Raw genomic sequence first — 72,089 nt, 5'->3', positions numbered from 1 at the left:
CTTCTTACAGTGAATAATATTCCATTATATGTATGTATAAAGTTTGTTTATACATTTTTTAGTTGGTGTACAAATTGATTGTTTCCATCTTTTAGCAATTGTGAATAATGCCACTATGAACATCGGTTTTCGTGTCACTGCTCTCAGGTCTTCTGGGAATATAGCTAGTACTGGTATTGCCAGGTCACATGACAGACCTATATCCAACTTACTTAGGAACTGCCAAACAGACTTCCACAGCGGCAGTACCACCCTACATTCCCACCAATATTGTACAAACATTCTGATCTCTTTTACATCCTCTCTAATACTTACAGTTTTCCATTTTCTTAATAGTGACCATTCTAGTAGGTGTGTAATGACATCTCATTGTAGTTTTGATTTGCATTTACCTAATAGTCAGTGATGTTGAACATTTTATTCTGTGTTTTTTTGTGTGGGTTTTTTGCTATTTGTATTTCTTGTTTAGAAAAATGTCTATTAGGGTCGTTTGCTCTTTTTAAATCAAGTCTTTTGTCTTTTTATTGTTGCATTGTAGAATCTCTTTATATATCATGAATATTAGACCACTGTCAGATGTGTTATTTTAAAATATTTTAACCCATTGAGTTGGCTGCCTTTTACCCTCTTCACAGAGTTATTTGAGGTACAGAAATATTTAATATTGAGGAGGTCCCATTTACCTACTTTTCTTTTCTTGCTTTTCTTGTGTTTTGTGTAAGGTTTAAGTGACCTCCCCGTCCTCCAAATCTTGTAGATATTTCCATACATTATTTTCTTGACCTCCCCATCCTCCAAATCTTGTAGATATTTCCATACATTATTTTCTATGAGTTTTATGGTCCTGGATTTATGTTTCAGTCTTTGGGCCACTTTGAGTTAATACTTGTATAAGGAGTGAGATAGGGGTCCTCTTTCATTCTCTTGGTTATGGATATCCAGTTTTCCTGTTCAATTTGTTGAAGAGTTTGTTCTGTTCCAGAGAAGTGGACTTGGTAGGCTTATTAAAAATCAGTTGAATATATCATTTTTGTAATGTAAAGCTTCATTAAAAATAAAATTAAAAAAGAAACAATTTTAAAAAAGTATTATGAGGGGCTCCCCTGAGAAAACAGCCACCTTTGTCCAGTAAGCAGCTAACGGTCACTTTGAATTCCTAATTGTAGAGCTGAAATTTCCTTACTTTTTACTCCTACTTTCTCATTACAATGTCCATCAACTCAATTGGACTCATTTGTTTGTTATTAATGTAACTTTTAATGTAATTAATCATTTATCAAGTAAAAATCCACTTTTAAAAAAATCAGTTGTCCACTGAGGTGTAGATCTATTTCTGAACTCTTAATTAGATTCCATTGATCAATGTATCTATCTTTATGCCAATACCATGCTGTTTCAACCACTGTAGCTTTATTATACAATTCAAGATCAGAAAGCATGAGAGTCCTCTGACTTCACTCTTCTGTTTTTAGGATGTTTTTGGTGATCTGGGATACTTTTCCCTTCCAAAATTTCATTATTAACTTTTCTGTTTCTTTAAAGTAGGCTGTTGGAATTTTGATTAGGATTGTTTTGAATCTATAAATCAGTTTGAGTAGAATTGACATCCTCACAATGATTAGTCTTCCAATCTGAGATGGTTAGGCTAATGTGTCAGGTCGACCAGGTAATTTTACCCAGTTATTTGGTCAAGTGAGCACTGGGCTAATTGTAATTCAAGGACATTTAAGGACTTTAGTCACCAGTGACTTTACTGCATAGATAGCTGATTACATCTACATCATCCAGGGAGATTACCATCAGCAATGAGTGATGCTTTATCCAATCCGTTGAATGCCTTAAAAGGGGAAGTAATTTCAGAATTCAGAGAGAATTTCTCAGCTCATCTTTGGACAGTCATTGTCCCTTGGGAACTCATCAAGGACCTTCACTGGGCTTTCATTGGAGACCTGGTTTGCAGCCTGCCTGCAGAACCTGGACTTGTGTATCCCCACAGTCATATGAGAGACTCTTATAAAATCACATACTATTGAGAAGTAACTCCTGTTGATTCTGTTCCCCTAGAGAACCCTGAACTAACACAGCTTGGTACCAGGAGTGGTTCTTGAGGAACAAAGTCTTAAACATGGGATGTCTGAGGTGATTCGGGAAGTTTGGCAATTGGCTCTATATTCTAATTGGACTCAAGGGTACTAATGACTCCCTTTCCAATAATGAAGAGGTTGCTAACAGTCCAAAGCATGAGTTGGCGGTAGAGATACACAAAATATCATCACTGGGTTTCCCTACTTCCATGCTTATAAGAAGCAAGGATCTGGGTGAGAGTGTTTTCAACACATTAACAGAGTTCTGTGGAGTCAAAAGGTATAATGATGTTGGCTGGCTCCTCCTAGATACTCTGGATGATGTTACAAATGAAAAAGATGAGTTAAAGCCTTCAAATTTAAAACAGAAATACCACATGAATGATATGAAAGTTTCTATGTGTGCTCTGAAAGAAAATCTTGTCTCCTGTAGCCACAGGCTCTGAATATCTGAGAACCAAATAGAGACTCTCATTGTATGAGTAGTAGAGTTAAAAAGGAAACTAAATTCTCAACCCCACAGGGTTTCTGCAGTTAAAGTGAAGGCATTGATTGGAAATGAGTGGAACCCAGAGAACTGGAATGGAGACATATGGGGTGATGATAATATTGGTGGGGACATTGGAACTCTAAATTCTGCTGAGACTTCACCAGATAAACCTGCAATGGCCTGCCTGTGGAGACCACAGCTTGTCAACCTTGTATCACCCAGCCTCTCCCTGCCCCAGGGAGTCTGGACCTCCTCCCAGCCCTGAGGCAGGTACCAACCAAACTCCAGCATGCACTGCCCAGCCTCCAGTCAGCCCTGAGGAATCTGCCTTCCAACCCCTGCCTAAAGAGATTAATCCTATCTCACCAGAAGAAAATGCAAAGGTGTTCCCTGAGGTCAGTAGCTTGCAAGGCATTTCTAATCCTTCTCCTTACCCACCCCCACCACCCCTCTTGTCTTCGAGACCTATTACTAGACTAAAATCACAACAAGCCCCCAAAGGTGAAATACAAAGTGTGACCCATGAGGAATTATGCTATACTCTGAAAGAACTGCATGAGTTTTCAAACTTATATAGACAGAAATCAGGGGAATATGTGTTGGAATGGGTACTAAGGGTATAGGAAAATGGTGGAAGGAATATAAAGTTGGATCAGGCTGAATTTATTGATATGGGCCCACTAAGAAGAAATTCTGAATTCAGTGCTATAGCTCTAATAGTTTGTTTGGGTGGCTGACAAAAACAAAAACCAGAAGATGATCTAGTATGTCTGAGGTTGAGATGCCCGATTTGCCCAGGTATATGGTAGAAGAGGGAACTCAAAGGCTTGGAGAGACTGGAATGCTAGAACGGATTTACCATTTGAGACCTGCCCACCCACCCCAGGAATGTTAAGAGGACACACCTGTAATCAGGACTGTGAGGAATAAATTTATAAGTCTTTTCTGAAGAGATCTACGGTTGCTCTTCTCTGTAGTCCAAATATTACTGTAGGGAGGGCTGTAGTGGGATTAGAATGCTTAAACATTGTGGGGATGATCTGGTCCCAGGCCAGTAAAAGTCAAGTATTGGCAGTTAATTGCCAAAGAAAAGGTGGCCATGGCTACCACAATGAAAGCAGATTCAAAGCAGCAATGAAGAGTCTGAGTCACACAGTTATGGTGTTGGCTAATATATCATGGAGTACCTAGAAATGAAATAATTGGGCAGCTTACTAAATTTCTTCTAATCTATATGAACAGAAGAGTTTTGAGTTGAGTGAAAAAAACCCTCACTCGAATTAGAAATGCAGAGAATCATGGCCCATGAATCAATTCCCAGACTTGAGACAGTTTATAGACCCAAGCCCCGTGAATGAGAAGGCCAAGTCCCCTTGGAGAAGGGTCCTCTTAAACTGCCAAAAATGTATACTGTTAATCTTCCTCCCACCTTTCCCCAAGAGACCTAAGGCCTTTTACTAGAATAACTGTGCACTGGGGGAAAGGAAATGAGCAGATATTTCAGAAACTATTAGACACTGGCTCAAAAGTGACATTAATTCCAGGAGACCCAAACTTCACTGTGGTCCACCAGTTAGAGTAGGGGTTTATGGAGGTCAGGTGATATATGGTTGTTTTAGCTCAGGTCTGTCTCACAGTTGGTCCAGTAATGTCCCCGGACCCATTCTATGGTTACTTCCCCAGTCTCAGAATGCATAATTGGAATAGACATACTCAGTAACTGCCAGAATGCCTACATTGGACCCCTGTTTTGTAGAGTGAGGTCTATTATGGTTGAAAAGGCCAAGCAGAAGCCACTTGAACTGCCCCTACCTAGCAAAATAGTAAGCCAAAAGCAATACCAGATTCCTGGGGATTGCAAAGATTAGTGCCACCATCAAGGATTTGAAGGATGCAGGGGTGGCAATTCCCACCACATCCCCATTCAACTCTCCTATCTGGACTGTGCAGAAAACAGATGGATCTTGGAGGATGACCATAGATTATCATAAACTTAACCAGGGGGTGACTTCAATTGCAGCTGCTGTCACTTGAGCAAATCAACACATTCCCTGGTACCTAGTATGTAGCTGTTGATCTGGCAAATGCTTTTTTCTCAATTGCCATTAGTAAGGACCACCAAAAACAGTTTGATTTAGCTGGCAAGGCCAGCAGTATTCCTTCACTGACCTGCCTCAGGGATATATCAGTTCTCCAGTCCTATGTCATAATATTGTCTGCAGGGACCTTGATCATCTCTTCCTCCAACAACACATCACACTTGTCCATTATATTGATGATATCATATTGATAGGACCTAGTGAGCAAGAAGTGGCTAAGACTCTAGACTTCTTGGTAAGGCATTTGTGTGAGAGAGGGAGATAAATCCAACAACAAAAAAAGGGGCCTTCTACCTCGGTGAAATTTCTAGGTTCCAGTGGTGTGGGGCATGTTGAGATTTCCCTTCTAAAGTGCAGGATAAGCTGTTGTATCTGTCCCCTCCAATGGCCAAAGAGGAGGCACAACACTTAGTTGATCTTTTCAGATTTTGGAGACCACACATTCCTCATTTGGGTATGCTACTCTGGCCCATTTACTGAGTGACCAGAAAAGCTGCTAGTTTGGATTGGGGACCAGAACAAGAGGAGGCTCTGCGACATATTCAGGCTGCTCTGCACTTGGGCCATATGATCTAGTAGATCTGATGCTAATGGAAGTTTCAGTGGCAAGTACAGATGCTGTCTGGAGACTTTGGCAGGCCCCTATAGAAGAATCACAACCCAGACCCTTAGGATTTTGGAGCAAAGCCCTGCCATCCTCTGCAGATAACTACTCTCCTTTTGAGAAACCGCTATTGGCCTGCTACTGGGTCTTAGTAGAAACTGAACAGTTAACCATGGGCCATCAACTTACCTTGAGACTTGAGTTGCCTATCATGAGGTGGGAATTGTCTGACTCATCAAACTATGAAGTTGGGCATGCACAGCAGCGCTCCATAATAAAGTGGAAGTGATATATACGAGACAGGGCTTGAGTGGGTCCTTAAGGCACAAGTAAGTTACATGAGGATGTAGCCCAAATGCCTACTATGGTCACCACCCCTGCCATGTTACCTTTTACTTTCCAGTGCATACCTTTGGCCTCTTGGGGAGTTCCTTACAATCAACTGACTGAAGAAGAGAAAACTTGGACCTGGTTTACAGATGATTCTGCATGATAGGCTGGTACCCCCCAAAAGTCAATAGCTGCAACATGCAGCCCCTTTCTGGGACATTCATGAAGGGCAATGGTGAAGGCAAATCCTCCCGGTGGTCAGAACTTTGAGCAGTGTACCTGGTTGTTCATTTTGCTTGGAAAAGGAGATGGCTAGTTGTGCATTTTTATACTGATTCATGGGCTGTTGCCAATGGTTTGGCTGGATGATTAAGAACTTGGAAGGAACATGATTGAAAAATTGGAGACAAAGATATCTGGAGTAGAAGTATGCAGATAGACCTTTCTGAGTGGGCTAAAAAAGAGGAAGCTATTTGTGTCCCACATGAATGCCAATCAGAGAGTGACTTCAACAGAGGAAGATTTTAATAATCAAATTATAATATTGCCTGTTATATAGATAGCAGTCAGCCTCTTTCTCCAGCCACTCCTGTCCTTTCCTAATGGTCTTTTTTTTTTTTTTAAGATTTATTTTTTATTTATTTCTCTCCCCTTCCCCACCCCAGTTGTCTGTTCTCTGTGTCTATTTGCTGTGTGTTCTTTGTCTGCTTCTGTTGTTGTCAGTGGCATGGGAATCTGTGTCTCTTTTTGTTGTGTCATCTTGCTGCAGCTCTCCGTGTATGCAGCGCCATTCCTGGGCAGGCTGAACTTTCTTTCATGCTGGGTGGCTCTATTTATGGGGTACACTCCTTGCGCTTGGGGCTCCTCTACACAAGGGCACCAATGCATGGCACAGCACTCCTTGCATGCATCAACACTGTGCGTGGGCCAGCTCCACACAGGTCAAGGAAGCCCAGGGTTTGAACCGTGGACCTCCCATGTGGTAGATGGATGCCCTATCCACTGGGCCAAGTCTGCTTCCCCCTAATGGGCTCTTGAGTAAAGGGGTCATGGTGGTAGAGATGGAGGTTATGCATGAAATGAGCAACATGTACTTTCACTCACCAAAGCCAAACTGGCTACAGACACTGCTAGGTGCCAAATCTGCCAGCAGCAGAGACCCACACTCAGCCCTCAATATGGCACCATTCCCCTATGTGATCAGCCTGCTACCTGCTGGCAGGTTGAGTACATTGGACCTCTTCCATCATGGAAGGGGCAGTGATTTGTGCTGACAGGAATAGATACATAGGTATAGATGTACATTCACTACACACAATGCTTCTTCCAAAACTACTATCCATAGGCTTACCACATGTCTTCTCTATCTCCATGGCATTCCACATAGCATTTCTTCAATCCATGGACCCCGTTCACAACAAATGATGTGTGGAAATGGACACATGCTCATGGAATTCATTGGTCTTACCACAATCCCCATCATTCTGAAGCAGCTAGATTGATACAATGGTGGAAAGGCCTTTTGAAGCCTCAATTCAGAACCAACTAGATGGCAATACCTTGCAAGCCTGGGGCAACATTTTCCAGGTGTCTGTGTAACTCTAAATCAGAATCCACTCTATAGTGCTGTTTCTCCCATAGCCAGGATTCATGGTCCAGGAATGAAGGAATGGAAATGGGAATGGCACTACTCACTATTACCACTAGGTGGTCCCCTAAGAAAATGTTTCCTTCCTATCTCTTCAACTTTAATCTCTACTGGTCTACAGGCTTTAGTTCAAAAGGAGTCATGCCACCAGGTAACACAACAATGATTCCCTTAAACTGGAAGTTGACTACACCTGGCCCCTGATCTGTGCTGCCCCACCACCTAACTCCACTCAGAAGGCTGTGAGCTTCCCCCAGCATCTACACTCTGTAATTTGATCTTTCCCCCTGCTAGCAAGCTTCTCAGTAAATGAAGATAGAAATACACACCTTACAGTGTCTCTGGGAAGACTGTGTGTGATCATGATTTCAAGAACTGTGTTAGTCAGGGCTCCCCAGAGAAACAAAACCAAGGCAATATGTAGATATATGTATAAGAGATTTAGGATAAGAATTGACCCATATGACTGTGGGGACTGCCAAGTCTAACCCTGCAGAGCAGAAGACAGGCTAGACCTACCTTTCAGGTGATAACAATGTCTGTAAGTCTTATTCCCCAGGGGAAATTCCAGGGATAGGGAATGATGAAATAGTGGCAGAAATTCCTCTTCTGACCTCAGAAACTTTCTAGGCATTTGAGACCTCCTACTGATTAGATAAGATTACCCACATTGCTGAAGGCAATGACCTGTGGGGGTTTAGACACATTCCACTGATTGTAGAAGCAGATCTCATTCACCAGATATCCCCAGGAAACAAGCAGGCCCATTTCACTGCTCAACTAAACAAGGAGGCACCAAAACTCAGCCATGATGTTATTCTTTATCAAATTATTAGGAGTGTGCCATTTCTCTCCTGATAGCAATAATCTCCCCCATTCTCTTTTAGACAATGTAGTTTTGCTTCATTTTTCAGCAACAACCAAGAAAGAGATTACAGTAGAAATCTCTGAATGACAATTTTCTAGGTCCTTCTCATGAATACTGCCAGGGCAGGGAGGATCTTATCAAGGTTTACATGGTGCCCCAGTGGGTTGACTTGGGTTGGTCAGACAGTATATAAGGAGCAGCTCTTTAGGGCCACTGCATGCTGCACACCAACTCTTTCTGAGTGCTTGAGCGTAGGAAGGAAGCATGAGGTGGATCTGGGTCCTGGGCTGGTGGCCCTCTCAGAGTGCTTGGTCAAGTAACTACAGGGACTGCAAGCAGCATCAGCTCTCCTTTGGGCTCCTTAATGTCTGTCTATCCAATCTCCCTGGGGCTGGAGAAGGGAATGTACTTAACAGATACTTCTGGACTTCGACCTTTGACTTTCCTCCACCTTTCTGAACTCCAGCCAGCCAATCCACTTGTCACCTATGGCAGCGGGAACATGTAGGCATTTTTCTGCTATGATGTTGCCCAAGTAACAGAGAAAACAAAGGCTGAGGCAGGGCAGACCCTTGGAGCCAACTGTTGTTTACAGGATCAGATATGGGGTGGCCTGGTATAAGGCAGGAGGTCAAGCCCAGGGAGGTTGACCAAGTGTTTTGATATTCCAGAGAGAACACAAGGGAGGCCAGCAGGAGTAGACATGCCTTTAATACTTACAGGACCCAATGGCGGCTGGCTGTGAGGTACTGCACCACCACTCAGGGGTGGGGGCTTGTAAAGGTATTACAGCAGAGAGGGGAAAGGGACAGTGCCTGGAACAGCTACAGAAATGTGCTTGTGCATGTGGGTCTCAAAACATTCTCCCCACATCTTTGCTCTTATTTTCAAGGATGGGCTGCTGGCAAGTTCAGCCTGTCCCTGCCCTCAGTTCTAATCAACATGGAAGAGAAGGAGGGGGAACGGGTATTCACATGAACCCCTACTCCACCGCAATGCCCCTTCCACCTTCCATTCTGCACGTTGATCTTCCGTGATACTACCTGAGCAGTCAGGGCATTGGAACATTGCATTCAGATTAGACAACAATATAAAAAGCAACAGAATGATAGGAGAAACATATACACAACATTGATCATTAATGCTTGACAGTGAAGTTAGATTATTTGGGGGGTACTATCTTATATTACAGATTTCCTCTTGTTGTTCCATGCAGACAGGGGTAACATTTTCATTAGTAGATAACAAAGTACCAGGCAGGGGGATTTTTATGAGGAGGTTTCCATTATAATACCATACATTTTCCCCTTCTAAATTCTCTGGGTTTTCTTTGGTGACACTAAAGACCAGTGTAGGGAGAAGCAGATGTAGCTCAAGCAATTAGGCTCCTGTCTACCATATGGGAGGTCCAGGCTTCTATTCCCAGGGACTCCGGGTGAAGTCATGCTGACCCGCATGGTGAGTTGGTCCAAGCAGAGAGCTGGTGCAACAAGATGACACTATAAAAAGAGACACAGAGGAGAGATATAAAAGATGAAGCAGACCAGTGAGATGAGATGGTACAAGAGATTGAGCACCTCTCTCCCACTCAGGAAGGTCCCAGGATCAGTTCCCAGTGCTGCCTAAAGAGAAGAGAAGCAGACACAGAAGAATGCACAGTGAATGAACACAGAGGGCAGACACTGGTGTGTGTGTGTGTGTGTGTGAGGGGATAAATAAATCTTAAAAAAAAAAAAAAACTTGTGCAGGCATAGTGTCCCAGCAGGAATAGGAGATCCCAGATTATTAATAAAGGTTTTTACTGGCACTTTTTTGTGTAAATACTTATAACAGTGTTTTGGGTGACTTCTACTTCCCATGGGCCTACACTTTCCCACCAGTGAGGCTGCATAGGCCACTACCATGGTCAAATGGCCTCATTTTCTCCAGTTTATATGGTTTGAGGCATAGACAACAACAGATTATTATCACTTTCCCTTTGGGGATGTACAGTGGCTGGCCCTTTAACTTGTAATTTTAATGCCTGCATTGGTCCTGCTGTTAGCATTTCAACTGAAGCAGGGGCTGCAGTTGAATTAAAAGGGTTAAGGCTGGATAAGTCCTCTTAGTTCATTGTTGTAAAGATCCCTCATCTCCTTTTATTTGTTCCTTTAAAAGACCATTCATCCTTTCCATAAAAAGTCCAAGCAATACCCTGGTCCACAACCCAAGACTGTGTGACGTGACAGGTAAATGGAGTTCTTTGGTCACTATCACTTTGGGTTGGCACCCCTGCTAGAGCACTTACTTTTTCTAGGCAGCAAATAGTAGCTGGCTGGTTATGAGTCCCCTGGCAGTGTCTGTGGCAGTGAAAGCATACTTTACACCTTGTGAGAGTGGGAGGGGACCTGTGTAATTCACTTGCCATCATGCTACTGGACTCTGTTTGGCCATCCGGTGAGGTTATTGTTGTAGTAGTCAGAGAGCGCGTGATGGACTCTTGTGGGTGATGTCTATGAGCTGCCGGTGAGTGAGAGGTGGCTGAAACTTCTGGGCTAGGCACCACAGGGTCTGGTAAGCTAAGATGTTCACTTTTTCTGTGGAGCCACTCTGCTGCTTCTCAGGCCTCAGTGGTATGGTTCTGAATCTTCACGAAGGCATCTGCCTCAGCATTCCCAAGAGGGGTGTTAGAGGAGTGGACAGGGACATGACAGTTACCTGCCACCATTGACAGGCAGCTCACAGATCTCTTCCCCCACAGAGGGTGGCCCATGACAGTTCATTGTTCTTGTCTTATTTGTAGTATTTGCAGTCCACCCCTGGATAGGGATCGCAGTCTTCAGTGACTAGATACTATTGGTTTATGCCCTCTACTTGCAACAGGGCACGGTATGTTGCACACAGTTCCTTTTCCAAGAGGCTATATAGTTCTTTGGTCCCTTTTCACAATTGTGACCAAAACCCAAGGGGTATTTGTTTAAAATGTTGCCTTTGCCATAAACCCCACCCAAAGTCAATATTGGTGCTGGCCACATCCAACTCGCAGGGTAAGTTGGGACTCACCCCCTCTACTGTGTGAGACTGTGCTGTTGCCCTTTTTATTTCATAAAAACAATATACAGTGGATTTATTTTATTAATTTTTTATTCATTTTAAAAAAAAATATTACATTCAAAAAATATGAGGTCCCATTCAACCCCACCGCCCCCACCCCCCACTCCCCCCACAGCAGCACTCTCTCCCATCATCAGGACACATCCATTGCACCTGGTAAGTACATCTCTGGGCATTGCTGCACCCCATAGTCAATGGTCCACATCATAGCCCACACTCTCCCACGTTCCATCCAGTGGGCCCTGGGGGGATCTACAATGTCCCGTAGTTGTCCATGAAGTACCACCCAGGACAACTCCATGTCTTGAAAACGCCTCCCCATCTCATCTCTTCCTCCCATTCCCCGCACCCAGCAGCCACCATGGCCACCCTTCCCATACCAATGCCACATTTTCTCTGTGGACATTGGATTGGTTGTGTCCATTGCACATCTATGTCAAGTGGGGGCTTAGATTCCACATGGATACTGGATGCAATCCTCCTGCTTTTAGTTGTAGGCACTCTAGGTTCCATGGTGTGGTGGTTAACCTTCTTCAACTCCTTTATTGTTTAAACAACTTTATTGTTTACATCAGAGGGTACAGTTTTTTTCTTACCCAACCAAACAACTCTTAAGAGTTTGAGAGAGTAACTGGACCCGGTAGCTTGTCTCAATTGTTTGCCTATCCCAGGCTCTCAAGATAAGATACCATTATTTCTGTTGTTTCTTTTAATTCTGAAAGAGAATTTCAGTTTAACATAATACCATCAACATAATGAAATAGGGTTACAGCCACAGGTTTCTTCCCTGGCACCAGATTAGACAAACATAAACCAAAACATCCACCTCTTGATTCCTTGCAGACCTCCCTGTAGCTGACATGTTCTCTGTGGCACAGCTACCATGAGACGTTTCTAGAATATCCCACCTACCGACCATGCCAATTGTAATGCAGGAGATCAAGCCCAGGGAAGCTGACCAAGTGTTTTGACATTCCAAAGAGAACACAAGGGAGGCCAGCAGGAGTAGACATGCCTGTAATACTTACAGGACCCGATGGCGCCTGGCTGCGAGGAACCGCACCACCGCTCAGGGGTAGGGGCTTGTAAAGGTATTACAGCAGGGAGGGGAAAGGGACGCTGCCTGGAACAGCTACAGAAATGTGCTTGGGCATTCAGGTCTCAACGCATTCTCCCCACACCTTTGCTCTTATCTTCAAGGGCAGGGCTGCTGGCAAGTTCAGCCTGTCTCTTCCCTCAGTTCTTTTTTTTTTTTTTTTGAGAAAGCCATCAGCCAATATTCTTTATTTTTTTTATTCATTTTTTAAAAAACATTACATTAAAAAAATATGAAGTCCCATTCAATCCCACTGCCCCCACCCCCCACTGCCCACACAGCAACACTCTCTCCCATCATCATGACACATCCATTGCATTTGGTAAGTACATCTCTGGGCATCGCTGCACCTCATAGTTAATGATCCACATCATAGCCCGCACTTTCCCACGTTCCATCCAGTGGGCCCTGGGGGGATCTATTCCCTCAGTTCTAATCAATGGGGAGGAGGTGGAGGGGGAGTGGGCATTCACATGAACCCCTTACCTGGGCATGCCTGTCTTCCCCTAAGTCCCCTAACTGGTGCCCCCCTGCCAGCCATGTCTCTTACCTGGAGTAGCGCTCTCGAATGTAAACAGACTGCTCCAGAAGGACTAGTGCCGAAGGGCTAGGTCCCAGGAGAGGCTGATTTTGCAGGCAGCTGGGAAAGGCGGGTCCATCTCCCCAACACACACACTTTACATACCCTTGTTGTGTCAGCCCTATCCTGAGAGCTAGAGTTGTATTCATTCTCTTTTTTTTCACTACAGCATTATTAATTGGTAACTATAAACGTACATGGGAACAGGCGAATTATAGGTACAAAGCACGGTCACTGAGTCTAGATCTGCCCAGCTAAAAATTATGTATTTTTGTCAGTGTTACTTATTAATGTTTTACCAATATAATCTTTAAACCAGTTGGGTGTTTTCCCATTTAAAAAATTATTGAAGTATATCATTCTTATATGAATGATATACTTATATTATATTGTATTTTATATTAAAACCATAACTATATAGTAAAAGTTGTGAACTTAGAAAGCAAGCATGCATAACCATACATCACTGCATCACCAATACCTTGTATTATTGTGAAACATTTGTAAAAAATTATGAAAGAGCGTCATCAAGTATTACTGCTAACTATAGTTATATTTTTGGCCTTTTTTCTCAACCCACACTCATTTTTTTGTTGTTCACAAACCATATAATTTACTAAAGTGTTCAATCAATGGCATTTGGTACAATCACAGAGTTGTGCATTCATCACATTAATCAATATTAGAGAATTTTTATTACATGAAAAAAAAGAAAAAAAACAAATCACTATCATGCCCAATTGTTAGTGCTACTAATTACAAATCCCATGATGTGCTTACACCATTTCTATTCATCTCCAAACATTTCCAAACAACTTTTGTTAACCAGTTCTGCAAGATTAAACCTCAGCTTTCTGTTCTCTAACCACAACCTTTTATTGGTGAATTATATTCCAGCTATTAACTCCATGAGTTTGCTCATTACATTTAGTTAATAATAACAAAATCACATAATATTTGTCCTTCTGTGTCTGGTTTGCTTCTCTAACATAATGGTCTCCAGTTTCATCCATGCCATCATATGCATCATGACTTCATTTCTTCTTTCAGCTGACTAATATTCCATCGTGTGCCTATACCATAGTTCTTTTATCCATTCGTGAGTTGAGGGACACCTGGGTTGTCTCCATCTTTTGGTGATCATGAATAATGCTGCTGTGAACATCAGTGTGCAGATACCTGTTCGTGGCACTGCCCTCCGTTCTTCTGGGTACATATACCCAATAGTGGAATTGCTGGGTCACGTGGCAGATCTATATCCAGCTTCCTTAGAAACTGCCAAACAGACTTCCACAGGGGCCACACAGCTGGCGAGTGGCCCAGTTGGGATGTGAATCTGGACTTACACAGGGGTGGCCTGTTGTTAGGGCAGGGCAGAACTGGACTGGGGCCTCAGGAGTCAACCACGGCCTCAAGGCACACAGGCTGGGGAAGCAGGCAGTCCCCATGTGGCAAGACTTGACAATAGACATTAACTTTGGGAACCCCGGGGCCATGGAGAATCTAATAGAGACTGGGGGCTGACTCCCCCACAAATGTGCCCAAGTGCAGACACAGGTGCACAATTTTATACATATGTTGAGGGGCTGATAGAACTATGAAAGCCCCACAGAGAACAGGGGCTCCCGATCCCAAATCATAAGAGCACCGGTGGTGGGAAGGAGAGTGGAGCAAGGCACCCCAGCACCTCTTGAGGGAATTCTTCTGCACAGAATTCTGTCTTCTCAACACATTCACACTTGGACAGAAGTGTGTTTCATCTGGCAGAGCTTTCACAAGGGGTTTGGCAGTCAATGAGATAAAAGGGGCCCTGGCTCCTGGGCTGCTGCAGAGAGATCCCCTTGGGGACAGCAGTGAGTCTACCCTGTTTCTGTCATCAACCACAGGAGGCCAGAAGCAGCAGAGCCTGCCCTCTGCTCGGCTGTGGGCCCTCGGAGTCCCTCTTCTGCCTGGCATGAGGCAGTGAGGCCTAGTGGCTGGGGTCGGGCTGAGGAGGGGCCGGCATCCTTAACCCTCAGGAGGCACAGGGGAGCCGTGTTTCTGTCAGGTGAGGTGTCACCGAGGCACCGTCTGAGGATCGGCCTAAGGCTCCCCCAGGCTGCAGCTCCTCTCCGTGGTGTTGTGGCCTCTCCTCCCACTCCGACTCATGCCCAGACCCAGCACCGTCTCCCCGGCCTTCCTCAGGAAGACCCTCCTGCCCACAGGTCAGGCCTGGCGGACGGAGGCCAGGCGTTTGGACCGAGTCTCAGGAGGTGAAGAATTTCTCTGAGAAAGGGAATTTGATGATGTTCTGGGACTTGGCCTCAGAGGGGCCAACCTGGTCTTTTACAACCTGTGGAAACAAAGCACATTCCCAGGCAGATTTGCTCAGAAGTTGAGTTTGCAGAATTCCAGGAGACAGCATTCCAGTGGTGAGGGATAGGGGGTGTGAGAATGGGGTCCAAGACCAGATGGCCTCTGGGGCCTTCACAGGAGGGACAGGCTCACAGCTCTGGATGTCTCTGAGGAAGGCAGGACATCAGACCAGGTGGCCCTTCAGGCTCCTTTCTAGCTCGAGGGACCATGTAGCAGGCGTTGTCCTTTGTGACCCTGTCTTAGCACACACTGTCTTAGAGGCCCGCAGTGCCCTACCTCCTCCTCTACAGCTGGAAAACTTATCCTTGGCTTGAAAAAGGAAGGTCAAAAGTCACCCCTCTGGACACCTTTCCCTGGCTCCCTGAAGACTCTTCCACAAGCCTCCCAACAACCCCTCTGTTACTTCCTGTCCTTCTCTGTTGCCTGTGATAACTTGTTCCTTTTTATGTTTACATGACTTAATGGTGGGTTCCTTGTCAAGGTCTCTATCCCAGAGCACAAAGAAACCTGGCACATAGCAGTTGCTCAGTAAATAGGCATCAATGGAAGGATGAAGTTCATCTCCCCTGAACCAATGGTAGTGATGTGCCTTGAGGTGAGTGGCACATCACACCACAAACAAAATAGTCATTGTTAAAACCGCAGGAAAAGAAGCTCAGGGGAGTCCCTGGCACGTTCTAGAAGGTTGGTCACTTTGTCCTTCCTGGTTCCCCCATTATATGAGAGTCTCCCCAGCATAGTCTTAGAGGGAATGAGATGGCCTCCCTTAGCATTTGCAGGAGGGGTATGGCTCGGGTGTCCACATGGGCCTGTCACTTGGAAAGCCAAGCTGGAGAGGATGTTACAGGTGCATGTGGCAGAAAGCTGGTGCCTGGGTCCTTGGCCTGCCTGGTGTGAGCAGCCAGTGTGGCACCATATCAGTTAGAAGTTCCACCTAGGTCAGAGCAGACTGTCAGTGGAAGGCTGGAAGCCTGGCATCTTGTGGCCATGATGGAAATTACACCCACACGCCAACATACCCACAGAGTCACACACTCCACATGTTCTTACTCTTTCCTGATGGCCCTGCTTATTGATTACACTTTTTTCCCCAAGTCTATTTGTCCAAGGGTACTAAGGCAATAATCCAACCACGTGTATAGTTTCAGAGGTCCCCAAGATCACACCCAATTTCATTACTTTGCTAGGAGAATTATAGGAATCAGTAGATAGTCATAGTCTGGGCTGTGATTTGAGGATAAAAAGAGACAAAGAAAAGCTGGCAAAGGCAAAAGGAGTCTGAGGTGAAGTTCAGAGGGGAAAAGGCACAGCTTCCAAGAGTCCTGTCCTAGGGGAGTCACATAGGTCATGCTAAATCCCCCAGCAACGACTTTGACCACATGCTGAAATGCTGTCCACCAAGGAAGCTCATGAGAGACTCGTGCCTGGGATTCTACTGGGCGCCGGTCAGGTAGGCATCCTCGGCCAGCACATTTCAAAGTCCCAGGTTCCGAGAAGGAAAGTGGGTGTTCAGCATAAACCACATTATTTGTACAAACACTTTATGTACCCAACAGTTCTGGGAATAGTAGGAACCCTTCCAAAATCCAAGTTCCCAGATACCAGCCAAGGGCCAACGTGGGCTCAGCCTTTCTAAGGACAGCAGGCTCAGGGTGGCTGGATGAGTTGCCCATTGCTACCACAACAAATCATCACCATCTGGTGAAATTGATTTGTATAGGGGAATGTTGAATGTATACCTGATTTTTATGGAAATCTACAACTTCTGTAATTTAAAACATTCCAATGATTAAAAAATGATTAAAAAAAAACATATGCCAAGTGAAAGAAAGCAAATAAAATTGTATTTATGGTATGATTCCATTTGTGTAAAATGTAAATATAACTATAGAGATGGAATTAGATTAGCGGTTACATAGGGCTGAGGCAGAATAGAGAAGCTGAGAAGGGATAGCTAGGGGGCAAGGCATTTTTCATTCATAGAAATGAAAAAGCTCTAAAATTGGTGATTAAAGTACAACTCATTGATTATAAAAAAGCCATTGATTGAATATTTTGGATGGATTGTATGGTGTGTGACTATATCTCAAAAGTGCTGCTTTTAAAAAATGACAACAGAGATTTCTTCGCTCCCAGTCCTCGAGCCCAGAAGTCTGAGTCAAGGTAGCAGCAGTCCAGGGTCTAGGCAGGCCCTGCAGGAGAATCCCTTCCACGCCCCTCTCCAGCCTCTGGGGCTGCTGGCAATGCTTGGTGTTCCTTGGCTTGTAGGATGTCTTTTATAGGACTGTGCCCAGGATATTATTGATATTCCAGTACCAGGAAATAAGGAAGTGCTCCAAGAATGTTCAGACTTGGCAAAGGGATACAGGTGCCAGCTCAAAGGGGCTCCTTTGGGACAAATCCAGGGTTATTTGAACATGATAATGAATAATGGCAATAGTGGATTGTAATTCACTAAATGAATCAAGAAACTATGAATGAATAATAATGAATAAATATAAATAAATAAATAAATGTGATAAAGGAAAATCTCTTCCTTACAGTAGAATGCTAACTAAAAAATGTAAAAGGAATTACAGACTTAGAAGATGACTGCTCTGTAACCATCATTATATAATTGATGCAGACAAGAATCATCATGGATGCTTAACTTCGGGTGAAAAATTGACAGGGAGCACATTACTTACACAGTCTAAAAGTATCTCCCCTCAGATTACCTAAATAAGCACAAAGGGAAAATAAAATAAAATTACTATTATGAATCCTGGCCGCTGCCACCTTCATGTCACCTTCCCCAAATTTAACATCACCAACGCATACAAACCAATACATGTGCCCCCTGGTGCTGCTTCTGTGATATTCCTGCCCCAACCTAACAAGAAAACATCAAACACACTCAAACTGTAAGATATTCTACCAGGCAACCGGCCAGCACTCTTCAAAAATATTGACATCATGAGCCACCAAGCAAGGCTGAGGAGCATTCCAGACTGTGGGAACCTGAAGAGGCCTGACCAAGAACCATAATGCATGACATTTGGGCTAAATCCTGGATCCCAAATCACTGCCTACGAGGATAATCTTGCTGTGTGTTTGATCATGGTATTGTATCAATGCCAAGCTTCCTGAGTGTGGTCATTTGCTGTGGTTGTGAAACCAAAGGGTTTTTTTGTTTTTGTTTTTGAGGTATGGGGGATTGAACCCTGGACCTCATATGTGGGAAGCCGGCACTCAACCACTGAGCCACATCAGCTTCCTTGAGTTGTTTATTTTCATTTGTTTGGCTTGTTGTTTGTTTTTGTTGTTGTTGTCTTTGAGGAGGAACTAGGAACTGAACCCAGGACCTCCCATGTGGGAAGCAGGTGCTCAACTGATTGATCCACACCTGCTCCCCTAAGCAAAGGTTTTTATTCTCTGGAGGCACAGGCTAAAGGATTTAGGAGTGGACGACATCTGCCACAGACTCAAATGATGCAACCAAAACAATATATGTGCATATGTGTGCATGTATATGTGTTACGTGCATGCAGCCTGTGTGCATGCTTGGCTGTCTGTGTCTGCATGTGTGCATTCTGTTTGTCCACATGTGTGTGTACAGAGAGAGACCTTGAGCATGCAGAGGCAAATGTGGTAAAACATCAACAGTGGGTGAATCAGGGTGAAGGATAGATGAGAAATTGTTGCACACTTTTTGGAATTGTTCCATCAATATGAAGATTTTGCAAATAAAAAAATTTAAAATAATCAATGAGGGAATATTCACAAAGGAAATCATAAGTATTTAGAGGTGCTTTTATTTCACAGAATGCTGTTAGAGAACTTTGACAATAAACCAGGTCACCCCTCTTTCCTTTGCACAGAGAAACGCCCCTGCATTTCCCCATAGGCAACTCTGGACCTGTTTTACCCTGCAACAACCTGACAGTTTCAATACTATCTCCTTGTTTTATGAATGAGGACATTGCAGGTGACAGAAAGGTTGTCCTGGTCACTTGAAGGGAGCAGGATTTGAACACAGGCCTGGCTCCCAATTCTTGGCTCTTCTCTCCATTTTTATGTATTGAATCCTCTGAGCGCAGGCTTCCTCTGCAGGGACCTGCCCTGCTCGTGGCCCTGTGCCTGACCTCGAGGCTAGGGTCTCGCAGGCTCCTCTGCCCCCGGCCTTCCGGTTGGGTTGGAACTATGGAGGCACCAGCAGAGGTCAGTGGACAAGGACAAAGGGGGTGCTGGCACCTATTCCCAGGGCTCTCCCTGCTGGGCAGCCCTGCATGCCTCAGCCTTCAGCCCCAGCTCCTGCAGGGCTCTGGTAGTGCTGCTCCATTGCTGGGCCCCTTTTCCCTCCTGCTGCTGCCAGTTCCAGGGCTGTAATCTCCCCTCTAAGGATAACTGTCCTTAGTCCTTTCAGCAGATCTCTTCAATCAAGCCTTCAGGCGAGCCACCTGATTCTTGCTTGGACTCTGGTGAGTACACCACATGCACAGACAGAAAGGCACCAAAAGAGAATGGCATGTGCAAAGGCCCAAGGCAAGAGAGCGCCTTCTGACCCACTGGGAGAGTTCAAACATCACAGGGTGGTGCGGGGAGGGGGTAAGAAGGCAAGTAGTTCAGGCTAAGCACAGCTCTTTTTGTTGAAATAAGGACCCTTGACTCCTCCTTTCCCTCCCTACCTCCTCTACAATACCACAGAGTCTTCCTCTATGACCTACAGGTATGGTCTTGTCCAGAGCCGTACCTGAGCAGGGGCATACACTGGGGGAAGAAGGTGCTGGTCACGGATGCACCCCATAGCACATTCCCTCATCTTTGCTGGGATGATAAATTGAGGCTGGTGTCAACTGAGACAAGCAAGCAGTGGTGGGATTCCAGAACCTCCAGCCAGGCTCAGCGCCTCCTCTACCTGTCCTAGAGACCACAAGCTCCTCATCCCTCCCAGCCTGGGTGCTCAATACCCACCCATGCTCTCCACGTCTGCTAGGGCCAGCTTCAGGTCCCTGTAAAAAGGTAAATCCCCCTGGGAAGAGGACAGGCTGCTAGCTCATCAGTCATTTCTACCTCAAGGAAAGGAGGGCTCCCACATCTGATCTAAGCTTCCAAATCCTATTAGGCCAACTCAAAGCCTCCTCCTCCCTGATGACCTCATAGAAACCCCTGTACATTAGTCAGGGTTCTCTAGGGAAATCAAATCAACAAGCAATATCTGTCAATAGCATGTGATTCTTTAAGAGTCTCTCACGCAGGCGTGGGGATGCACAAGTCCAGGTTCCACACGCAGGGTACAACCAGGAGCTGCAACAAAAGTCTTGACTTGTTCTGGGAGATGTTGGCTGCCCAAAGATGAGCATATGGATGACTCATGGTTTCTTATGCATTCTGTCAGCCTATATCTTTTGACTGGGAAGTTTAATCCATTAACAGTCAATGTTATTACTGTAAAGGCATTACTTACTTCAATTTTATCCTTTGGCTGTCTTTTTTCGTATTTTATTTTTGTCTGTCTTTTGTCCCTTTGGGTTACCCTGTCTGATAGTCTTCATTTCTACACTCTCATCCAAGCCTCTCTCTCTTGTTTTTTCCTTTTCTGGCTGCAGAACTCCCTTTAGTTTTTCCTGCAAAGCTGGATTCTTGTTGACACACTGTCTTAGTTTCTGTTTATCTCTGAATACTTTAAATTCACCATCATATTTGAAGGACAGTTTTGCCAAATAAAGATTTGTTGGCTGGCTGTTTTTATCTTTTAGTACCTTAATTATATCATACCACTACCTTCTTGCCTCCATGGTTTCTGAAGAGAAATCCACATTAAGTCTTACTGCTGCCCCTTGTAGTTGATGTTTCACTTTTCCCTTGCCGCTTTCAGAATTGTCCCTTTATCTTTGGCATTTGGCATTCTGAATACTACATGTCTTGGGTAGGGCTATTTGAATTGATTCTAATTGAAGTACACTGTCCTTCCTGGACACAAATACACATGTCTTTCATGAGAGTTGGCTAATTGCCAGACTATATGTCTTCCAATGCTCTTTATATAACCCTTCCCTTCTCCTCCTGGAACTCCCATAACACATATGTTGGTGTGATTCATGCTACCATTAACTCTCTGAGCCTGTACTCAATTTTATCCCATTATTTTCTTTCTCTGTTATTCTCTTTTTTCAATTTTAGCTCTTGTGTCCTGTACATCACTGAGTCTTTCTTCCTTGATTTCAAATCTCTTATTGTTTTCCTCCATTTTTTAAAAATCTCACTTATTGTGTCTTACAGTCCCAGAAACTCTGTTATATTTCTATCTACTATTGTAAATTTTTCTTCATGCTTGCCCAATGACGTCATCTTCTTTTTTTCAGAGGAGATCAGAAAAATCAGATTTAACATCAACTTTAACTGTAAATAACAAAAAAAGGAAAAAAATGTCCTCTGTCCTCCAGTTTTTGCTTACATCAATATCTTCTGCTCCTTCCCTTTTGGAGAAAGCATTGCATTGTAAAGCTACTGTCTTTTAGGATGAAAACTAGCGTCAAGGTTTTCCATAATGTAACCTCTCTCCATACAAGTTTTTTGGAAGGAAAACCAACTTCCCAGAAATTATCTGGTGTGTTTGGTGGAATTTGCAGAATCAGTGTCTTGAGAAAGAAGCCAACTTCCTTTCTTGCTCTTCTGCTGGTATATTCACTTAATAATATTCTTATTCCTTACCTGCATGTCCAAGCAACTTTCTTCCCCTTTTTTACAAATCACCTTAATATGAGGAAAATTTGGTAGGCTAGTCTCTCCTTCATCACCTTTAAATACGGCTCCACAAGTGCTTTCTGTTCAACTTTATCATGTGGACACTGACAATTCCTCCTTTTCATCTGCTACTTGGGGGAAACTATCCACCAAACAGGACTCATATTCCTCATGTATTGTCCACTGAAACAAATCTTCCAAACTATCATTCCTCTTTCTTTCTACATTTGGACTTTTTTCTCCTTTCTGTTCATTCTTGCTTCTTAATTTTTAAAAGCATGGTTATACTAACCAACATACAGCCTATGTCCACTCTCACGCCTCCTAATTTTGACTGACTGCCACCTTTTGTATCTATTACAGTATAAATATCCAATTAATCCTGAGAAAGGTCTGCTCTTAGATCTGTACTGCACTGGATATTTTCAAAATATATGTCCTCATTGTTTTGTAGAGACTTTGTTTTAGCAGTTCTGCATGGATTTAACTGACGAACTGACGCAGGTTCACATGCTCCTTGGAATGACCTTGTTTTCAGTTTTATTGGTTCATTGTTGTGGGAAAACAGTAGGAACAAGGTTTGAAACTGAAAGGTTTCCATAACACAGACAAAAAATGCAAGCTTAGGAACCTCGGGCCTTGACTAGATGGAACACCATCTGGTCAGCACGAAAAAATGTTTGTGGAAGGAGGCATTTTGAACTTTGTATGACCTATACCTTATTATTGTAAATGTTGCACCTGTCCCCTATTCTAGTCAATAACAAACAACTGCTTGTTGCTTCTTAAATAAATACTACGTGGAAACTAGGGTTGAGGCTCTCAGGTTCAGAAGCTGTGAGCCCCCTGGTCCCATCTTTATTTCCTCTCTTGTGTCTTTCATTCTGTCCTTTCATTTCTTCAGTTATGTGTCACCTTCCATTCCTGCACACCTATTGCTGAGCTGGTCTCAGCAACTGGTGCCCACCATGGGGACCAAGGGGAAGAAGACCTTCAAGCTAAATTCAAGGTGTTGTCACCACGCAGATCCCCATGGTTTAGAAGGCCTTCCAAGTCCTCGATGAGTAAGGACACTCTCAGGTATTCTAGATGGGTTACTATGGGGAATGGAGACAGTTCAACAAAATATCACCCATATATCTGTCTCCTTAAACAAGGCAGGAGGAACCGAGACCAGCCAGCCTCATATTTCAGAACTTTTAGGGATTATAGAAATATATTGCTCATGGTTGTCAGCAGTAGGAAGTTTAGAATTAGAAGACAGGGAAAGAGTAGGAAAAGAGGTAGAAAACTACATGCACAAGGTGTTTCCCTCCCTGTTACTATCTGGTCCACTTAGATGATTATTAAATCTGTTTTGGAACCTTTGCAAACCAAAGATGAGGAAGAGAAAAATGAAAATAAAGAAAGTGAGGAAGTACCTCCCACTAAAATTTTTGAGGATACTAAAGTTATTTTGCCTTCACCTCCTCCATTAACTGACTCTAGAAAGTCACTTTCCCCTCTTGACACCTTCTCCCCGTCCTAGGCCCGGAGACTCTTGGCCAACGTTGTCAGCTTTACAACAAGGAATTTTACAGTCTAGAAGGGAGGGTGGCTTGGAGGCACTTCAAATGGCCTTTCCAGTCACCATACGAGACAGAGTAGCTGCTGGAGTGGATCCACAAAACCTGAATGGAGTTTATGAGTTCACTCATGAATGCTTCTCATTTAAAATTTTGGAAGAGTTAAAGGTAGCAGTGCAACAATATGGTCCAAATTCTCCTTTTACCTGTGGAATGGTGCAGGGGCTTGCTAAAGGCTCTAGGCTGATCCTGGTTGACTGGTCTGCATTAGCATGCATCACCCTGGAATCTGGAGAGTTTTTACAGTTCAAACCTGGTGGGCAGATCATGCAGAGACTCAGGCTGCTCACAGTAGAGCCCATAATATCCCCATTTCTTTGGATCAGTTAGTGGGGGTGGGGAATTGGGCAGAGTCCATCAGCAAGTAACAGTGAATGATCAAGCCATCGCACAGGCCCATCACTGTTGCTTAAGGGCATGGGGAAAAATTGAGGCTAAAGGCCAGCCTCCAGTGTCATTTCAAAAAATATTACAAGGACCTAAAGAAACTTACCCTGACTTTATTGCTCAGTTAAAAGAGGCTATCAAAAAACAAGTCAATAATTGAGAAGCTGCTGATACTGTTTTGCAGGTCATGGCTTATGAAAATGCTAATCAGGATTGTCAAAAGCTACTGGCATTATGAAAAGTAAAGTGGATTTGACTGGATATATTAAATTTGGCCAGGATGTAGGGACGGAGGGCCACCGTGCTACTATGATGGCTCAGGTTATGGCAGGAATGAAAAGCAATAAGAGGTTCTCTGGAAAATGTTTCAATTGTGAAAAATTGGTCACATGAGAAAAGACTGTTGGAGAAAGTCTGAGGTGAAAATGGTTTTGGAAAACTAAGAAAACTACTACTCCTGGATTTTTGGCTCAACAAACTGAATCAATAGCAGTACTTACTGCTTTGTAAGACACACCAGGGTCCATAAACATTCTTTCAGACTCAGCATATGTCGTCCAGGTTATTCAGTTGATTGGAAGAGCTCTTATCAAACCTAATGTCTTTTTCACAAGCTTCAACAGATATTTAGAAATAAAAATGAGTCCATTTTTTTATCATTCACATTCAATCTCATTCAAATTTTCCTGGACCATTAGCACAAGGCAATAATGCCGCTGATAAATTAGTCACTCCTATTTTATAAGAAGCTACTCATTTTCAAAATCTAACCCATATAAATGCAGCTAGCCACAAATCTCATTTTCCATTAACATGGGCACAAGCTAGGGACATTGTTCAAACTTGTCCATCATGTCAAATTCTTAATAATCCAAAACAATTGGAAACTGGAGTAAATCCCCATGGTTTAACTGTTAACTCTCTGTGGCAAATGGATGGAACTCATATCTCCTTCTTTGGAAAAGTATGTTTTGTTCATGTCTCTATAGATACTTGTACAAGATTCATTTGGGCTATAGCTCAGACTAGAGAAACTACTCGACACGTAAGACAGCATTTGTTAGCTTGCTCTGCTGTAATGGACCTCCCCCAGTCTCTAAAAACAGATATTGCTCCTGCTTATACCAGTGTCTCCCTTAAAAGGTTTCTAGTTACTGGAGTACTTCACACACTACAGGACTTCCTTATAACCCCTAAGGGGAAGCTACTGTGGAGCGAACAAATCAAACCCTTAAACTCATGTAAGGGGGAGACAGGGAAACATGCAGATGCAGTTACACAAAGCACTCTTCACTCTTAATTTTCTTAACATTGGAACAACCCTGGAAGGGACAGCAATTGAAAGACATTTCCAAACTAATTCTAAAACTCAAACCCAAACTGTCTGAAAAAACTTTAATTTGGTGGAATGATGCACTGACCAGTGAATGGTGTTCCAGGAAGCTGTTAACTTGGGGAAGAGGGTTTCCTTGTATTTCCCCAGGAGATGAAGGACATCCTGTGTGCGTACCAGCTTGTCGAATTCAACCATATCATGAACTCCAAGAGATGATGAAAGTTCCTATGAAACCCAGAACCTCCGGTCAGATGGAGAGACTCTGATAACTGCATGGCTGGGTCCCATTCTGAAGATGAGAGCAGCTGCACCTGCCACGGGGAGTTGAGTTAAACATCTAAAGTCAAGAAGCTGAACAACCGCTGAACAAGAGCTCAGTTACATCTTATATTAGGATTGAGTCTTTGCGTGATATGTATGCTTTGCTATTATTCTTACAAAAAGTGTTTAAGCACACAAAAAGTTTTTAGGCTAGAGTGGCTTTACATTAAGTGATAAACAAAAGAAAGAGAGATGAAAAAAGTGAAAGGAAGAAAGAACTGCTTTTGTGTTTGTTCAATGTCAGTGTGTTGTAATTGTGTCTGTGTGTGTTGTAATGGTTTTTGTGATTGTTCATTGTCAGTGTATATTTTGATGCCACTGGATGGTGATATAATTTGATAAATAAAAGGTTCTGAAAGAGCTCTATTCAAATGGTCAAAAAATTAAATAAGCACTTATATTATTACCTAAGCTTAAAATGTTAATGAGATGTCTATAGTGGTAAGTGTTGATTAATAGAATTCTCAGTCAAATTGAAATGAATAGTTTACTTTTCTTCATAAGATAAAAGGAAAGATGTAAAAGTTAAGTGAATACTGAAAAAGGTAAAAAGTTTGTGGGAATGCTAACTGACATGTAATAAGGTATATTTTGTCCTAAAATAAAATGGTTAGTATGGAGATATGCGGGACAGAACTAGCATGCATATAGCAAGTTGTAAAAGTTTTGCGGTAGCATTCAGTGTGATAATGTGTCTCGTAAGAGTAAAACAAGCCAGATTGAAAAGAAAACGTGCAAAAACTGTGTAAAAAGGTCAGCAATGGACTCTTGCAGTTCTTCAAGGCTTTCTGTCCTGGCCTGATGGCAGTGAATCTGGCTGCATAGAAGAGACCTATGCAGTGATCCTGTTAAGAAACATCAGAGGGAATAGGCAAACAATTGGGACAAGCTGTAAGGTCCTGGCTACTCTATCCAATTCTTAAATGTTGTGTAGTTGGGTAAAACAAAACTATGCCATCTGCTGTAATTGATAAAGTACAATATTTTCTTATGTTCATGAAATTTATAATATTTTTGGAATACTAAAAATCTTTCAACCCTCACATAGTTCAAAACCATTACATGTGTTCACTGTAAAAGGCCCTTCAAGCAGTAAGAAATCGTCAAAGTATCATCACTGCATTGCGAAAAAAAAGGGGGGGGATTGTTGTGGCTTAGGAACACTGAGCCTTGACAGATGGAATGCCATCTGGTCAGCATGAAAAAATGTTTGTGTAAGGAGGCATTTGAACTTTGTATGACCTACACCTTATTATTGTAAATGTTGCACCTGTTCCCTATTGTAGTAAATAACAAACAGCTGCGTGTTGGTTCCTAAATAAATACGATGTGGAAACTAGGGTTGAGGCTCTCAGTTTCAGAAGCTGTGACATCCCTGATCCCATCTTTATTCCCTCTCATGTCTTTCTTTCTGTCTGTTTATTTCTTCAGTTCTGCGTCCCCTTCCCTTCGTGCACACCTCCTGCTGAGCTGGTCTCAGCAGCTCTTGAGAACCAACATCCTTCATGTCATCAAAAAGATTCTGTCTCCAAACTTTCATGTGGATGTGGAAGGATTTTGAAGACTGGATTTTCTTCTTTTCTTTGTAATGGTGTTTTATTATCTGGAGATGATGTAGGCTAGGGGTGGGGGTGGGGGGCTGTTCATCTCTTCGTAGACAACCTGAGCTGTATATGTCCTGAGCTGTGCGTTTGGGACAGTGAGAACTGCAGCCCTGCCCTTGGTAATCATGACAAAAACTCCAGTCCCCAGAGAAACAGTTTAGCAATGCAAACTCTGTAAACTTTAACTATTCTGGAAAATGCAACCCAAATGTGCTAAAAGCTTATCTAGAATGTATGAAGTCCATGCTAAAAGCTTACCTAGGATATGGAAGATATATGTTTTGTTTGTTTTAAATTATTTCTTTCTTCTTTTTTTTAAAATGTTACATTAAAAAAAAATGAGGTCCCCATAAACCCCCACACCTCACCCCACTACTACCACATCAACAACCTCTCTCATCATCGTGGCACATTCATTGTGTTTGGTGAATACATTTTGGTGCACTGCTGCACCACATGGATAGTGGTTTACATTGTAGTTTATACTCTCCCCCAGTCCACCCGGTGGACCATGGCAGGATATACAATGTCCAGCATCTGTCCCTGCAATACTACCCAGGACAACTCTAAGTCCTGAAAATGCCCCCACATCATATCTCTTCTTCTCTCTTCCTACCATCAGCAACTACCACGGTCACTTTCTCTACATCAATGCTACATTCTTCCATTACTAATCACAATATTTCCAATAGCACTCTAATCCACACTCTATTCCTCCATCCTGGAATAGTTAGGTCCACTCCACCTCTATTTTAAGAGGGGGTTTAGATTCCACATGGATGATGGATGCAATTCTCCTGCTTGCAGTTGTAGGCACTGTTGGCTCCCTGATGTGGTGGTTGACCTTCTTCACCTCCCTGTTAGCTGGCCAGGGTAAGTCCAATAAACCAAATGGTAGGAGTTGCAAGTCTGCTGAGGCTCAGGGCCTGGCTGTCACATGGACAATCCAGAGATTCAGGTCTCCTGGGTATACACCAACCCCAGCACCAACCACAGGTCTGGTAAAAGAACAGAAGAGGCAAGTGTAGAAAGGTCATATTTGAGTCCAACTCCATCACCCTCAGGAGCACAAACTACAAAGGAGGGCCAACTGACATGGCACTGAACCCCAGAGCTATCTGCCATGACCATAGAATCTGTGGGTCTCTGTAGCCCTCGGGAGAACCAGTACCTGCTTCTATCTACTTTGGCTGTCTCTCTAGCACCCTGCTGAGATGGGCATAAGCATTACTCCTCTGATGACCTCCGAAATCTTTTTAAGAGACTCATAGCCCCTTGAATAAAAGGGGGAAATGAAAAGCATGAATGAGTTTATATGGCTGAGTCTCCAAAAAGAGCCAGAAGGTTATCAGTGGGGTTGCCCTTCTGCACACTGAAGCAGAGTCCCAGAGACAGATAAAGTAGATACAACCCCAGGTATTGGTTCTTATGAGGGTGAGAGAGATGCACAGATTCTATGGTCATGGCAGATGGAGCTCAGTGCCATGTCAGTTGGCCCTATTTCGGAGTTTGTGTTTCTGTGTGATGGAGCTGGACTCAGATGCAATCTTTGTTGACAATCCTCTCCTGCTACTTTTTCTGGATCTGTAGTTGGCACTGGGGTTTAGTGTATACCCAGGGGACCTGATCTCTGGACTGACCATGTGATAGCCAGGCCCTGAGCCTCAACAGACTTGCAACTCCCACACTCTGGTTTATTGGACTTACCCCACTCAGTTAACATGGAGGTGAAGAAGGTCAACCACCACACCAGGGAGCCAATAGTTCCTACAACTGAAAGCAGGATTGCATCCAGCATCCATGTGGAATCTAAGCCTCCTCTTGATATAGATGTGGAATGGACACAACCATTCCAGGGTCGACAGGATGGAGGAATAGAGGATGGATTAGAGTGGATTTACTGATATTCTATTCATGAACTACTGTGATTGGTAATCAAAGAAAATGTGGCACCTGTATGGAGAAAGTGGCCATGGGGGCTGCTGGGGGTAGGGAGTGGGAGGAATAGATGTGAGGTGGGGGCATTTTTGGGACTTGGAGTTGTCCTGAGCAGTGCTGAGGGGACAGTTGCTGGATATTGTGTGTCCTCCCATGGCCCATTGCGTGAACGGTGAGAAAGTGTGGGCTACAATGTTCACCATTTACCATGGGGTGCAGCGATGCTCAGAGATGTATTCATTAGGTGCAAATGTCTCATGATGATGTAGGAGATTGTTGTTGTGCAGGGAGGAGTGGGGTGAGGGAAGTGGGGGGCATACGGAGACCTCATATTTTTTGAGTATAACATTAAAAAATAAATTAAGAGTAAAAACCAAAAAACAAAAAACAAAACAAAAAAAAGACTCATAGCCATATAAACACACTTGTCCTTTCCATTTTCCCCTTTTATCCAAGGCCAAAAAGCAGTTTTTAACACCTAATATTACATGTATGCTGAGAAATTCTGCTGGTCTGAGTTGACCCTTTTATTCAAGATCTTTTTCTAGTTACATCATCAGCTGGTGCTTGGTAGTAATCCCTCAGTGCCAGGGAGGCTCATCCGCAGAGACATGTCCCACACTGGGGGGAAGGTAATGCATTTACATGCTGAGTTTGGCTTAGAGAGTGGCCACATATGAGCAACATGGAGGCTCTCAGGAGGTAACTCTTAGGCACTCTGCAGCTCTAGGCCTAGTTCATATTTCAGGCGCACAGGCTCATAATTATAGCCATCAGTATCAAGGGCTCGTTGGAAGATACATGTTAATTCAAGCTTATTGAGCACTGAAACAAAGAACCACTTGGTCCTTCCTCATATTAAAAGAACTCAAAATTCTTGTTTGGGGCTCAGATTTTGCATGAGAAGCTCCGAGCCTGGCCGGTTGTAAATACATCTTTTTCCTTCCCAAAATTATTCCTGAATCCTGGCCTTTCTATATGCAAATAATTGAACCTCTCTTGACTTCTACAACAGAGAGGATTTACTCAGGGACTGGAGGATGCATTCTTGCACACAGGAATCCTCTGGGGAATCTTTGGTTAACACACAGCTCCCATTCAAGGCCTCATGACTTGAGGAAGAACTCTTTGTAATGGGTTTCAAAGCCTCATAAGAGTCACTTGCCTAGACCTATTTTCAGAGGCCTTATTTCCTTTACCTTTCTCTTGACACTGAATAGGTGAAAACTGATCAGACAGATCCAGAGGTTCAACAACTACCAAGTCACCACTGATGTAAAAAGAACCCTCCATTGGAAAAGGAAAAGCATTTACTTTATCAAAGGAGGCTTTTAGGGAAATGTATGTGGCTCAGGTGACTGTGCTCCTACCACATGGGAGCTCAAGCTTCAGTTCCCAGTACCTCCCAAAGAAGAGGAGCAAGAGAGCAAGATGACACGATGGGCTGGCATGATGGGTTGGTATGGCAATCTGAAGCAACAAGATGACACAGTGAGATGACACAACCAAGAGACACAGCAAGGAAACACAATGAGAGAAGCAACAAAACAGGGAGCAGAGGTGGTTCAGGAGATTGGGCACCTCCCTCCCACAGGGGAGTTCCTAGGTTCAGTTCCCAGCACCTCCTAAAAAGAGAAGACCAGCACACAGCAAACAGACACAGCAAATGCAAACAATGAGGAGATACAAAGAAAGAAAAATAAATAATTCTTTTAAAAAATGATCTCTGCCACACTTGCTTTTCAAAAAAAAAAAAAGGCTTTTAGCCAACTTACTTCATGATCACTTTCTTCCTCATTTCTCATTTTTATTCCTTTTGCATGTTCTTCCTTCCATTGGTTTCACAGGCACCAATCGTTTATCAGTAATGCATCTTTCATTTGGGCAATACTATCTTGTGCACCCATGGACTCATTTGTATTTTTATTTATAAACATCTGATTTTTAGAATATGACTGGCTAATGACCATGTTCACTTGAGACCCAAGATTATGATGTGTCAAAAAGAAGCTGTCTTCAGATTTTGATCTAGTTTTCTCTGATCTTGAGTTAGAAATATTGCTAAGAAGGACTCTTTTCAGATAGATTTTTAACCCCAGTCTCTAAAAGAGAAGTTGGCATGCTTGTATTTGAAATTAAACATGTATAATCCTTGGGACAGCCCTGGAATCAGCCAGGATCCTCTTAGTGGGAAATGGTCCTTAGAGGCCATGAGCTACACCTTAGGTGAGTCACTGTTTTTAGGTTGTCATTGCCTCTTTTATGTCCAGTAGACAGTGCCAGGAAATACCTATTTTCTGAGAAAAAAGAATCATTCATTACTACAAACTTATGCTTCCAATTCAAAGTCTAGATACCAAGTTTTTGCTTAACCTTTTAGACTTTGGACTTACATCTCTTTTCTCTTACACTGAAGTCTTGCTTCATAGCAATATTAACATAATTACTTCTTTGTTGTACCTTAAAACATACATATAATAGTTTCAAAATAACAGTAGCAACATCACAACAATAAGATTACTGAATGCAGTTCCAAGTTTTTAGCTTTTGTTTTTGTTTAATGACCCACTGTTAACATTAGATCATATTCATGCATTTTATAATATATGGAAGTAATGTTTTGCGCAGCATGGCTGTGTCACCAGCCTGAAAATAATCAGGATCATTTGATTCCATTTACTTTCTATTTCCAGGGGATTTATTTTTATTTAATTTTGGTGGTTTTTAAAAAATCCTATCAAATATTTAAATGTTGCAAGTTAAATATTAAACAAGAAATTCTCACTGTCAACCATGCCTCTACCTCATAAGTAAAAGTTACCAGTTATCAGTTCATTTTTCCACTATTTTTTAAAGAGTGTGTATACATATTAGTGAAAAAACAATAAACTATAAACAATATCCGGCTAATTCCTTCTTTTATTTACTTATTTTGTAACAAAAAAAATACATACTCTGCAGAACTCACCCATTATGTTTCTTTTTCCATCCACATTCCATTCCATTGCGTTGGCACATTACAACTGATTCAACAGTACCCTACTGATGGATATTGTAGTGATTTTTCTAATCTTCTGATACTAAAAATAATATTGCAATGAATATCTTGCACGTGCCTCATTTGGCATTTTGCCAGAATATTTTGAGGGATAGATTCCTGAAGTAGAATGCTGAAATAAAGCACATATGCCTATGTCATTTGTTTAGATGTTGTCAAAGCTCCTGCATAAGGGTTGAACCACTCAAACTGATTTTTCAAATGTGTTTTTATTCCAAAAGTTGTGAATTTATAAAACAATCATACACATGTGTAAAATTCCCATACAACATCCCTTCACCAACACACTACTATATGACGGAACATTGTGAGATAATATCATCAGACTATAACCACCACCCATGGTCCATAGCATACATTTGGCACACTTTTTCCATACTGCCCCTTTATCAACACAGTATCTTTGTAATTGATGCAAGATTATTACAGTATCATTGCTAACCACAGTCCATAAGTGACACCAGTTGTATTTTACTGTGTCTTTCCACATTCCCACCACCCTGCAATAGTGATGGACAGAAGGGCACTCTTGCATCTGTACCATCAACCACAATTCTCATCCACCTCTGGGTTCACTGTGTTTTTCATTCCCTAGATCATACTCTAGCTTTCTTTCTTTCTTTTTTTTTTTTTAGGAAGCACCAGAAACCAACCCAGGACCTCCCATGTGAGATGGAGGCATCCAATCATTTGAGCCACCTTCACTCTCTGCTTGTGTTTCTCATTGTTTTCTTCATTGTGTCATCTCATTGTATCTTGTCGCATCAGCTCACTGAGCCAGCCCATTGAATCAACTTGCTGTCTTGCTCATCTTCTTTAGGAGGCACTGGGAACCAAACCTCAGATCTCCAGGTTGTATGTGAGTGCCCACCTACCAAAAATCAATTAAATTGATTTTTTTTGTTTTTTAAATTTGTTTGGGCTTTATTATTATTATTATTTTAATGTTACATTAAAAAAATATGAGGTCCCCATATACCCCCCATCCCCCTCATCCCGCTCCTCCCATAACAACAACCTCCCCCATCATGAGACATTCATTTAACATGGTGAATACCTCTCTGAGCACTGCTGCACCACATGGTCAATGGTCCACATTATAGTTTACACTCTCCCCCAGTCCACCCAGTGGACCATGGAAGGACATACAATGTCAAGGGATTGTCCCTGCAGTACCACCCAGGATAACTCCAAGTCCTGAAAATGTCCCCACATCACATCTCTTCGCCCCAGTCCCCACCCTCAGCAGCTACCATGGCCACTTTCTCCATCTCAATGCTACATTTACTTCCATTACTAATCACATTAGTTCCAGAATGAATATCAGTAAGTCCACTCTAATCCATACTCTATTCCTCCATTCTGTGGACCCTGGGATGGTTATGTCCACTCCACCTCTGTATCAAGAGTTGCTTAGATTCCACTTGTATGATGGATGCAATTCTCCTGCTTGCAGTTCTAGGCACTCTCGGCTCCCTGGTGTGGTGGTTGACCTTCTTCACCTCCCTGTTAGCTGGCTGGGGTAAGTCCAATAAACCAGAGGGTAGGAGTTGCAAGTCTGTTGAGGCTCCAGGCCTGGCTAGCACATGGACAGTCCAGAGATTCAGGTCCCCTGAGTATACACTAAACCCCAGCGCCAATCACAGGTCCGGTAAAAGTGACAGGAGAGGTTTGTGAACAAAGATCACATCTGAGTCCAACTCTATCACACTCAGGAACACAAACTCAAAAGTAGGGCCAACTTACATGGCACTGGACTCCATCTGCCATGACCATAGAACCTGTGGGTCTCTGTAGCCCTCAGAATAACCAACACCTGGGCTTGTATCTACTTTAGCTGTCTCTGGGACTCTGCTGAGGTATGCATAAGGGCTACCCCTCTGATGACCTCCTGGCTCCTTTTTGGAGACTCATAGCCATATAAACGCATTTATCCTTTCCATTTCCCCCTTTTATTCAAGGTCAAAAAGCATATTTAACTGCTGCTGTTACATGTAAGCTGAGATATTCTGCTGGTCTGAGTTGACCCTTTTATTCAAGGTCATTCTCCAGCCACATCGTCAGCTGGTACTTCGTAGTAATCCCTTGGCACCACGGAGGCTCATCCCCCCATGCTGGGGGGAAGGCAATGCATTTACATGGTGAGTTTGGCTTCAAGACTGGCCACATTTGAGCAACATGGAGGATCTCAGGCACCCTGCAGCTCTAGGCCTTATTTCAGGCCCACAGGCCCACAAGCATAGTCATTAGCATCAAGGGCTCATTGTTGGACCATCCTAACTTATTGGTCTTAGCCATTGCACTTGGGGGATTGTTGCTGTTCCATTAGGGAATACGACAGAGCTCCCCCCACCAGGAATTCAGCACTCCCCCAGCCATTGTTCTCAACTGTAACCACTATGATAATATCCAAACATTTTTATGCACCCCACACATATGCCCTGGAGCACTCCCTCCCAACCATGCACACCCCACCAATAACACCCCACACCAGTATTCCTCCCCTGCCACTGTTGAACTTCTCTGTGGTCCAAAACCTCCCCCAAAATGAAGCCCAATATATTGCCAGGTTCCATTAATAGTAAAATGGAATATAGTGATGAGTTTAGAGGTTAGATATAGAAGACATACTAATTTAGAAAAATTAAAGTAAAAATAAATTGGGGTATCAAAAAATTAAAAAGTTTTGTTTTTGATGTTTTGCCTTCCACCACTGCAATATGTGTTGCCATGTATTCACATTGGGAAGGCAACTTCTTCCATCTCTTCCTCAGTATCTACATCCTTTCTTTTCCTTTTTCTTTTCTAATTATTAAGCTTGTCTTCACAAAAGTTTTAGACCACAGTAATTCATATATACAATATACAGTACTCCCACATATCAGCATCAGACACTTTGTCCTTTCCCCAGCAATAATCTTTTTACATGTTCATACTATATTTATCACAGCTGATGTACAAATATTGAGACAATAGCTTTCAAACCAGGTTACACTTGGGTTTACTTTGTGGTTTATATTTTAGACTATACAATTTTCTAAATTTTTAGTTATCTTATATTTTATATTATGATTTACATTTTAGCCTATAGGCCCCTATACAATTTTGGTGTACTTTAACATGACCTATATCCATTCTTGCATAACCTTGTGGAAAACTTCCATTGCCCCACAGTTACACTGATTCCACCTATTCAATACCTCTTTCCCCCTCCCCTCAGGGCCCACAGTGACAATCACTCTTCATTGCTTGAAGGGCCATGTTCAGAGATACTTGCAAAAGTGTTGAGGGCTTGACATGCTCGACTGCCCTAATGCATTGGGAGCCACCATTTCTCTCAAAAGATACAATTCCCTCTATTTGAGTCCTCCCCAGGATGTGGGTATACCTTCACTCTCATTGTATGGGTCTCCACCCAATGATATAACCCACTATGACAAAATGAGCACTCACACACTCCCTAGAAGCCTGTCCTGTGTCAGATACTCCCCTTCATGCATCTTAAACAGGTAACCTTCCTTGTTATATTTTTGAAAAAGTTTTCTCAACCATATACCCGACAATCTCCTATGTTCATATGTTGTCCCAGCCTCCCCCAAATTTCTTGGGCCTTAGTACCCATCCTCCCATCCCTAGCCCCCCTCAAGCCTACAAAGCCCCACTCAAAGGTATCCCTATGCTCCCATTTTATCCCTTCCCTGTACAAATACTTACCTCTAGCTTATCATAGATTTCACCCAGGTAGGTGTCAGCTTGCAACCTTCCTCTACCCCCCAATTCCTTTGAGTCTATCATCCAGTCTCTAGCTCTCTGAGGCACCTTGGTTTACTTATTTCATATCATTGAGGTCATGTAGTATTTGTCATACAATGTCTGTGTTGCTTCACCCAACATAAGGTTCTCAAGATTCATCCATGTTATCACATGTGTTTATAGTGTATTCATTCTTAAACCTGTGTAGTATTCCATTGAATGTATATACCACATTTTATTGATCCATTCATGTGTTGATGGGCATTTGGGTTGATTCCCACTATTGGCAATAGTGAACAATGCTGCTATGAACATTGGTGTGGATATATCGATTTGTGTCCTTGTTTTCAGCTCTACTGTGTATATACCCAGGAGTGGAATTTCTGGGTCACATGGCAAATCTATAGCTAGTTTTTTGAGAAACCACTGAATTGTCCTCCAGAATGGCTGGATCCTTCTGCATTCCCAGCACCAGTGGATGAGTGTTCCCATTTCTCCACATCCTCTCCAGCACATGTAGTCTTCTGTTTTTTCATAGCTGCCAATCTTATGGGAGTAAGATGGTATCGCATTGTAGTTTTAATTTGCATTTCCCTAATAGGTAGAGATTTGGAGCATTTTTTCATGTGCTTTTTAGCCATTTGTATTTCTTCTTTGGAGAAGTGTTTGTTTAAATATTTTTCCCATTTTTTAAATGGGTTGTTTGTCTTTTTATTTTCAAGATATGAGTTCTTTATATATGCAGGATATGTCTCCTATAAGCTATATGGTTACCAAATATTTTCTCCCATTGTGTAGATTCTCTTTTCACTTTCATGATAAACTCCTTTGAGGTGCAGAAGGTTTTAATTTTGAGGAAGTCCCGTTTATCTATTTTGCTTTTGCTGCTCATGCTTTGGGTGTGAAGTTCATGAAGCCATTTCCTATTATAAAGTCCCGTAGATGGTTCCCAACATTGCTTTCCAAAGTCTTAAGGTTTTAGCTCTTATATTTACGTCTTTGATCCATCTTGAGTTGATTTTTGTATAAGGTGTGAGTTGGTAATCCTCTTTCATTCTTTTACATATGGATATCCAGTTCTCCAGGCACCATTTGTTGAAGAGGCCATTCTCTCTCAATTGAGAGGGTTTGGTGGCGTTATCAAATATTATATGACTGTATATATGAGGATCTATATCAGAATTCTCAATTTGCTTCCATTAGTCAGTGTGTCTATCCTTGTACCAATACCATGCTGTTTTCACTATTGTAGCTTTGTAGTATGTTTTGAAGTGTGATTCCTCCAATTTCATTTTTCTTTTTCAATATGTCTTTGGCTATTCAGGGCCTCTTTCCTTTCCAAATAAATTTCAGAGCTACTTTTTCTAGTACATTAAAGAATGCTTTGTTGATTTTTATTGGAATTGAGTTGAATCTGTAGATCAGTTTTGGTAGGATAGATATTTTAATAATGTTTAGTCTTCCTATCCATGAACAGGGAATATTCTTCCATTTATTTAAGTCTTCTATGAATTCCTTGAACAGTGTTGTATAGTTTTCTATGTATACTTTTTTTACATCTTAAGTTAAATTTATTCCTAGGTATTTGATGTTTTTTTAACTATTGTAAATGGTATTTGTTTCTTGATTTCCTCCTGAGATTGCTCATTATCAGTGTACAGAAATTCTACTGATTTTTGCACATTGATCTTATAATCTGTGACTGTACTGAACTCATTTATGAGTTCTACAAGCTTTCTTGTAGACTTCTCAGGGTTTTCTATGTATAGGATCAGGTCATCTGCAAATAATGAAATTTTGACTTCTTCCTTTCCAATCTGGATGCCTTTTATGTCTGGTTCTTGTCTCAGTGCTCAAGCAAGTACTTCTAAGACAATGTGAAATAGAAGGGGTGATAGTGGGCACCTTTGTCTTACTCCCGATCTTAGAGGGAAAGATTTTAGGGTTTCACCATTTTAATGATGTTGGCTTTTCATATATACCCTTTATCATGTTCAGAAAATTTCCTTGTATTCTGATCTTTTGCAGTGTTTTTATCAAGAAAGGGTGCTGTATTTTGTCAAATGCCTTTTCTGCATCTATAGAGATGATCACGTGATTTTTTCCTTCAATGTGTGTATATGGTATATTACATTTATTGATTTTCTTATGTTGATCCATCCTTGCATACCCGGAATGAATCCCACTTGGTCATGGTGTATAATTCATCTAATGTGTTGTTGAATACGACTACCAAATATTTTGTTGAGGACTTTTGCATCTAGATTCATTAGAGAAATTGGTCTGTAATTTTCCTTTCTTGTGGTGTGTTTGGCTTTGGAACTAGGGTAATGTTGGCATCATAGAATGAGTTAGGCAATGTTCCTTCTGTTTCAATTTTTTGGAAGAGTTTAAGCAAGATTGGCAGTAATTCTTTCCAAAATGTTTTGTAGAATTCTCCTGTGAAACCATCCGACCCAGGGCTCTCCTTAGTTGGGAAGGTTTTAATGACTGATTCTATCTCTTTTCTTGTGATTGGTTTGTTGAGATCATCAATTTCTTCTTTCATCCATAGAGTCTGCTTATGTGTTTCTAGGAATTTGTCCATTTCCTCTAAATTGTCCTGCTTGTTGGAATATTGTTTTTCAAAGTATCCTCTTATGATCATCTTTATTTCTGTGGGGTCAGTGGTGATATCCCCTTTCTCATTTCTTATTTTGTTTATTTGCATCTTCTCTCTTTTTTTCTTTGTTAGTCTAGCTAAGGGTTTGTCAACTTTATTGATCTTCTCCAAGAACCAGCTCTTTGTTTTGATTATTTTTTCAAGTGCTTTCTTTTTTTCTATTTCATTTAGTTCTGCTCTGATCTTTGTTATTTCTTTCTTTCTTCTTCCTTTGGGTTACTTTGTTGTTTTTTTACTAATTCTTCCATGTGTGCAGTTAGTTCTGCAATTTTTGCTCTTTCTTCTTTTTTGATGATGTATGAATTTTTGACTATAAATTTCCCTCTCAGTACTGCTTTTGCTGCATCCCATAAGTTTTGCTATGTTGTGTTATCATTATCATTAGTTTCAAGGTAGTTGTTAATTTCTTTGAGATTTCCTCCTTGACTCACTGTTTTTCTCAGAGTGTGCTGTTTAATTTCCATATGTCATTGTATAATCTTGGCCTCTGGACCTTGCAGATTTCCAGCTTCACTCCACTGTGGTCAGATAAATTATTTTGTATGGTTTTGATCTTTCTGAATTCATTAAGACTTTCTTTGTGGCCTAGCATATGGTCTATCTTGGAGAATGATCCATGTGCACTTGAGAAAAATGTATATCCTGCTGTATTGGGGTGTAATGTTCTGTATATGTCTATTATACTCCTCTAATATACTGTTCTAAGATTTTGTTTCTTTATTGATTCTCTTTTTAGATGTTCTGTCCAAAGTTAATAATGGTATATTAAAATCCCGTACTATAATTGTAGAGGCATTTATTCTTTCACTTACTTTTTCCAGTGTTTGTCTCATGTATTTGGAGGCACTCTTGTTAGTAGCATATATGTTTATGATTGTTCATTCTTCTTGAAAGATTCCCTTTCACTAATATATAGTGTCCATCTTTGTCTCTCACAATTGTTTTGCACTTAAAGTTTATTTTGTCTGATATTAATATAGCTACTCCTGCCCTTTTTTGGTTATTGTTTGCTTGTAAGATTGTTTTCCTGCCATTCACTTTCAACCTCCTTGAATCCCTGGGTCTAAGACGAGTTTCTTGTAGACAACATATAGATGGGTCATATTTCCTTATCCCATCTTCCAATCTGTGTCTCTTAACAGGTGAGTTTAATCCATTGACATTTAGTATTATTACTTTCAAAGAATTACTTATATTAGCCATATTTTCTTAGGATTTGTGTTTGTCTTATGTTGTTTGATTTTTTTTCTCTCTTTTTGTAGTTTTAGTTGTTCTTACACTCTCCTCCAACTCTGCCTCTCCTGTTTTTTTTCTTTCCTCCAGCAGAACTCCCTTTAGTATTTCTTGAAGGGCAGGTTTCTGGTTGGCATACTCTTTTAGTTTCTGTTTATCTGTGAATATTTTGAACTCTGTATCATTTTTGAATGCTAGCTTTGTTGGATAGAGTATTCTTGGTTGGAAATTCTTTTCTTTTAGTACCTTGACTACGTCATACCACTGTCTTCTTCTCTCCATGATTTCAGATGAGCACTTAATCTAATGGAGCCTCCCTTGTATGTGATGGTTCCCTTTTCTCTTGCTGCTTTTAGTATTTTCTCTTTGTCTTGTGCATTGGATAATTTGACAAGTATGTGTCTTGGGGTAGGCCTGTTGAGATTTGTGCTGTTTGGGGTGCATTATGCTTTCTGGACATGTACATCCATCTCCTTCAATAGGTTTGGGAAGTTTTCAGCCATTATTTCCTCCAACACCCCTTCCGCCCCCTTTCCCTTCTATTCTCCTTCTGGGATGCCTATAAGGCATATGTTTGCATGTTTTGCATTGTCATTCAGGTCCCTATGTCCCTGGATTTTTCTATCATTTTATGGATTAATTCTATTATCTGTTTGATTTCAGATGTACTGTCTTCCACTTCACTAATTCTTTCCTCTGCCTCTTCAAATCTGCTGTTATTCATTCAGAGTGTATTTTTGATTTTTTGGGTTGTGCTATTGATCCCCGTCATCTCTGTGATTTTTTGTGCATGATCACAATTTCTTCTATATGCTCTCCAAGTGTTTTCTTTTTTTTTAAAGATTTGTTTATTTCTCTCCCCCCCCCCCCCAGTTGTCTGTTGTCTGTGTCTATTTGCTGCATCTTCTTTGTCCGCTTCTGTTGTTGTGAGCGGCATTGGAATCTGTGGGGTTTTTTTGTTGCATCATGTTGCTGTGTCAGCTCTACATGTGTGCGGCACCATTCCTGGGCAGGCTACACTTTTTTTGCGATGGACGGCTCTCCTTATGGCATGCACTCCTTGCGCATGGGTCTCCCTTTCGCAGGGGACACCCCTGGTTGGCACGGCACTCCTTGTGCTCATCAGCATTGTGTATGGGCCAGGTCCACATGGGTCGAGGAGGCCTGGGGTTTGAACCGCAGCCCTCCCATGTGGTAGATGGATGCCCTAACAACTGGCCAAGTCCACTGCCCAAAGTGTTTTCTTAATATACCTAATCACTTCCTTCACTTCATTGAATTGGTCCACGATACGTGTTTCAAGAGCTTTAATTACTTGTTCGGTGTTCCACTTCTCTTCCTGGTTTTTAGTTTGTTCATTGTATTGGGCCATGTTTTCCTGAGTATTGGTATGGTCTGTAGTTTTTGTTGCTGTCTGGTCATCATTTTATCTTGTTGGGTTTATTCTGTTGATTATCTTCTTATTCTAGTCTTGGGGTTTAATTAGTTGTTGTTTTTGTGTGTGCATTAAGTATTCGTCACTTTTTTCTTATTATTCTATTTCCTTGTTGTTGGCTAAGTTCCCTCGAAGGAAAATATTAGGTCCAGAGAAAGCAAAAGGGGTAAGAAAAGAAAAATATAATAGTAGTATTGATAGCGAGTGTTAGCAGAAGAACCATATGAGATCTAGGAGAATGGACATAGAACTCATGGCAGCTGTGTAGAGTTATGACCGTAAAAATGTAGAGTGCCTATTATGAGATATTAAACTGAATATGGGGAGGAATATACTATGAAGTAAAAGGTCAGTGCGATCAGGAGAGAAGGAAAAAGAAGAGAGAGGACAATAACATAAAAGGTGAATAAATGATAGAAAACAGATCTGAGGTATTAGAGATAAAAAGTGAGAAATATTGGGGGCTAAACAAAGAGAGGTGGAATGTAAGAGAAACAATAAATGATGGAGGAGAGAATGATGTAAAGGAAAGGGGATAGCATTTGAAGCCAAAATCAGTACACACAGAAAAGAGAAACTTGAGCATGAGGAAGTATAGCAAGTAAGAAATGTTGCCTGCTGCACTAATATAAAAAAAGAAAAATGGGGGGGAGGAGAAAGAAAGAGAGAAGAAAAAAAGCAGAGAGAGGAGACAAAAAAGAAAAAGAAAAAAAAAAAAGGGCGGTGGGGGGGGGGGATAAAGAGGAAGAAAAAACGAGAAAACAGACCAACAAAAATGACCAGACAAGGCCTCAGGCAAAGAATCCTCTTTGCAATTGAATAAACGGCTTAGAAGTCTGACCTTCCCTCTTTCTCCCTTCCTCACTTCTTTCTCTCCCAAGGCAGCAGGAAGGCTGCATGAGGGCTCCTATAGGAAATTCAAATGGTCCCTGGTGAACCAACTCACCTGAGAAAATAATGCCTCTTAATTTCTCAAGAGAGCACCCACCCCTTGCCAGGAACACTAAATATGCTATTGGGAGCCTATAAAGAACATCCTACTGTCCCTCTCCCTTAGGGGTGCTACAAGGGGCTGGTTAATTTTCTGATTCCACCTTCTCCCAAACCAAGTGTCCTATCCCAGAGCATTTAGGCAAATTGGGCTCTCTCACCAGATTTGCCTCTTCTCTATTCCTAGGCTCTCCTCAAGTCACTTAATATCTCCTCCAAACTCAATAAAAAAGGGGGACCAGAAAATTGAACCTGCACTCCTTGGCCCCTCTGCACCTCCCACCTAAATTCTCCCACTTCTGGAGTTAGTCCGCACCTGGAAGGGTAGGGCAATGCCAGATTTCCGGGAGTGCTGGGCTCAGGAAACAGAGGCCCAGGAGAATGTGGACTCAGGGTATTTAGCGTGGGCCAAGGGGTTCAGGGGACACAGGCTTCGGGTTCACGCATTTGGGGGACACGGAGCTTGGAAACTCTGCCCCATGACCAGCAGTTCTCATTGAACACCCTGGCTTTTAGCCCTAGAGGGGGAAGGGATTTACCTTCCCACGGCTTCCACATTTAGTGTTAGAAACCCACAGTTCTACCTTGAGCAAACACCAATTCTACTGCAGTCTCTCCAGATCGATGTCCAGACACCTCCCGTCCTGTAGGTTCCCAAAACAGCCTGCTCCAGTAGGACTCCACCATCTTGCCCATCTCCCAAATTGATTTTTAATACCACATGAAATAGAGGAGTAAGATGAAGAGCCTCCATCCCATTCACATCCCATGCCTGGAGCCAGGGCAGCCTCACAGATGCTCTACCCCAGGAATGGGTCTGCACGGGATTTCACACAGCCATACCAAAGCCTTTGGAGTGTTGGAAGGAGGCATAAGCTTCCATTTTCTTTGCCTTGCCTGGAGTAATACCAGCTTAATAGGTAGCCCTGCCCTTGAAAGTTGAGATGTCTTTTTTTTTTTTCTTGTTTTCTTTTTTTCATAAGGCACTTAAAAATTAATATGTCTCTTTAAGTTCAGTTTGGCAAGTAAAATGATTCGAGATAGACCCTCTCACAGGAAATAACAGCAAGTGCTGATACAAGGAAGTTATGGTTCAGTTTGTTGGCTTATCAGATCTTGGTGGTCCTTCTTTACATATGGATGAAAATGATTATGGTTCCAATATATCCAGTCTCTTATTTCTTTGACCAGCATCTATTGAACCTCTGTTCGACCTCTGTCTATTACCATCTTTTGGCCAGTAATACAAACCTGTGTAGCCAACAGGCTGAATCCATCCCACAGTCATTTAAGGTTTGCCCTGCACTGTGTTTTAAGTGAAAAAAACCTTTTTAATTGTTGCTAACAATAAATAATCATGGGATTTCACATAAATGTACAATCTTCTGACTCTTTTCAAAAAAATGGTGGATGTGGCATTCCTGGCTGGCCTTCTGGTCTGACCACCACTGTCAGAGCTGCAAAAGGCTGCCCCCTTGTGGCTGTGCAAGTGCTACCCCTTGTGGCAGGGCAAGTGCTGCCCAGGCCCACTTGCCCATCCAGCCCTTCCATTCCTTTCCTGGGCCTCCAGGGTCTTCAGTGTGTGAGCCCTGCCATAGACTACAGTCAGTGCCTTACTACCTATGACCTCAGAGCATACAGCAGTTCCCAGCACACAGTGGGCCCTCAACAAAGGTTTGTTGGATAAATAAAATATCTTCAAATATATATATATATATCTTCGGAATGCATGCATCAAAACCATTCCAAGGTTAAAATTTTTAAACTGTAATACAATAGCGCCTTAGATCCACAAAGCCAATGGGCAACACGAGTGCTCAACTGGCAACCTGAGTTCCTGACATGCCCCATCCCAGCACCTACTCCACTCATGACTATTGGCTGCCCCAAATGTCTCCACTCTGCAATTCGGCCTTTCCTCCTTCTCAGATGTAGATAGCAATACCCACCTCACAGGGCCTCTGGAAGACTAAGTGTGATCATGAATGTAAAGCAATGTATTATTCAGGGTTTCTCAGAGAAATGGAACCAACATGATAGATATTCAGAGATAGAGGGCAAGAAATTGACACGTGACTGCTGGCAAGTCTGAATGTCGTAAGGCAGGCAGCCAGCTAGAAACTCGTGTCAGGGGATTAAAAGTCTTTCAGTTAATTCCTAATGAGAAGTTCCAGCAAAAGCCAATGTTGAAGTTGAAATCGAAAGTCTTTTTCTGACATTAAAATAGTCACTTCAGATTTTTGAGACCTCCAAGTGATTGCAGATTACCCATCAGCTGAGGGCAACCTCCCTTGTTGGTTTAGGTGCATGCAGCTGGTTGCAGAGGCAGATCCCATCAACCACATACCCTCAGTTGACAAGTAGGCCTGTTTCAGTGTTCAATCCAACAAGGAACCATAGCCCAAGTCATTTGACAGGGGAAATTGGCGGCCAGAAGCATGGTACCCCAGATGCTATTTTTATCTCATTGTTAGCAGAGATATTTGTCCCCCCACTTTCTTTTACAATGTGGTTTCCTTCTATTTTTTTCAGCCACACCCAAAGGAAGACATTACAGTAGGAAGCTCTGAGAATTTTCCAGGTCCTTTTATGAACACTGCTAGGGCGGGGAAGATCTTATCAGGAAGCATTACATAGTGCCCAAGGGGATCATGGGGCTTAGTCAGAGAGTATATAAGGAGCAGCTCTCCAGGGCCACTGCATGCTGCACACCCACTCTTTCTGAGTGCTTGAGCTTAGGAAGGAAGCATGAGGTGGTTTTGGGTCCTGGGGCTGGTGGCCCTCTCAGAGTGCTTCGTCAAGTAAGTATGGGGAGAGCAAGAGGCATCGATCTCCTTTGGGCTCTTTCTTACCTTCTAAAACCCCAGATTACCTGGGAGTGGAGAAAGTCATGAACTCACTGACATTTCTGTCCATCTTAAAGCTCCAGTGTTCATTTAGTGCTAAGCAGCTTGCCATTGCACAGAGGGTCCCAGGGGGCAGTCCCAGGAGTCTTAGGGCAGGCCTGCAGAGTGTTAGAGCTCTGGGGGTGCTAGTCACATTATTAAGTGAATGGCGCTCCCTGAAATTGTTCTGTGCCAAACCCATACAGCTGTAAGTGTGGTGCTGTTCAGGAGCAGTGCTTCTCCCACATTGGCTTCTAGGTCTTCACCCTGCTGTCTCCCACTGTTTGTGTCAGTCTGCATCTCTGTGTCTCCGTCTCTGTCTCTACACCTCTCTCCTTGGTCTCTCTGTACCTTTGTGTGTCTTTGTACATGCAGGCCTCTCTGTGTTTCCTTCTGTTAGTAGTCTCTCTTCTTTCTCTTTCCTCTTCATTGCTCTAATTTATTCTCGATCTTGGCCTCCTTGGGATTCCTCATTTCCTGGCTTCCTCCCTCAGTCACCTTTGCTGGTTGGAGCCTGGAGACAGATCAGGAGATCTACTTGCAGGCCCAGCTTTGCCAGTAACTTGTGGTGTGATCACAACCAAGTGGCAAGTTAACCGCATTTCAAATTCCTCTGCTGTTAAGATGGAAAAAGATCTCCGCTGTCCTTCCTTCCCAACAGTGCTTTGAGGAAGATAGAGAAAGGAAATAGCAACAGGAATGGCTGTCATTGTGGAGACCCGCTATGTGTCAGGCCATTGTTACTGAATACTCAAAACATTCCAGGGAGAAAGGTTTTATTATTTCCTTTTTACAGATGGGTAAACTGAGGCAGAGGAAGGACTTCTTGTTTGCCCAAGATGATGCATCAGAACCTGGATTCAAGCCCAGGTTCACTGTGTTGGGTGGGCCTGTGCTGATAATAAGAGGACACTCATAAAATGGTTTGGAAATTACCCAGCCCTGTTCCAATGTAAAGTGTTTTCAATGTTTCTCTCCCAAATACTGGGTTAAAGGATTCCTCTAAAGAAGGTCAAAACCATACGAGGGAGCCTCAAGGAAAAAGGAATGCTGCAAGAGTTCCTGGAGAAGGATCCTAACAGGATAGCATTCACTCTCCCAGACCAGGAAATGTCTTCGGAGACCCGGAGGACATATGTGGATGTACGTGCACCCCCTTGGGCTGCCATCAAGTACTGGGATGTATCAGGTGGTGGGACCCAGGATTTCAGGGCTGGGACCCCTGCTGGCAGAGACCTTGGGAACAGGGACCCCATCCCCGGTGGAGAAGGCTCTGTCACCTTGATGGTGGGTCTCTGGTGATGAGGTCCACAATCAACCAGGTAACAGGTAGACACCCATTTCTGTGACAGTGATATGTACCTGTGAACCACATGGAGATTTGTTAGAGGGTCTTTGTTCTTTCTGAGCTAAAGGAACCACTGAGCTAAGAAAGCCTCATTGATGGGTAAGTACTGTCTGGCCCAGTAACAACAAAGGAGACTGCAAAGCAAGTTGATATCCTAGATGTGGGAAGCTCAGCTTCTAGGGGCCCAAGACTCACACCGATAAAAACTATTGAGACATTAGGATGTTCCAGGTTATAATAAACATACAATCTGGTGATTGATATTGAGAGCAAAAGTTTTCATCCCTAATTAAAGAATTTATACCCCAGCCAGAGACAGGCAAGGAGAAAAGGAATGCCAAACAAAAGGGACTACTGCCTGGTATTGGTATTACATGCGTCGTTTGGAAGAAGGAAAGAGCCCAGGAGCCCAGGGTGACCCAGGAGGGCTGCATGGAGGAAGAGGGACTTGAGCTAGGCCTGGAAAAGGAGGAGGATTTTGGAGAACTGTAGGTGAGACTGTAGGGATTGTCAAATGAAGGCACAGGCTTGAGGAGCGTGGGGCAGCTAGAGAGTGAGCCGGAGACATCGGGGCACCCGCTGACGCAGCACACGGGAAGCAGTGCTGTCAGGGTGGGAAGGCCTGTCCTAACTCCCCTTCCGGTCTGGCAGCTGGCGTTTGTGATCACCATCGGCGTTGGCACACCGCCTCAGGAGTTAAACGTCCTCTTAGACACCGCCTCCAACCACTTGTGGGTGACCTCCGTCTTCTGCAACACCTCCGCCTGCGGTGAGCGCCTGGCCTCCCCCACGCGCCCAGCCCTCCCCCACCCGTGTCTGCCCTGAGCAGCTCCCCTCACGCCCGCCTCTGTCTGCAGCCAACAGCAATGCCTTCGACCCGAACCTTTCCTCCACCTACCAGTACTCCAACGAACTCACGTACCACGAGTATCTCTGCGGGAACGTGCAGGCAGTTGTTGGCCATGACGTTGTCCAGGTAACACGGAGAACAGAGACTGAGGCAGGCCCTGGGAGCCGACGGCTGCTAACGCGACCCTGGGTGGGGTCAGCTGGGGTTCCCATCTTCCCCAATTCCCAAGCAGCCACGTGCCACAGGGTGGGTCTGTGTCCCTCCCTAGAGGATAGCACTCCCAGCGACTCAAGAGCTCCTCCAGGAGGGATAACCTGAAAAGTGGGACCATCAGGTTGGAGGTCCCTGGGAGAAGGCTTTGTCGAAGGGACCTGGGAAAGGACGGTGCACCTCCTCCCTTTACATGCCCTGATTGCGCCAGGCATTGAGCCAAGAGCTCTGCAGTGTTCATTGTTCCATTCTCCTAACAACCCAGGCTTGGGCAGACATGATTATTAGATGCATTTCACAGGGGAGGGAGAGGAACAGAGGAGGGGTTTGCTTTGCCCAAAGACACACAGCTGGGCTGTGACTCTGGACTCAAACAGGAGCGGGGTGCTGTCAGGAGAGGGCAGAACTGCACTGGGGTTTCTGGGGTCAGCCGAGGGCTTCAGATACAGGGGCGTGGAAAGCAGAGCATCTCCAGATGGGTACACAAGATGATGGACATTACCTCTGGAGACCCTAAGGTCTTGGAGAAAGTAATAGAGACCATGAGCTGCCACCCACACAAATGTGCCCATGTACAGACACACACAGGTACACTCTTGCACAAATATTCAGGGACTCACAGACACATGAGAGCCCCCCACAGCCAAAGGGGTTCCTGATTCCACACCCTGAGTACCTGGGAAGAGGGAGAGAGAGGGGGGCAAGCCTGGCCCTGACTCTTTTTCTGGAGGGTTTCCACATAGACATAATCTCTTTTTCTACACTCATGGACACTTGTACAAAAGCATGTTCCCTTGGGGGCAGCTTTCCTGCCCCTGGTTGCTATGGAAACCTGGTTGCTATGAGCTCTAATGCCATCAGATCACAGTGATGCCAAAACCTAGCAGAGCCTGCCCCCTGCTCTCTTTGCTCTCAGGGGGACCCTTTGGGTGCTCAGTCTCCCTCTCACCCCCTGTAACAAGAGCTCGAGGCCTGCGAATTAGGGCTGGGTTGGGGGGGCAGGCCTAGGCTGAATCTGCAGGGGGGCAGCCACATTCCCTTCAATGTGTGTTCTGGGGCCTGAAGGGCAGCCCGGGGCTCAGCGTGAGGCTCCCCCAGCTGCGGCCCCTCTCCAGGTGCCCTGGCCCCCCCAGCCACCCCAGCCCTGCCTCCCCACCTTCCACTGAAAAACCCTCCTGCCCACAGGTCAACGGCCTTGTCATTCCCTCCCAAGCAATGGGCCTGAGCGTCAGGGAGCTTGGCAAGTACTTGGAGCATGCAAAATTTGATGGCATCCTGGGACTGAGCTTCCCTGAACTTGGCCATGACCAGGGGCCCACCGTCCTACAAAACCTGAGGGCACAGGGCGTCCTTCCTAAGAACCTCTTTGCCATCTACCTGGGCAGGTACGGCTGGGCGAGAGCAGCTCTTTCTCCAACTTGGTGCTATGCCATTTCCATTTGCATGAAATAGTATAATCTACCTGATCCAGAAGTTTCCAATGTCGTGTCCAAGGTTTGTCAAATCTATGGACTGTGGGCTAAAATAAAAGCTTGAGAGTGCGGTCAGGATTGTTCACTTGCCCACTGTCCGAGGCTGCTTTGGCACCTCAGTGGCAGAGTGGAGTATTTGCGATAGAGCTGATGCAGGCTCAAAGCCTACAGTGGTGTCTACTGGAATTTTGCAACAAACGTTTGCTGAGCTCTATAGGAGGCTCAGTGGAAAAAAGGCACAGAGATGGGTGTGGCTAAGCTGGCCCATCAGGGACTGGGAGGGGTAGGACTTGAACTAGGCCCTAGGGACTGTCCCCAAAATGGGCGGTCAATCCATCAGCAAGTCTCCAGGCACTGAGCTAGGTGGCAGGACAAGCTAAAGTCCCTGCTGAGGGTGTGAGGAGACAAGGGGATTGGGGAGAAGCAATTCAAAGGGAGGCTGTGTCCTCCTCGCCAAGGCCATGGTGAAACCCATGGGTCTATGTAGCAGCCCGGGGAGGAGAGTGGTTGGGGCTGGGGGCTCCGGGGGCCTAGTTCAATTCCCACCTCTGTGACCCTGCACTTCTGCTCTCCAGGGGTCTGAAGCCCAACTCCCCTCTCGCCTCTGCTCTCCCTCCCGTTCTCTCCCTTTCCTCATCCCTCAAATGAAGTTGTCCTGCTGCCTCTGCACAGGCGTGTGAGTGTGTGCAGAGGGCTTGAGCAAGGACAGCCAAGCCCCTGGAGCATCGCCGGGTGTGCAGCTGCTCCTGAGATGTTACCGCGGCTTTCCTCTCACCACTAGCCCTTCTCCCCCTGCCCCTCTAGCGAGGAAAAGAACAACGGCGTGCTGATGCTTGGCGGGGTGGACCCCTCCTGCTACAGCGGGAAGCTCCACTGGGTGCCCGTGATCAGTCCTTTCTACTGGGAGGTGGTCCTGGACAGGTGAGCCCCCACTCTCCTTCCTGCCTCGAGATGCTCTACACACCAAGAGTCACAGACACATATTCAGGGTCACAGACAAAGACAATTAGACATGGACACACATGCCCTGCCTGGGGTTTCCTGATCTCTCCAGGCCCCTTGCCCAGGGTTCACCAGCATAAGCATGAAGTGCTAAGAGAAGGGGAACATGAGCCCCTCGGTCCTGGGAAAGGTGAAGCCTACAGGAAAGAGGCTCTCCCATAGCAGAGGAGGTCGAGTGAGTGGGAGGTGTGGTCTGAAGACCTGGAAGTGCAGATGAGAAGGGGTTCCAGGGCCATTCTACCAGCCCTGACAGCATTGTGAGTGGGAGACCAAATTCCCCATTGCCCATCTGAAAAGATATTTGAAAATCTCATGGGCAAATCGGGACAAGTTGATCCCCAGAGATTAGAGACCCAGACCCAGCGGTAGACTATGGTCTGCTTTATGCAGGAGATCTGAAAGCAAAACCTATAAAATATACCCCCCATACACACACTGTCCCCCCATCCTGGAGCTACGACTGAATCAGAAAATTGGGATATCTGGGAGTCAGCTGAGAATTAGGGGGAAATAATTGATCGGATTCTGAGTGATACCATCAGACAATGCTTAAAATGCCCCTTGGAGGCTTCTGTGCCCATCTCCTTCTCCTTGGGTGATCTCAGGCATTCCCTGGGCAGAGCTCAGGCCCCTTGCCTAGCCTCTCCCAGAAAGCCAATCACCCCTGGACCACTGAGCTGGGAATCTGCTGGGGAGGCTGTAGTGGAAGCTGAGAGGATTCAGTGATTGCGTATTGAAGGCTAGGACCTGGGAATCTCTGAGAAGGAAGATTTATTATGACTGACCGGGCCCGGCGGACTCCTTTCCAAAAAGATGAGCCCCGAGGAGGGGTTTTAGGTTATTTTTATACAAAAGACACACAGGGTGGGGCCAGTAGAGGTTTAGGGGTTCTTTTGAATACCAGCTAAGCTTAAATTATCATACTGCCCACGTTCCAGGTAGCCTTGAATTAACATATTGCCCACATTCCAGATAAGCTGAATTAATGTATCGCCCACATTCCATCTGGATGTAACTTTTAATGCACATTCAGTTTACATCCTTTCTTAATATTTAAAGCCTATAGGCCTTAATTGGCTTTCTGCAAACTAGGCACACTTGGATACAGAATTAGATAAGTGTGAATCCATGCATAGGCTATATTAAGACCACCTCTGCCAGAGCACCCTGCTGCCCCAACATCACACACTGGGCACTGATCTCCAGCTATCCCTAATACTTTTATTAATTAATTCTTGATTTTGTTTTGTTTTGTTTTCCAGTGCTTTCTTATTTTCTATTTCATTTAGTTCTGCTCTGATCTTTGTTCTTTCTTTCTTTCTACTTCCTTTGGGGTTAGTTTGTTGTTGTTGTTTTTTCAGTAATTCCTCCAAGTGTGCAGTTAGGTCTTTGCTTTTAGCTCTTTCTTCTTTTTTGATATATGAATTTATGGCTATGAATTTCCCTCTCAGTGTAGCTTTTGCAGCATCCCATAAGTTTTGATATGTTGTTTCATTACTTCTTTAATTCATTAATTGAACAAGCACACCTTGAGCATGTCCTGTGTGCTAGGCACCAGAGGGAGACATAGAGGATACAACCTGTTCTTAGTGACTTCCACATAAACTGGGGAAGATGCATGTGGATCAGCGAGCCACACAATTCATCACTATGTGGATATGTACTAGACACTAGTGCAGGTAGGATGACAGAGATGAAGAGAAGCCTGAACTATTCTGGGGGAATGCCTTCCCTGAAAAAAATGACAATTTAGCTGGAACCTGGAAGGTGAGGAGAAATTTGCCAAAGAGGGTGGGGGCAGGAGACCAGCATCTGCCAAGGCCCTGAGGCAGAAAGGAGCTTGCTGGCTTGGAGAACTGAAAGCCACTCAAACATCAGTGTTACCAGAGCAAAGGGAATCTGAGGGAGAGGGGCATGAGCAGAAGGAATCTTCTGAAGGCAGCAGGGGGGAAGAGCAGGCAAAGGACTGGAGAGTGACCCTGGTCCCTGCTTTTTCCCATCTCAGCATTTCCATGAATGGGGTGCAGATTGCTTGTCAGGGTGGCTGCCAGGCCATCTTCGACAGTGGGACCTCTGTGCTGCAAGGCCCACCTAAATCCATCCTCAACATCCAGAAGGCCATTGGAGCTCGGCTCATCAAAGACGAGGTACAGGCTCATTCCAGAGGTCACCCTGGGGGATCACCACATGCAGAAGGATCCTCTGGCCAACATTTACCCACCCTCCTTCTCCTTCTCTGACAGTATGTACTCAAGTGCAGAACTGTCTGCACCCTGCCCGACATCGTCTTTACCATCAATGGTGTCGACTACCCAGTGCCAGCCAGTGCCTACGTCTTTCAGGTGAGGGGCAGAATGAGGGGCTGGTCCTCCAATCCTAGGACTTGCAGGAATGGTTCCACTACAGCTATGATGTGGAGGCACCCCTTGTCCGAGTCATGCCATTATAGACACTGCCAAGCCCACCTAATTGGGCTAGTCTAGGACAATCCTCTTCCTTAGCTAAATTCTGAGCCATCACCCCATGCCAGGTCTAATGTAGATATAATAGGAAGAGAGACCCTAAGGGCTACTACTCCCAACATACAACCAGTTCAACCAGGAATCTCTGATACATGAATAAGGAAAGTAGCTACAGCGTTCCCTGAAATGGGCTTATGAGGTTAATGACAGGTACGGTTGGCTGGGAATAGACCCCATGCGCTGTTCCACCATAACTTTTTAAACTAATTTCAAGTTGTTTATTTTTATTATTATTATTATTATTGTTATTATTATTTTCAGGTATCAGGGCCAGGCATTGAACCTAGGACCTTGCATGCAGGGAGCTGGTCCTCATGCAAGGACCATGCCACACTGGCTCCCCTGAGCCACACTGGCTCCCCTGAATTGGTTTTTCATTTGTTTGCTGTTTGTTTGTCTTTCTCTTTTCAGGAGGCACTGGGCAATGAACCCAGGACCTCTCGGGTGGGAAGCATGTACTCAGTGGCTTGAGCCATATCCGCTCCCCCACCATAAGTTTTAAGAGTGCCCCTTCTATCTCAAAATTGTTTTGGACTGAAGGATAACTTCTATGGTCGTCCTACTCTAAGCCATCAGTAAGCTTACAATGTTAACCTGTTTCCTCCTCTGTGAAATGGGGAGCATCCCCTCCCTGAGTGGATGGACAGTGACCACAGAGCACCTGGCACATACTTGATGCTCCCTACGACCAGTTTCCCATGCGAGGCAGGATGGGTTAAAAGAAGGCTTTGAGAGAGTGAAGTTAAACTATTGTGATCTTAAAAGAATGGGGCCAATTCTGCCCTCCCCCCTTGAGAAGGCACAGGGGAGGCCTGCTTGGATTGGGTGCAGGTCTACACTGGGCTCCCCATAGGGAGCTTGTGACACGGTGGCCCAGGGAAGGACAATCGGCAGCCAGGGCAGGACAGCATGAGGCCTGCAAGCTCAGGGAGCTCCAGTGCCAGGGGGCACCAGGAAATCAGCTGAGCAGCCTGGACTCACTGAGGAGGGCAGCCTGTGCTGCTGGGAGGGGCCTGCCAGAGCTCAGGCCTAAAGGACAAGTGGGGTCCAGGGGAGAAGCTGGGCACTTGTTGCTGAGGGTAGAGCCCAAACAAAGAGGAAGGAAACAGGCTTTGGGTGGGTGGTAGTTACAAGGACTTCCCTGGTCCTGGGGAGGGGAGGATGCACCCCAGTTCTGCAGCTGCTGCAGAGAGCCAGTTGGCACACAGCAAAGGAAGGCTTAACCTGGGAGAGCATGTTGCTGAAATGCCCCCAGTTCTGCATTTTGAAGGGGTGGGGCATGCAGTAGCAGTTGAGTGAACAGGCTGACCAGTGAGGGTTTCTGTTTTTTCCAGACACATAGGAACACCTGCTACAGCAACTTTTTCCAGAACACCGCCTTTACTCGTCAGAATGTGTGGATGCTGGGCAACGTCTTCCTGAGGCTGTATTTCTCTGTTTATGATCTGGAAAACAAAAGGATCGGGCTGGCTCCCGCAGTGTAAATGCTGGGGCTTCTCCAACACATATGCAGGCCCCTCCCAAATACACACACACACACACACACATACACACAAGCACACTCATTCTGGCGATCCCTGCACAGTGGGGCTCTGCAAAGCTTGATTCTAACTTGTGATTAAAGTTTTTTTTGCAATGGTTCAACACTGATATTTGTGTCTCTTTGGGTGGGAGAATGATATCAGAATGGAGAGGAATCTAGAGTCTGGAGTTTAAAACAAGAGAAAGACACTCCACTCCGATTAGCTTAAATGGAAAGGGCTTTCTTTGGAAGGAAGAAGAGGTTATTGGAGGAACTTACCTTATGCCTGTGGCTGCTTTTGTGCCTCAGTGGCAGAGTAGAGTAATTGTGATAGAACTAAGGCAGACCGTGAAGTCTAAAACGGTGTCTACCTGGCCTTTTACAGCAAACATTTCCTGAGTTCTGCAGAAGGCTCAGCAGAAACAGGGTGCAGAAAGGGGCTTTCCAAAGCTTTCCCTGTCAGGGACAGGAAGCAGGACTTGAACTCAGCCTTGGAACTCTCCTAGAGTGAGTGGCCAATCCATCAGCAAGTCTCTAGGTGTGGGGTTCAGTGATGGGCAAAGCTGAAGTTCCTGCCTACTAAGGGTCTGGTGGGTGGGAGGGATTGGGAAAAAGTAGAGACAAGGCAGGACCTCTGATGGCAGACTGTGTCTTCTTCATCAAAGGCTCTGGTGTTGTCCCTGGGTCTGTGTAGGAGGTTGGGAGAAGAGCGGTTGAAAGTATGGGCTGTATGGGGGAAGGGGCTGTGCTCCAATTCTGAGGCATCAACTTAAACAAATTATTTCACCTCCCTAAGCCTCAGGAATAATTGTTCCCAGTCAGAGATGATTCATTTGACAAATATTTATGGATTCCTTATAATGTGTGGGGCAGTCTCCCTTACTCAGGAAGGAGACATATCAGTGATGGAGTAGGCAGACATGGAATAAGCACTAAATACGTTAGCAGAAAGCGCTACATTCTGGGCTTCTAGGTTCTTGGCTATGTCACATAAAGAAATTTAAGAATACACCACAGGGTACATGAAGGAGCAAAGAGTTTATTAAGAAAAAAGAAAACCAGAAATGAGATAAGTACACAAACTGAGACATGGATTGTGGGCATGCTACAGGGTGAGGTGTGCCCATGGGGCCCCAGATTAGGCCCTTTTAAAACCTTACCTCCTCCCCCTTCCAAATGTTGGAGAGGGTCCCCAGCTGCTTGTACTTCAGATTGGTTGTCTTATGACCCCTCCCTGTTAGCTCTCAGAGGACATAAGGGAGGCATGATTCAAGTTATCTGGGACTTCCCCTTCATCCCTGAAAGAGTTCCAAACAGGACTTCATGGCCAGGGTCTCAGCAGGCTCTTTCTGGCTTTGTCCTTAGTAGCAGGGATGTCTGGTTGAGGTCTCGTGGCCTTGTTGTCTGCTGGCCATGTTCTCTGCTGGGTCCCAGGCACCTTCCCTCTTTCCCTATCCTAACCTGCCACAACTACCTCCTCAGAGAGTTTACACCCTTATTGTTAAGGGGGAGCTAAAGGGTGACAGTCATTCTTCTGTAACTGCTTCGGGGAAGTAGTAGCTTAGGCGGAGCTGGTTAGGGGAAGTAGTCCCTGCCTGACACAGCATAAAACCCTCTGGCTATTCTATTGAGGTTGAGAGAAGACAGGTACAGCACTGTGGTTGGAACTGTATGAAATCATGCATGACTAGTTAGTACCTTCTTCTGGAAGGCATTGATTCGGACCACGAGAGAGAAAGGCCAGGTGCATTCAGAGTCGGCATCTTCCCAAAATCGAAGGGAAACAGCAATCTTTCTTGAGTACTTTTATGCTGTTGGTTAACTCTAGGGAGAGACTGTGGTAGACCTGCTTGGTTTGGAATAAACTGCCAATCCCAGTTCCCATGGCAGTGCTTATGCCTAGAACAGCTACGAGAAGTATGAAGAGAGGAACTGTCGTAGGCATGAATTCACAAAGACAATACTGGCAAAAACAAGACAAGCATACGGCAAGCACAATAAAGACAGTACTTAAGAGAGCCATTCCTTTATCTTATAGGCATGTTCATTAACTACTTTGAAAATATATTAAATTTACCAGGACACTTAACATGTTCAGTACCCCTCTGCATATGATCTGGAATAGAAGAGATATATGATGACATTTATCAAGTATATAGGTTCAGCACTTAATACTAATAAATGCACAAGTTCCTCTTTGAGCTGAAGGTAACAGAGCTAAGCTCCAGGTCTGCAATACCGTGCACATTGGGACCATGGGACCAAGCCATAATGCCAATTGTGCTTGTCTAAATTCTACTCACATTACTCTGGAAATTATTGCTCTATTTGGCATGTCCTTCACACAGCCAGCATGCTGCAGCACTGATTCTAGAGAGAGGCTCCAGTGTTTTAACGGCCAGGTGCATAATACCCTTTAGCACCATGAAACAGAGTCATTCTGGAGGCAATGTCCACTGTAAATGTGGCCATATCAAGCCATCGCCAGCTGCTGCAAGAGTCTGAAACAGCAACACACTCTCTATCCACTTCAGGAGCATGTCCAGATGCAATAGATACTTTAATTGTTTTAGGGGTCATAGTGATGGACCTAGCCAATAACTCAAGTGGAGGGCACCGTGCAGTGTATTTGGGCCCAGTTTGGTTGGACAACTGAATTTGACAAAACTGAATTCTATCTCTTTTAATTTTTATACACATTTTAAACACTTCCAATTCAATGGATAAATACCAAATGATTTCAACTATTTTACTACTTTACTTTTTACTTTTACACCTTTCCCATGTGTATTAGTCAGCTAAAGAGGTGCTGATGCAAAGCACCAGAAGTCTGCTGGCTTTTATAAAGGGTATTTATTTGGGGTAGAAGCTTACAGTCACAAGGCCATAAAAGAGTAGGTTACCTCCCTCAATGGCTGTTGCCAAGTGTTGGAGCAAGATGGCTGCCAGTCTCTGTGAGTGTTCAGCCTTCCTCTTCCTCCTAAAGCTCTAAGGTCCCAGCTTCTTCCAATCTTAGCTGTAGGCTGGAGAGCTCATCTCTTTCCCTGGACCTCGTTGTGCCCATATTCAGCTGCAGCTGTAGGCTATCAAGCTCATCTCTCCTCCTGGGGGACCCTGCCATGACTAATCAGCTGGCTCTATTCCTCTTCCTCTGTGTTCCTCTCCTGTGTGTTGACTTCTGTGCTCGCCTTCTCTGTGTGCTTCCTTTCATGAGAAAGTCTGTTTCATCCCCACTAAGGGGGTGGAGACTCAACCCTGCACACCCTAATGATGTGGTCAAATAGAAACACTAATCCTGATTTTTAAAAGTAAAATGAAACGTCTAATACAGTCTAATATACCCAGAGGAACAGACCAGTTTACAAACACAGTCCAATGTCTATTTTTGGAATCCATAAGCAATACTGAATGTCATGATTATGTTAATTAACAGGTATTTTACTTTAGGAGTACTGGAAAAACTACTTTCTCTATTATTTTATGAAAACCTAAGCTTTCCAATGGAATCAAAATTATCTTCCCTTACCATCATATTGACATGCAGATTGAGGGGGTCTCCAGATGGGTTATCGTGTTATGAAGTTACTTTTTCTTATCATCATTTTAGGTTTCTAATGAATAATGGCTTTCTGGAATTAGGCATTTTAAAAGATGCTTTTACAAACTTCTTGTAATTAGATATAACCACATAGACTAGTTACTTTACATTCAAATAAGCTTACTAAATTACAGTTAGTAACCAATGAAATTTACCTTCATCCATTAAAAAGTCTTGTCTTACATTCCCAATTCTGTTGTTTGAAAACTACTCATTTCATGCTAGGACATATCTACCTTTCATAAAAACAAGCACTTAAAATTTTCATCTTAAAGATTTAATTTTTATAATGCTACTTTATTTTACTAGTATTCTATGAAGTAGGGAGAATACACCCAAGCTAAATCAAATTCAAACCATTAGAGTTCATGCAAGAAATTTTATTTTTCTTCCTTCACAGGAAACTAAAGCCTTTTTTTTCTTTAATAAAATTATAAAATTATGAACAATCTTAAAAGCATACTGATGGCCAAGTTCTGGAATAATTGTAATTGTTTGATTTGTTTTAATCATATTTTAGAAAAGATCTTTCCATAGCTTTCAAGAACATTTCCTTTACTACCTGAAATTTGACAATTGGATTATTAATTACTCTCACTTTAAGGCTGTTAAAAGGTTTACTTTGGGGAATTGCAGGATAAACTATGTTTCTTAATTTCCCAACCTACTAAGCACTTATTTGATTTTTAACCATTTGAATAGAGTTCTCTTAAGAATTTTCATTTGTTAATTTGATATTACTAATATATTATAGCCTGCGCATGAATTCAAACTTGTCTAATTCTGTATCCAAGTGTGCCTCGTTTCTAGAAAGCCAAGTAAGTAATATAGGTCCTATAGGCTTTAAATATTCAGATAGGATGTAGACTGTGTATTCAAAGTTACATCAGACAGTATGTGGACAATGTTAATTCAAGCTTATCTGGAGGGTGAGTGATATATTAATTTAAGCTTATGTGGAACGTGGTCTATATGTTAATTCAGCTTAGCTGGTATTCAAACAAACCCCTAAACCCTAAAAAAAAACTAACAAAAAAAATTCTTTTTGACCCCTAAACCTCTCCTGGCCCCACCCCTTGTGTCTCTTAAAATAGAACCTAAAGCCCCAACTCTGTGCTCAGCTTTTTGGAGAAGAGTCCACTGGGCCTGCCTGGTAGTAATAAATCTTCCTTCTCAGAGATTCTTGAGTCCTAGCCTTCAATACGTGATCATTGAATCCTCTCTGCTTCACTGCATTTCCTGGGGGCTCATCCAGAATTGCAATGAAGTCCAGAGATGGTAGCATTTTGTTGCCCCTTTTGCATGCCTCCAAGGAAGCTGGGAGGACTCAAGTGAACCCCATCCCAGGGCACCATTGGACCCCTTTTAGTCCAGAAAGAGCTTGTGGGTTCCATCAGAGCCCCGCTGGGAAAAATAGCCAGACACACTGAAGGGTCTAAAAGGAAATCCTGAGAATGAAAAAGAAGCTCCGCATGCCAGACAGGTAAGACCCCCAGGAACACAGTGTAAAAAAAGCCTAACTGTAAACATTAGAATGGGGACTTGATCAACTCCCAAAGGTTCCCCCATACCCCCAAAAGTTTGGGGGAAGCCATGTTCTCCAGGTCTGAAAAGAAAAGAAAAGAAAAAAGAAAAGAAAAGAAAAGAAAAGAAAAGAAAAGAAAAGAAAAGAAAAGAAAAGAAAAGAAAAGAAAAGAAAAGAAAAAGCCTGATGTTTGGTTTTAGCTGACTGTGGGCTGGCATCTGGTTACCTTCACTAAAATAGTGAAGCTTTGGTTACAGTGTGAGAGGCATTGATGGGCTTAAGTCCTGCTCCCTACCTCACTTTAAAAAAGAAAATAAGGCCTGCTGCATCTTGTGCCTTTTTGCTTTGGCTCTTCTCTGTTTTTCTCTCTCTTTCCACTGCCAGAGAAAATGAAGGATCATTATGCTAGTGCTTTCCACTGGGATGCATCATGGAATATTGGTCTGCATTTGGAAGATCTTGGTTACAGAAAAATGGATTTGTTTTTGTAATGAAGCTTGGTCTGAATACAAGTGGAGGAGTGGAAAGGTTTGTCCAGAAACAGGTCTTGGTTTTGGTGCTGGATTGCAAATGAGCTTGTTTTGTAAACAGCAAGGGTAGGCAAATAGTCCTATTAGAAGTTCTTCCTCACTAAGGTTGCAATAATTAACAAGCTGTAACTCAGTTCCTGCTGGTATGCATTAAAGAAACATAAACCCACCCACCCACCCCCCCCATAGCCTATGAGGGCACTTCCCAAAAGTTAAACAAAGAAACCTCCTAAAAATAGAAGTAAAAAGTAAAAAACTCAAAAATGGCCATACTAGAGAACTAAAATTATGAGTCCAATTAATGGGCTTTGTGGTTCTGTCTGTGTGCCTTGGCTCTTTAATGTTTGTCCATTTATTTGATGACAGTGTTGTTTTCATGCCTATAGATGCAGGTATTAAATTGTGTGAAATGGTAAACTTTGATTAAGCTGGAATTCTGGGATGCCAGGCCAGTTGAGTAAAAGTATGTCTCTTCATTCTTTCTAGAATGATAATCACAGCTTCTGGCATGCCATTGGGCTTCCCATGGCAGTTCTTAGGAATTGGGAAGTTCTGCCTGCTGCTGGTCCACATGGCCACAGAGCAGCTTCCACGTAACCCTGAAGTCCAGTTAAACCAGTTTAAAAAAAGGAGAACAGGGACAGATAGATATGAAACCTAGAAACCTTATGTCCTGTTTCCTTAAAAGAATGAGGAAATAAACCTCAAACTTCTCAGTTTAAACTCAGTTGTGCCTATAAAATGTATGAACAGTGATCAAAATAAAGAAACCTCATGTGCCATAAATTAGGGTCAAAAATTCCTGGAAATGCTAAAGATATAAAATTCTTCTGTTTTCATTTGTGCATACATTATGTTCAACTTTGAAATCTGTGTATAACTTTGTCAGTTTGCTTGTGCCTAGGAAATCACATTTGGGGTTCACCTGCTACAAGTTGGATAACAGTGAAAGATAATCCAAAAGTGAATCTTTAAATGCCAATACTGTCTTGCTAGTGGATTTAATGCAGAAATCACATGTGAAATTTCTTTAATTGCTAGAAAAGCAGAAAAACTACACTAAGGTGTTACTAATAAAATGGTTTTCATTGCATAGTTAATAAATAAAGGTACCCCAATTGATTTTAAGTAAAATATTTCTAGAAACTAAACATTGAAATCATTGTATAAGTACCTTTATATATAAACCAGCAAAAAAATTTAATAACTGAAATTATTACAGTAGTGTCAATATAGCCTAGATTTCAGCTATTGTACTGGTAATCTTAAACTAATTTACCTTTGTTTATGGCTACTTCAAGTCTATCTAGTACTTACTATAGTCATGGAAAGTATAACTTAAACTTACCTTTAAATATGGTTATTTTATAACTAAATTCATCTAGCCCCTAGACTTCAACTACTGTGATGGTAATTATAAATTGAATTTGCCTTGGTGTATGTTTGCTACAGGTCTGGCCCCACCCCTTTCCTCTGCTTATGGTTCTGAAGAAAAGAAAAATTGTATCATATCATTGAAAACATTTTGGTTATAAGCCATTAATTAAGAAAGCCACAAAGGGGGAAACTGTGAACCCTTCTCTAATCTGGACAATCCAACAAAGGAAAGTCTTCAGGGAAATCTTTCAAATGTCATTTTACAGCTGAACTTGTATTATAAAAATAGAAAGTTTTAAGTAATTAAGTTGTACTTCCAGGTCAAACTATTCACGTCTGCCTATTTGCTCAGTGTATATCTTCATATATCAGGAAGCCATCTGACCCTGGACTTTTTGTCTTTGGGAGCTTTTTGATGGCTGTTTCAATATTTTCACTTGTGATTGGTTTGTTGAGGTCTTCTATTTCTTCTAAAGTCAGTGTAGATGGTTCATGTGTTTCCACAAATTTGTCCATCGCAACTCATTTTCTAGGGTCTTGGCATGCAGTTGTTCATAATATCCTCTTATGAGCTCTCTTATTTCTACAGGGTCAGTGGTAATGTCCCCTCTCATTTCTGATTTTATTTATGTCTTCTCTCTTTCTTTGTCAGTCAAGCCAAGGGAGGTTTGATTTTATTGATCTTCTCATAGAAACAAATTTTTTTTATTCTCTCCATTTTTGTTATTGTTCTCAATTTCATTTATTTCTGTTTTAATCTTTACTATTTCTTTCCTATGGCTTGGTTTGAGAATAGTTTACTGTTCTTTTTCTGATTCCTCCAGGTGTGCAGTTAGATACTCAATTTTAGCTATTTCTTTTTTTTCTTAAGATTTAACCTTTTTTAAAAAGATTTATTTATTTATTTATTTATTTATTTATTTATTTATTTATTTATTTCTCTCCCCTTCCCACCCCCCCCCCACCCAGGTTGTCTGTTCTCTGTGTCTATTTTGCTTTGTCTTCTTTGTCCACTTCTGTTGTTGTCAGTGGCACAGGTATCTATGTTTCTTTTAGTTGCATCATCTTGTTGCATCAGCTCTCTGTGTGTGCAGCGCCATTCCCAGGCAGGCTGTACTTTTTTTTGCACTGGATGGCTCTCCTTATGGGGTGCACTCCTTGTGCCTGGGCCTCCCCTATGCAGGGGACACCCCTGCGTGGCATGGCACTCCTTGACCACATCAGCACTGCGCATGGCCCAGCTGCACACCGGTCAAGGAGGCCCGGGGTTTGAACCGTGGACCTCCCATATAGTAGACGGATGCCCTAACCACTGGGCCAAATCCACCACCTATTTCTTCTTTTTAATGTAAGTGTAGAGGGCTATAAATTTCCCTCCTAGCACCACTTTTGTGGTGTCCCATAGATTTTGTGTTTTGGTTGTGTTTTGGTTTTTATTTTCTAATTTATTATTTCCCCATAGGTTTTGATATGTTGTATTGCATTTTCATTCATCTCAAGATATTTGCTGAATTCTCATGCAATTTCTTCTTTGGCCCGTGCGTTTTTAAGAGTGTGTTGTTATTCTGCATATATTAACAAATTTTCCCTCTTAATGTCCATTTTTGATTTCCAGTTTCGTTCTGTTATGCTTGGAGAAAACGTTTTGTATAATTTTAATCTTTTTAAATTTATTGAGACTTGTTTTCTGACCTAACATATGGTCTATCTTGGAGAAGAATCCATAAACACTTGAAAAGAATGTTTATCCTGCTGTTTTGGGGTGCAATGCTCTATAGATGTCTGTTAGGTCTAGTTCATTTATCATATATTCAAGTTCTCTGTTTCTTTATTTATCCTCTGTCCAGATTTTCTATCCAATTCTGAGAGAGGTGTACTGAATTATCCAACTATTATTATTCAGACATCTATGTTTCTCTTCAACTTTGCCAGTATGTGCCTCATGTATCTTGCGACACTGAGGTTAGGGGCATAAATATTTAGAACAGTTATCTCTTCTTGTTGAATTGTCCCTTTTATTAGTACATAATGACCTTTCTCATCCCTTATAGCAGTTTTGCTTTTAAAATCTATTTTCTCTGATACTGATATTGGTACTCCAGTTGTTTCTTTGGTTAATATTTGCATGGAATATCTTTTTCCAACCTATTACTTTGAGCCCCATTGTGTCCTTACATCTGATGTGAGTCTCTTGTAGACAACATAGTTGGGTCATATTTTTTTAATCCATTCTATCAGTTTTGCCTTTTGATTGGGGAGTTCAAGCCTTTAACTTTCAATGTTATAATTGTAAAGGCATTACTTAATTCATCCATTTTGACATTTGGCTTTCAGTTGTCGTATCATACAACAGTCTATTTTTTTTTTTTACTTTTTCTAATATTCTTCATTTCTACAGTCTTCTTCAAGTTTCTTGCCCTTATTTTTTCCTTTCAAGCTGCAGCACTCCCTTTTCTAGCTCTTGCAATTCTGATCTTTTAGTTACATATTTTATCAGTTTTGTTTGTTTTGTGAAGACTTTGAACTCACCCTCATTTTTGAAGGACAGCTTTGCTGCATACAGAATTCTTGGTCGGCAGTTTTTTCTTTCTTTTTTTTTTTTTTTTTTTTTTTAAAGATTTATTTATTTATTTAATTCCCCCCCCCCTCCCCTGGTTGTCTGTTCTTGGTGTCTATTTGCTGCGTCTTGTTTCTTTGTCCGCTTCTGTTGTCGTCAGCGGCACGGGAAGTGTGGGCGGCGCCATTCCTGGGCAGGCTGCTCTTTCTTTTCACGCTGGGCGGCTCTCCTCACGGGCGCACTCCTTGCGCGTGGGGCTCCCCCACGCGGGGGACACCTTTGCGTGGCACGGCACTCCTTGCGGGCATCAGCACTGCGCATGGCCAGCCCTCCACACGGGTCAAGGAGGCCCGGGGTTTGAACCGCGGACCTCCCATGTGGTAGACGGACGCCCTAACCACTGGGCCAAAGTCCGTTTTCCCAGTTTTTTCTTTCAATACCTTCATTATACCATACCACTTTCTTCTCTCCTCCATGGTTTCTGATGAGAGGTCAGCATTTAATCTTGCTCTTGCTACTTTCAAAATCTTCTCTTTTTCTCTGATATTTGTCATTCTGTGTAGTAGGTATCTTGGGTTAGGTCTTCATGTTTCTTCTGTTTGGGGTGTGTTGTCCTTCTTGGACATTGATATGTATGTCTTTCATAAGGATTGGGAAATTTTCAGTCATTATTGCCTCCAATATTCTTTTTGCCCATTTTCCATTCTCTTCTCCTTCTGGGACACCAATAATAAGTATGCTTTTGTGTTTTGCATTGTCATTCAATTCCCTGACACCCTCTTCCATTTTTTCTATTTCTTATCTCTTTCTGTTTTCTTGTCTTTTTCAGTTCAGATGTTCTGTCTTCAAAATCACTAATTCTGTCTTTAAGCATTTCAAATGTGTTCTTATGTGCCTCTAAAGTATTTTTAATCTCACCCATTGTGTTTTTCATTCCCATAAGGTCAGTTACTTTTCTTTGCAGACTTTCAAATTGTTCTTTATGTTCACCCCGCGTTTCTTAATATGCTTTATTTCTTTAGTCATATTTTCTATCAATTCTTTAAAATGATTTATGAGAGTTGTGTGATTATTGTCGATTAATTGTCTCAAATCCTGTATTTCTTCAGAATATTTAGTTTGTTCCTTTGGCTGAGCCATCTCATCCTGCTCCGAGTATGGCTATAATTTTCTGCTGATGTCTAGGTATCTGATATGTTGGTGAACTTACTCTGATGGCCAATTTCTCTTTCAGGCCTATTATTATTTTTCCACAGTTCTTTGATATTTGGTTCAACTTTTCCTAAGTCTTTAAAATTGCCCAGCCAATACCCAGACTTGCGAATGGGGTGCAGACTTTCTCCCTGGGATTGGGAGAAGAGAGCTCTAAAAGCCGTTTCTGTCCATATAATTTCTATACCAGCTAGCAGATGTCACTAATTGGTTCACATTTTAACAGAGGTATACCTCTCTCAGTAGTCCTTTCTTTTCCTCTGGTCAGAACCAAGTTTCAAAGTGGGATCTGCTGACCAAATTCTCTGAAGTAAAGCACCCTGTCTCTTGATTACGTTTCCCTTGTAAAAGCTGGCAGGAAGATGTCTGGTCTCCACTCAGTCAGCTTCAGTATGCTGTGAGTTTTACCACCACTGAATAACTCAGGGGTGGGGGCGGGGAGCCCTTCCTGGTGACAGGGAGGTTGAATAATTCACAGTTTGTTCTTTGACTTTTTCATCTCTCTGTCCATCAACCTCTCCAGGAACTTTTTAAATTTTATTTGATAGACTAGGAGGAGGTTCCCTGTTCTACAGGAAAGAAGAGTTTTAGGAAACAGCTTAGATCTTGATTCCCCATTCACTCCCCTTATTAGATACAACCAAGGCTAGAGAAATCTGGAGTGGTTGGTTAGGTTTGAGTAAAGTGGCTCCCATGTTAATTAAGATATTAACTATCTTACTTGTCACATCAAGGGTCACCCAAGGTTCCTCCTGGATCATGGTTCACATGTGGCTTCAGATGCCTTCTATCTCTCCTGGGGCAAAACTCCAGTGGTCTAGGTGGTGAGGCAGCTTGGGGTCAGGTTCCTGCTGATGTGGGGCCTGGATTAGGGTAACCCAGAGTTGACAGTACCTTTGATGGCAACAGCCAAAAGATGAGCCTGCTTCTTCTCCTATGGCTGCCCCCTCCTCGTCACTTCTCCTTGGTGGCTTGGTCTTGATTGCTGAAAACTGCAAAGGCTATTTCTAAAATGGAAGTTTGGGGTCCAGGGAACATTTTGCTGTTTTCTATGGGTATCCGAGGCAGACTGGCTAATAAAGTGAATTTCTAGGAGGATTTGTCCTTCCCTAGAGTCAAGAACAAAGAGGGTAATTCTATTGCATCTACCAGTTTCCCTTGAAATAACACTAGGTTTTCACCCTGCCTCTGATTAATTTTGCTGAGCTTATAATTGACCAGTGTGCTCACCCTTTTGAGGAGACATGCAACCACATGGTCTCTGGCCCTCAGATCGGTCTGTCGCCTCCTTCCCTCTTATACAGGTTTAACTGAATCAGGGTCCCATAGAGAGGCTGGGCTTGATCATACTGGAACCAGGTGGTATGGACGGAAAAGAGTAGCCTCTTCTTTTTTGGACCATCAATAGGTAGGTCGTCCTGATTCCTGAGAAGGCACCCCAATGGGGAGTCTGCTGGAATGCAAAAGTCCATGCTCATTGTGATAGGGAGATGTGGAAAAAAAGTCTGTCCACCAATCTGATGTCCCAGATCCTGACCCAACAGAACTTTTCTTCCAAACCGACTCTCCCAATCGACTTACATCTTAGGGGTCATTGGAACTAGCCTCCAAAATGAAGTGCCCAAGTTGCTTAAGTCTTGGGGGACATTTAGAGTTGCTTCTCTGGTTCTTGATATCCCAAAAATCACAGAGCCCATGCTCTAGACATTCCTCGGATAAGAAGTTGGTCACCCAAGGAAAAAAGGCCCAGCAATGGAGCAAATCATGCATAAGAACCCCCTGCACACTGTCCCCCCACCCCGGGCACACAAAAGGGCAAGGACTATGACAGCATCAGGAACCTGGGAATCCAGGAGTGAGAACTTGCAGACAATCACTAAACAGGTTCCTGGTAAAGACAAATGAGTTTATATGGCTAAGAGACTTCAAAATGAGTCTGGAGTGCGGTCACCCCTCGGGCTGAAGTGTGGTTTGCTGGCCTGGTGGGGGAGCAGCCGCGGCAGGCCAAGCCGCTGCCCCCATAATAGGGTGGCTGGTCAGACTCACCGCCACCCCTGAAGGGAGCTCGGCATGGGCGCAGAGTGCCCTCGGATCTCCCCTTCTCAGCAGCCATGCTTCCGTGGCCGCCCCTCCTCCCGGATGGTGCCACACGATGCCTGTGGGGCGGCACCCTTCTTCTTCTTTCTCCCTGCGCAGGCGCAGGGCGGAAAATTCCAGTCTGCCCTTTTCCCCTCCCCTGACAGCAGCAACAGCCAGGCGTGGGCGGAAAAATCCAGTCTGCCCTTTTCCCTTCCCCCGACAGCAGCAACAGCCAGGCGTGGGTGGGAAACTCAAGTCTGCCCTCCACCCCAGCAACAGCAGCCACCAATCCCTAAACCCTGCCCCTTCCTCCAACCCCCCAACAACAGCGACAACCAATCCCTAACCACCACCCCTCCCCAATCCAGTATCGCCCACTGACCTTTCGCCGGCAACCAATCAGAACAGGGCGTGGCTTCCACCAATCAGCCTTCCCCAGCCCCTATAAAACTGTTGCCTCTCCCTCAATAAAGTGGACTTGCGTGTTTACCTTGTCTCCGCGGTAGTTCTTCTGCCGTGCGCCTTCCAGTCCTGAGAGCCCCCGACAAGGGCCTGGCCTCCCTTGTCCCCCATTCGTCGCCTGCTTCTCCGGGCGACCCCTTCATCGCCGGCTTCGCCGGGCGACCCCGTCAGCCGAACCGCGCAACCCCTGTGAGACCGACCCCTCGTCTGCTGTTGGACCGACCGCTCGTCCCAAGTGGGACTGACCCCTCGTCCCAAGCGGGACCGACCCCTTGTCCTAAGCTGGACCGACCCCTCGTCCGCAGCCAGACCCCACCTCTACCAACCGAGCAAGCCGCCACACTGGAGGTCATCAGAAGGGTCATACTCATGCGCATCTCAGCAGGATCTCAGTGATAGACAAAGTAGATACAACCCAAGGTAGTGGTGCTCCTGATGGCTACAGAGAGACACAGGTTCTACGGTCATGGCACATGGCTCTGGAGTTTGGTGCCTTGTCAGCAGGCCCTACTTTGGAATTTGTGCCCCTGAGTTTGATGGAGTTAGACTCAGATGTGACTTTTTGACACATGCCTCTTCTTTCACTATTTCTGAACCTGTGGTTGGTGCTGTGATTGACATATGCCTGGGAGACTCAAACATCTGGACTGTCGATGTGCCAGCTAGGCCCTGAGCCTCAGGAGAGTTGAAAGTCCTACTTTCCAGTTCATCGGACTTACCCAAGTCAGCTAACAAGGAGGTGAGGATGGTCAACCACCACACAAAGGAACCGAGAGAGTTTACAACTGCAAGCAGGAGAATCCCATCCATCATCCATATGGGATCTAAGTCCCCTCTCAATACAGAGGTGGAGTGGGAATCACCATCCAAGGGCCTTCAGGATGGAGGAATGAAATATGGGTTAGATGGGGATGAACCTCCCTGGCACTTAGAGATTACTACCGAGCACCAGCTGATGATGTAACTAGAAAAAGACCTTGAATAAAAGGGTCAGATCAGACCAGCAGAATATTTCAGCCTACATGTAATATCAGGAGTTAAAAACTGCTTTTTGACTTTGGATAAAAGGGGGAAATGGAAAGGACAAATGAGTTTATATGGCTATGAGTCTCCAAAAAGAGCCGGGAGGTTATCAGAGGGGTTGCCTTTATGCACACCTCAGCAGAGTCCAGAGACAGATAAAGTAGATACAACACCAGGTATTGGTTCTTCTGAGGACTACAGAGAACCACAGGTTCTATGGTCATGGCAAATAGAGTTCAGTGCCATGTCAGCTGGCCTGACTTTGGAGTTTGTGTTTCTGTGTGATGGAGCTGGACTCAGATGTGATCTTTCTTCACAAGCCTCTCCTTTACTTTTACCAGAACTGTAGTTGATGCTGGGGTTTAATGTACACCTAGAGGACCTGAATCTCTGGACTGACCATGTGATAACCAGACCCTGAGCCTCAAGAGACTTGCAACTCCTACACTCTGGTTTATTGGACTTACCTCACTCAGCTAACATGGAGGTGAAGAAGGTCAGCTGCCACACCAGGGAGCCAAGAGTGCCTACAACTGAAAGCAGGAGAATTGCATCTAGCATCCATGTGGAATCTAAGCCCTCTCTTGATATAGATGTGGAGTGAACACAACCATTCTAATGTCCACAGGATGGAGGAATAGAGTATGGATTAGAGTGGACTTACTGATATTCTATTCATGAACTATTGTGATTAGTAATCAAAGAAAATGTGGTTTTGGTGTGGAGAAAGGGGCCATGGTGGCTGCTGGGGGTAGGGAGTGGGAGGAAGAGATGTGATGTGGGGGCATTTTTGGGAGTTGGAGTTGTCCTGGGTGGTGCTTCAGGGACAGTTACCGGACATTGTATGCCTTCCCATGGCCCACTGGGTGGACTGTGGGAGAGTGTGGGCTATGGTGTGGACCATTGGCCATGAGGTGCAGTGGTGCTCAGAGATGTATTCACCAAGTGCAATGAATGTCTCATGATCAGGGAGGAGGTTGTTGTTATGGGGGGAGGAGTGAGGTAAGGGGATGGGGGCCATATGGGGACCTCATATTTTTTTTAATGTAACATTTAAAAAAATAAAGACAAAAATAAATAAAGAAAAATAAAAAAAGAAATATGAGTTAGAGTGGACTTACTTGTATTCTACTACAGAATTATTGTGACTCTAGTAATGTAATAAATTATATCATTGCTGTGGAGACAGAGCCATGGAAGTTACTGAAGGCAGGGAAAGGGAAAAAGAGGAGTGATATGGGGGCATTTTCGGGACTTGGAGTTGTCCTGAATGATATTGCAGGGACAGATGCAGGACATTATATATCCTGCCATAACCCACTGAATGTAAACTATAACCCATGCTGTATGGAAGTGCTCCAAAATGTATTCAACAAATGCAATGAATGTATCCCATTAATGAAAGAAGTTGTTGATGTGGGAGGAGTCGGGGATGTGAGGAGTGGGGTATATGGGAACCTCTTATATTTTTAATGTAAAAAAGTAAATAAATTTATTTAGCAGTGAAAAAAATAAAATAAAATAAAGTGAAAAAAATTAAACAGATTCTGTGTGATATCATCGAGATAAACACAGAATGTCTTTTGAAGGCTTCTGTAGTATTTCTCCTTCCCTTGGGTGAGCACAGGTAGTGCTTTTGCCTCTTGAACTTCCCCAGAGGGCCCCAAGACACCGGGGCCACTGAGATGGGGGACTGGTGGAGAGATGACATCTTCCAGAGCAGCCTGTTGCCCCAAAGTCAATCAGACCTGGATATGGGTCTCCAGCTGTCCCTCATTCATTCATTCTTTGAATAATTCATTCATTCATTCAACAAGCACACCTTGAGCATCTGCTGTATACTAGGCACCTGAGGGAGGCACAGAGGATACACCTACTCTTAGTGACCTCCCCATGTATTTGGGTAGACATACATGATATGAGTCATGCAAATAATTCATTGCCATGAGGATCTGTATTAGAAACGAGTGCAGGTATGTAGATGGAGAAAATTATAGCATGATCTAGTCTGGGGGGAGTCCTTCCTTGAGGAAGTGACAGTAACCTGGATCCTGGAGGGTGAGGAGTAATTTGCCGGAAAAATGGAGTAGGGAGATGTAGCAGTTTGATATGCTTATGAATTCCAAAAATAGATATTGCATTATGTTTGCAATCTGATCTGTACCTGGGCATGATTGAGTTATGATTATGGCATTGAGTCCCCACACTTGCTGGGTGGGGATTCACAAATAAAAGCCATGGCAAAAAACAGAGTTGAGGTTTCTGATGTTGGAGTTTGATGCTGATGATTTAAGCTGGAGCCCCAGGAAGTCAGCACACAGAGGAAAGAGAAGCCAGCCCCAGGTAGAAAGGAGTCTTGAACCCAGAGAAAAGCAAGCCCCAGGAATGTAAGAACCCAGGAAGCCTGAACTCTTCCAGATGTCGGCAGCCATCTTGCTCCAAATAGACTTTGGTGAGGGAAGTAACTTATGCTTTATGGCCTCGTATATGGAAGCGCCTACCCCAGATAATAACCCTTTATGAAAACCATGCAATTTCTGGTATTTTACATCAGCATCCCTTTGGCTGACTACTACAGGGAGGTCTAGCAGGGAGGACAGCATGTGCCAAGGCCCTGAGGCAAGAAGGAGCTTAGTGCTTTGGAGAACTGAATGTCACCCAAATGTCAGTGTGACCAGAGGAAAGGGGAACAAAGCATAAGGGCTCTTCTGGAAAGAACACGGGAAGGAGTGGCCAAGGGGCAGGACAAAGACCCTGGTGCCTGCTCTGTCCCCTGCCTCAGCATTTCCATGAAGGGGATGTGATTGCTTGTGAGGGTGGCTGCAAGGCCATTCTTGATAGTGGGACCTTCTTGCTGAATGGCCCATATAACTCCGTCTTCAACATCCACAACACCATTTGTGCCAAGCACATCCAAGACAAGGTACAGGGTCATTTCACAGGGTCACTTTGGGGTCTTGACAAATGGGAAGATCCTCTGAGCCAAGGTTTTCCATCCTCCCTCTCCTTCTCTGACAGCACATCCTCAACTGTGGAACCATCAGCACCCTGCCCAACATCATCTTCATCATCAATGGCTCCCACTACCCAGTGCCAGCCAGTGCCTATATCTGGTGGGTGAGGGGCAGAGCAAGAGCTGGTCCTCCAGTTCTAGGACTTGCAGAAATCCTTGACCACAGCTGGGAGCTGGAGCCCCCTGGTGATCAAGTCTTGCCATTGCAGATTTTGCGGAGTTCACATTGTTGGTCCCAGTCTGAGACCTTCATCATCCTTAAATAAATTCTGAACCATTATCCCATGTAAGGTCTAGTCTAGATCTAATGGGAGGAGAGATCCTAAGGGCAACTTCACCCCAAGGTGCTTCCAGTTCATCCAGGAAGGTCAGAGAAGTGAACCTAGAGCATTCCCCAAAATGACTCCAAAGAATACTGACAGGTACAGTTGGCTGGGGACAGTCATCATGTGTTGTCCCACCATAACTTTAACAGTGCCCACTTCCCATCTCAAAATTGTTCTGAACTAAAGGATAAATTATATGGTTGCTTTACCTTAAACCCGAAGTATGAGTAACAAAAGAAAAAAAATAGACAAATGGTACCT

At 43.6% G+C, this 72,089-nt stretch overlaps 1 protein-coding gene and 1 pseudogene across 1 annotated transcript; one reads left to right on the top strand and one right to left on the bottom strand.

Annotated features, from left to right (window-relative positions):
• Positions 1-22,066: 22,066 nt before the first annotated feature.
• LOC101414993 (DNA endonuclease RBBP8-like) lies at positions 22,067-41,262 on the bottom strand (annotated as a pseudogene).
• A 3,744-nt stretch (positions 41,263-45,006) lies between these two features.
• On the top strand, positions 45,007-54,248 carry LOC131279999 (pepsin F-like). The gene is made up of 9 exons (XM_058305377.1): positions 45,007-45,116; positions 46,196-46,343; positions 47,200-47,317; positions 47,406-47,524; positions 48,794-48,993; positions 49,885-50,001; positions 52,088-52,229; positions 52,326-52,424; positions 53,939-54,248. Exons 1-9 carry the CDS (start codon positions 45,064-45,066, stop codon positions 54,086-54,088), a joined length of 1,146 nt encoding a protein of 381 aa, XP_058161360.1. The 5' UTR covers positions 45,007-45,063; the 3' UTR covers positions 54,089-54,248.
• Positions 54,249-72,089: the final 17,841 nt, after the last annotated feature.

The sequence above is a fragment of the Dasypus novemcinctus genome, chromosome 10, assembly GCF_030445035.2.
Source record: "Dasypus novemcinctus isolate mDasNov1 chromosome 10, mDasNov1.1.hap2, whole genome shotgun sequence".
Taxonomy (NCBI): domain Eukaryota; kingdom Metazoa; phylum Chordata; class Mammalia; order Cingulata; family Dasypodidae; genus Dasypus; species Dasypus novemcinctus.
Note: the sequence above shows the minus strand (reverse complement) of the source record. Positions and strands in the feature narration are given on the sequence as shown.

Excerpts from the sequence above, each read along its gene's own strand:
- LOC131279999 (XM_058305377.1), top strand. The coding sequence starts at position 45,064 with ATGAGGTGGTTTTGGGTCCTGGGGCTGGTGGCCCTCTCAGAGTGCTTC. Across the intron at positions 45,117-46,195 it reads CTCTCAGAGTGCTTCGTCAA|GATTCCTCTAAAGAAGGTCA; the intron begins GTAAGTATGGGG and ends ACTGGGTTAAAG. Across the intron at positions 50,002-52,087 it reads TGGGAGGTGGTCCTGGACAG|CATTTCCATGAATGGGGTGC; the intron begins GTGAGCCCCCAC and ends TTCCCATCTCAG.